Genomic DNA, 65,166 nt, shown 5'->3' with positions numbered 1-65,166 from the left:
ACATTATTACATTTGTATATTTTTGTATGTCTTTATAAATCTTTTAAGTACTTCATATGCAAATAAAAAACAAAATAGTCTTATGATAATAATTTAGAAATTATTTCATAGTCATCTTATTCAACATCTATTTTCAACATTATTACAAAAAAAATTTTTTGATGTTTCACATCTGCCAGGCGTCCCGCGACGGCTCACTTTTATTTATATGGGTATAGTCACAGCTCGCTACACATAGTAGGTAAGTTATAAGGCTTACCTCCAAACTTTACTTTGCAGACTTGAACAAATTTATTTTAAATGTATCTTATTAAAAAGCCATATAAATAAATATATTTTTAAAATGTATATTTGTCAAGAAAACTTACCCTGCTGGGCCTACTGGCTAAAACGTTTTCGCAATACTTTATCTCAACAAGTTGTAATATAGTATTAGAGTTAATTCTCGTATTAGAGAATATAGTATTACAGAATTAAACAGACTAATTAATCCTAAAGTGTTAACTTTTGCTAATAAAAAAATTGAAATAATATCTCCTTGTTATTATAATTTAGATGAAAATTTAAAGAAAATATTGGACACATGATTGGAAAATACCCAATAATGTCTGACTTTGATGACATCATTTTAAACGGAAAAAAACATATATTAACTCCAGGTATGTGGAGATTGTTAACTCATTCAGATGTTACAAAACCAGAATTTTATACAAATGAAGATTACCAAAATTATGCAAAAATATTAATTGAAACAGATGCAATCATAGGCGTGCGCAGACCTGAAATTCGGGGGGTGCCTACAATTTTTTTCGGGCCCTTTTCTTAATTCGGGCCCTCTCTTAACAAGATATGTACATATTTTAATAAATTATAATGCACAAATAAACATTACTTACAGTTTTTTATTTAATATTCTAATATAAAAATGATAAATTTATAATAACATGCGTCTATTACTTAAATTACTAAACTCATTTATAACCAAATCTACTTCAACATTAGAGGCCATTTCTTGTTCTGTAAAAAGTAAAATTAATGATTCCAGACGGTCTTGGGCCATGGTATTTCTTAATTTACTTTTCACAATATTTAATTTTGAAAATACCCGTTCACATGAACAACTAGTTACGGGTATAATGCTAAACATTTGTAGTATTTTAAAAAAACAATTAAAAATATTATATCTACTGGAATCTTTTAACCAATCCAGCCACAAAAACACAGATTCATTAGTAGTTCCTTTAGGAATATTCTTGTCTGTCGAGTTCTTGAGAAGTTTGATTTCAGCAATTAAAGTGTCTGATGAAATTTTCGCAAACTTTTCCAAAATGGTAGCTATTTCAGTAGTTATATTTAAATTTATAATATTTGCAATAGCATTTATAAGGCAAATTGTATCTTGTTTAAATCTTGAATTTATTCCAGAAATAAGATCATCTAGTAATGGATAATATACAGAAACTTTTAATTCTTCATATTTAGTCTTAAAAAATACTTGATTTGAAGGAGACGGATCAATTTTAGTTGTAACTTTTCTTTTTTTTACTTCTGGAATATTGATTTTATGCATTGTACACATTTTTTCAGTGTTGGAAAATATAATTTTGTATTCTTCTTCATTATTTCTCATGTTTAATAAGGTATTCTTTAAAGTATTTACACTTTCTGCTGCAATCAAAAGGTCAATTTTTGGAGACTGCAGCATAGAACTTACTTTTAATATTATATTTAAAACAGGACTCATTAATTCCATGCCAAAAATAAATTCAAATGTTTGGAGTTGTTGTAAAATACCAATTCCTTTTGCTCTCATCTCAGGTACTGAAGTGTTTTCACATATTTCATCAATTGCAGTTAATAAAACATTATAATTATTTTTAATAGCTTTTACAGCTTCCGCACGACATGCCCATCGTGTAATTGAACAGGACTTTAATGTTAGAAGAGTAATTCCTGTTTCTTTAGCAACTTTTTCTAGTGTTGAGTGTCTCATTGGACTGCTTTCTATATAGTTGTGTACATATTGTATAGTTCCAAGGAAATTAAAAATCAATCGATTCTTAACTACTTTTTTAGAATTTTTTTCACATACAGCATCAATTAGTGTAAGATTTAGGCAATGCGCATAGCAATGCACATACATAATTTCATTATTTTGTTCTTTACATCTCATTTGTACACCATTTATACTACCTGCCATAGTTGACGCTCCGTCAAAGCATACAGCAACCACTGATTTCCAGTTTTTTTTAATTAAAATTAGAAATTCACATAATGTATTGAAAATTGATTCAGCAGTTACTGATGTCATGCGTTTTAACGAAACAAATGTTTCTATAGGTCTATTAACATTATCATCAAAATATCTTACAACAATAGACATTTGTTCGTGATGCCCGACATCACTTGTCTCATCAGCCATGATTGAAATAAATGAACTATTAATGTTTGAAATAATTTTTTGTAGAACAACTGTATGTATTGATATAATAATATCATTTTGGATTCTATTACTTCTATAAAGTGCATTTTTTGGACCTTCCTGAAAGTGAATTTTAAGTAAATCATCATACTTTGATAACAAATTTAATATTTCTTTAAAGAGTCCTTGGTTATTGCTTGTTGAACTTTCATTATGACCACGGAACGGCCTTCCTCCTTTACATAAACAAATCACTATATCAATCAACCTATTCATTATCTGTCTATTTTTAATACGTTCTTCTGCTTTTTTACTCAATGATACTTCTTTAGCATTGTCTAATACACAGTCAATTGATTTTTCATTTAAAAAATTATGTAAGGAAGTTGAACTATTAACATGACATTTTGACAATTTATGTTTTTTAAAAGCTTCATTGGCCTTGTTCCATCCTTTAAATCCAACTTTTGAAAATGTTATTGTTGTTTGACTATTATTACTTTCATTACCTCTAAAACATCTGCACGGGAAACAAAATACAGCATCCAATTTGGTACTATATTCTATCCAGTTATACAAAGTATACCAATTTTTTTGAAAAGATCTACGTTTGTTCCCTTGAATAGTTGATGGATAAATGTCTAAGATTGGCTGATAAGGTCCTTTTAATACTTGATCTTTGAAACAAAAACGGTCTATTGGCAATGTATGCACAGGATCTAAAAGACTAATCGTATTTACTGAAACAAAAATTGTCAATTTTATTGATAAAAATGTAAACATTTAGTTATTGATATTATAATATTTACAGTTTTCTGAAGAATCAGATGAAAGCAAAATATTTTCATTTTTAGTAGAAAATGGTAAGTCTGTATCATTCATAGCAATATCAGAACATTCTTTTTGAGGCGAATTTAATGTCATTAATTCAGTAATTGTTGAATCATTATTCTGTTGAAAATTTCCATCCATACAAACTGCAAAATATAATTCATATAGAAAAACTATTTACCAGACAATATTTACCATATATATTCAATTACCATCATTAACATTTTTTAATTCATCGATATTTCTAGTATATGATAAATTAGAATTAGTGATATTATCTTCTTCAGCAGGCAACTTTACAAATGGTATAGAAGAAGAACTAGTAGATGTAATTAATACTAAATTATCATTTTTCTTTTCGTCACCAACTATAGCTAGAATATAATATTTATAATCATTAATATTTAATAACAATAATAATAATAATACAAATATTAATTTGATATTATGAATTATGTTGCAACTGCAAGTTGCACTTATTTTGTGTAATAAAAAATATTAATAAATTATTAAAATATAATAAAATATAAACTTAGTAATTAATAGTTTTAAAAATATATTCAATATTGTAACTATTAGTTTCTACTTGACCATTTATTGTTTAAATAATTATAATTTATATTTTTTACTTTACCTAATATTATCATTATATTCAGGCAGGGCCGAATTTAGGGTTGTAGGGGCACCAGGGCCCACATAAGATTGAAATATAAGAATTTTTAGTTGATATACATACTTTAAAACTTAAACTTTAAAATTAATAATTTAAATTTAAACAATTAATAAGTAAATACAAGTAACCTTTATAGTCATCTCTTTTCATTTTTTACTTTAGTACATCAAAACCATTGAATTTAAATAAATTATTATTCTAGAAAAAAATGTATTATTGCACTAAAGATAAACTTGATGAAAGTAACACTATCTAGTTGACTAGTTTATATTAATTATTGATATGGCAAAAAAAAACAGATAGTATCAAACAAAACATTATTTTTAGACACTGAGTAATATTTTTGAAGGGAAATAAAAACCATATTTTGAACGTAGTGTATATAAATGTAAAATAATTTATACAACACCAACGAAATAATACTACAATAGTATTTTGATATTCAAATAACTATAATGATTTACGACGCATCATTCAACACTGTAGTTGAGTAATTTTATTTATAATTAAGTAGTAATGGTATAATATTACCAATCCCAATCTGGTGATTCGTTTAATCACACACTAATAGCACCACTTGTCAAACTTTTAAAAAAAAATTATAATATTTTTTTGCAAATTACTAGAAATATTAAAAAAAAAAAAGGTTTTGGTAATTTTTAATTTTTTTGGTAATTATTTTTGTCCCTCTTATTAATTGAATCTTGTGGGGGCCCCGGGACCTGGGCCCCGAGCCCCCCTCTAAATCCAGCCCTGTATTCAGATTTTTTTATGTTTTAATTACATTTTATATTTAGTTGATTATTAAAATTATTTCGATAATTTATTCATTTATTTTATTAAGTAAGTAGGTAACTCACTTTTCAATTCAATAATAATAATTAATAAATAATTTATAACAATTAATGGCAAAAAGAAATAACAATAAACATATTTTAGTTTTTTTTTATATCTAGGATTTAAATTTAATAGTATCTATAGGACTTAAACATTACTATTTTACATTTTTACTATAATACTATTACTATAAAATTGATATACTTACGATTTGTTTTGAGCAGAATAAATTTGTCTAAAGAACCTCGAATTTTCTTCAGTTCCAAATCGTTTTTAATTTTTTCTTTACGTTTTTGGCAACCGCTTTTAGGTGGCATGATTTTAATTTAAAAAAATAAAATAATATTACAAGTTACAACGTTGGTTCAGTAATCAGTGAAGAGTGAACACTGGACAGTGATCGCTGTAGAATAACTCGTAAATAATATTTATTTTAGTTAACAGTCAAATCATAATATTTCAATGTTATAATTATTATAACAAATAGTAGATATCAGTTGTTGTGTTTATTTTCGATTTTACAAAATGTAAAAATAACTCCATAACCCGTATAATGGTCTCTAATGGTATCACGGAATTAAATCACAAATTATTCAGTGGTATTACTAGTTCCAACTGTTCCAAGTTATATATAATATTTCATTAAATAGTTGGATCTAAAATCTATTTTTAGATAATTGCATTATTTATTTATTATTTTTACTTTTGTAGTCGATAACATCTAGCAGCTAGCTGTTGTAATCGTAACAAGTTTTACCATGCAAAATTTAAAATATTTTACGTTGTATTATTTTTTTATCCCCAAACGGCCCAAACATATATTTTTTTTTATCACATATTTTAGAAAAAATAACATTTTTATTCTAGTAAAATTAGTTAAAATACGGACCTATATATATACTATAGGTCTTAAATTTTAGGGCCCCAATTACATTGTCGGGGGGTGCCCAGGCACACCCGGAACCCCCCGTGCGCACGCCTATGGATGCAATATACCAAAATAATGACAAACCGATAGGAAAACCGAAATCAAGTAAATGTGACAAATATATTAAAATGATTAGTCCTATTTGGAAAAAAAGGAATTCAAATAAAACACCAACAATACCAAAAGAAAATTTAAATCCTACAATACCATAAATACCAAAAGAAAATTTAAATCCTACAATACCAACAACAGAAATTTTAAACCCTACAAAAGCAACAGAAAATAAAGGAGCAGGTTTAATGAATTATACAAATAACGAAATTGAATTTCATTGGATAGATAATATGAAACAATGAAATGAAAGATGTCATTTAATGGCAGCTGAAGAAAAAGCAGGAAATTATGGTTTTCATAATGAAAAACTTGGTATTCTTAAATTATTTAAAATAAAAATGGAACATTTAATTGATGATCGTGAAGGTATTGAATATTTACTACAGTATGTTAATAATTTACCAAATTACATAGAATAAAATATAAAGCAATTAAGAGAAAAAATATATTATATATCTAGTGAAGAAAGAGCGGGGAATAATTATTACCATGATGACAAACTTTAAATTCTTAATTTTTGTATTAAAAAAATGGAAAAAGTAATTTACATTCCTAATAAAGGTCCAATATATTTATGGTCATTTATTTCAAGTTTACCAAAGAAAATTATAAAAGGTGCAGGTTTTTTTGAATTGTAAATTTTTACCTCTGATGCATTATCCTAAATATAAATATTTAGGACCATTTACAAATTTAGAAGAACAAAATATACAACCAATCAATAAATTAGATGAAGCTGCAAGAATTTTTACAAAAATTATTAAGACATTAAATCAAGACATATTGCTGATAAAATTTTAGAACAAAAAGCCATGGAAAGATGTAAAGATTCTGATTGTTCTATGTCTGAAAAAAATCCGGCTATTTTAACTGCATATGCAATGAAAGGAAAAATACGTTTAGGAATGAATTTAATATGTGAATAAATTTTATAATATTTTATATTATAAAATGTACTATTTCAAATTAAATAATTACCAAATTAAAAAATTACAAGAAGCTCATAAAAATAATACTAATGCAACATTTGAAATTACTAGTAACAAAATATTTAAAGGAGAAAATATTTATTGTTTGGATAAAATTCAATTAAAAAATTAAAAAAGGCTAAGGAAAAAAAATCTGGAACACGGTTAGAGATTCGAAATTCACAAATTAAAGATAAAAAAGGTGGATTTTTACCATTAATTTTTGCACCAAGCAGCTAGTGCGTTAGTTGGAGGTGTAACTTCAATTGTAAACAGTGTTAATGATTACAAACATAAAAAAGCAGTTGAAAAAGAAATAATTCTACATAATAAAGCAATGGAAAATAAAGGTTCTGGATTGAAAAAAAAAAACAAATCGAAAAAATGAACAATTTCATTAAATCATCATTTATGAAAAATTAAAAAAAAAAATCTAAAAATCGAACCACTGAGTAATTTTGACATAATACAATTTGGATATAATATAAAAATATTCAGAGGTTGTTTCATGAGATGAATTACCTCATAAACCGTGGTTAAATTAATGTGGAATATTAAATTTAAATAATTCTACTCAAGAAGGATTACATTGGGTTGCATGGAGAAAAATAAAAATTAAAAATTTTATTTCGATTCATTTGGAATGTCTCCTCCACCAGAACTTATAAAATGTTTACGTGGAGATAATCTTAAGTGGACCGATGACAAAATCCAAGATTATGACGATCCACTTATATGTGGACATTTATGTTTAGAATTTATAAAAAACTATAAAAAATTTATTTAAAATTTAATAATATATAAATGAACGGTGATGATCTAATACATTGTCTTAAACGTAAAATTCAAACAAAAAATATTGATGCAACTAAAATGTTTGAAAATAACAACACGATTAGACCTGTTTTAAAAACTGAAGAAACAGCATTTCAAAGTAGATTAATAACTTATATTATTAAAAACAACATGGGTATTAAAGATGTACAAGTGTTTTTAAATCGTTTAAATAATCCAGTAATAGGACAACTTAAACAAGCATTAAAAAAGGAAAATTTAAAAGTTAATATTATGTTTCTTGCTATATATAAGAGAGGTACTAATGAAGAAAATATGGAATATAAAGAATAAAATTTTAAAACAACAAATTCTGACTTAGATGTTCATTATACAAATGAAAAAAATAAAATTGTAAATGAAATTGAAGATTTTGTAATGAAGAATTGTCAATGGAGACTTTATCAAATTTTAAGTTTGGGAATAAATATAAATAAATATGTTCCTTTTAAAGGTTCTTCGTGTATTGAATTACCTGAAGACATTCAAAATAAACATTCTGTTATAAATGTTAAAAATGAAGATAATAAATGTTTTCTTTGGTCAATACTCTCTGCTTTACATCCTGTTGAAAAAGATGGACAAAGAGTAACTAAATATAAAAAATGGGAAAATGAATATAATGATGTATTTAAAAAATTGAAAATACAATTTTCAGTAAGTACCAAAGATGTTTCAAAATTTGTTAAATTAATTAATAATTTTTCTATTAATATTTACTGTCTAGAACAAAAAAGAAAAAATAAGCATATAATTGTACCATTAGAAATAACTACAAATGGACAAACAAACATATAGATTTGTTGTATTTAAGAGAGGATAATGAGAATAAAGGTCATTATTGTTGGATTAAGGATTTATGGAAACTTTGTGGAAGTCAAATGACAAAAGATGGTCATAAAAGATTTTTATGTAAAATGTGTTTAAATAGTTTTAATACAGAAAATACGTTAAATGACCAAAAACACTATTGTTCTAATAATAAAGCTGCTAAAATAGTTCTACCAGAACCTTATAATAAAACTTTAGAATTTAAAAATTATAATAATTCGTTAAGAGTCCCTTTTATAATTCTCGCTGACTTTGAAACTACACAACAACCAATCTACACATGTGAACCAAGTGATGGAGAGTCTTTTACTAATTGTTACCAGAAACATATAGGTACCTAATAATTTTTGTTATTGTATTAAATATAGTAATGGTTATTATAAACCACCTATAGAATATTCTGGTCCAAACGTAGCTCAAAAATGTTTTGAATGTATGAAAAATGAAGAAATACTTATTTCTGAAATATATGACAAAATAGTTCCTATGAAAACATTGAATGCAGAACAATTAAATAATTATAACAAATCTGACAAATGTCATATAATATGTGAAAGATTTTTATCTGAATTATCTCCAATGTTAGAGAAAAAAATTAAAATAATTAATGACACTATTAAATATTATAAACAATTTAAAATTAAACCACAGAATGGTGTTGAAGATGTTAAAAAATTAAAATGTTATGAGATAAGCTTGAAAAAGAATTAGAAAATAAAAATACAAATATGAGAAAAGTTCGGGATCATGACCATTTAACTGGAGAATATAGAGGAGCAGCACATTCTATATGTAATCTTAATTATAAAAATCCACGTTTTATACCAATTGCTTTTCACAATATTTCAGGTTATGATGCCCATATATTTATAAAAGAATTTGGAAACGATGATGAACAAATAAAATTAATCCCAAATAATGAAGAAAAATATATTTCTTTTTCAAAAATGATGCCACGTGTAGTAACTAGGAATGGTGAAGAAAAAGTATTATTTACAGAATTAAGATTTATAGATTCATTAAAATGTTTACCTAGTTCTTTAGAGAAGTTAACAAATAATTTGAGAAATGATTCAAAATTAAATTTAAGAAATAATTTTAAAGAACTTAGTAAATATTTTCCTGAAGAACATTTAGATTTAGTTACTAGAAAGTTAGCTTATTCCTATGAGTACATGGATTGTGAAGAAAAATTTAATGAAACATGTTTACCTCCTATAGAAAAATGTTATAGTTCTCTCACTGATAAAAATATAACGATGGACAAATATAAAAACTCACAAGAAATTTGGAAAGTGTTTAATATAAAAAAATCTTCGTGAATTCACTAGTTTATATAATAAGATTGATGTATTATTGTTAACAGATGTAGTAAAAAATTTTAGAGACATTTCTTTAAAAAACTATAAATTAGATCCTATGTGCTATTACACAACACCAGGATTTTCATGGGATTGCATGTTAAGAATGACAAAAGTAAAATTAGATTTATTAACAGATGTCGATCAAATGTTGATGTTTGAAAATGGAATCAGAGGTGGTTTATCTCAACGCAGTCAAAGATATTCAAAAGCAAATAATAAATATATAAGGAATACATTTAAAGAAAAGGATGAATCAATATTTTTACAATACTTGGATGCAAATAATCTTTGTGGTTGGGTAATGAGTAAATATTTACCTACTGGAGATTTCAAATGGGTTGATAATCTGAAGGATTTTGATGTAATGAATATCACGTAAAGGTTATATTTTAGAAGTCGATTTATCTTACCCTAAAGAACTTCATGATCTACATTCAGATTTCCCTTTAGCACCAGAAAGGTATTTTGATGACAAACAACTTCCAAAATTATTAACAACTTTGTATGACAAGAAAAAATGTATAATACATTATGAAACACTAAAATTATATATTAATTTAGGTTTAAAAATAGAGAAAATTCATAGTGTTAGAATTTAGTCAATCTCCTTGGTTAAAAGTGTATATTAATTTTAATACTAATCTCAGATCAGAAGCTAAGAATGAGTTTGAAAAAGAATATTTCAAATTAATGAATAATAGTGTTTGTGGACGTACCATGATGAATGTAAGAAATCATGTTGATTTAAGATTATGTAATAATGCATTACAACTAGAACATTTAATTGCAAAACTATTTGTTCTGTACCAAATTTTGACAAATAACAATTTTTACAGAGAATTTAGCTGCAGTCCATATGAAAAGATGTCAAATAACTTTCGAACAACCAATATATATAGGAATGGTGTTTTAGATTTATCTAAATTGTTAATGTATGATTTTCATTATAATATAATAAAGAAAAAATATGGAAATAGAGTTAGATTGTTGTATACAGATACAGACTCACTAATATTAGAAATAAAAACTGATTATTTCTACCAGGATATGAAAATTATGTTAGATCATTTTGACATTTCAGATTATTCAAAAGAGAATATTTATGGTTTACCTTTAGTTAACAAAAAAGTCTTAGGTAAATTTAAAGATTAGTTTAATGGAAAAATTATGACTGAATTTATAGTTTTAAGATCCAAATTATATTCCCATAGAATCTTAAATAGTGAAAAAGAAATTAAAAAAGCTAAAGGTGTTAAAAAAAATGTTGTGGAAAATAAAATATGTTTTAATGATTTTGAAAATTGTTTACTAACAAAAGAACCAAAATATGTTAAACAAATTTTATTTAGAACTAAGAAACATGATGTTTTTACTGTAAAACAAAACAAAAAAGCTTTAAGTGTTTATGATGATAAAAGATTTATTTTAGAAAATGGTATTGAAACATTAGCTTGGGGACATTATAAAACAAATATAGACAGAAATGATTTTGTAAGCCATCTCAATACTCTAATTAGAAATCAAAATCAAAAAGATTAGAAAAATATTTTGTGGGGTTTTTGCATTTGGATTTTACACTATGTTACTATGAGGGGGACTTATAAAGAATTAAAATTAAAAATGTGTTTGTATGATTGAAATACTGTTTTTTTCGTTTGAACCAGGGGGGGGGCGTTTTGCCCCCTCTGTTAGCATGTACATTTCGACTTTAAGGAAATGTACTAGTAATGTGTCTTTATAACATAAGTATTTTGAAAAATATTTTAATTATTTTTGCATTTAGATTTTGTTAAAAAATATTTTAAGAAATATTGCATTTAGATTTTGTGAAAAATATTTTAATTGTTATTGCAATTGGATTTTAAAATTATTGCAATTAGATTTTAAAATTATTAATGACATACGTTTTTTGAAAAAATATTTTGGGGAATATTGCATTTAGATTTTGTGATCTTTTTACACATTGTTTTTTTTGTGATCTTTTATTGGTATATAAGGTGCTGCGCCAGGATTGGTATATATATATACTACTCACAATTTATAAACTATAGTATCTATACAATTATTTATTTTTTATTTATTTATTTTTTTTTTATTATTATGGTTAAGGCTTTGACTACTAGGTCATTAGCTTGTGGTACTGTAGATTAGCTTACACGTGTGTGTTTGTTTTGGCATAATTTTTAATTTGGGCACTCGTAGGTATCTGCCATGCCCTGGTGGAGGATGGCGGCACTTGTTCTCCGAACACCGTGACTTGCCCGAAGAAAAATGCCGCCCGCGACCGAGGTATCGAACTCGGGTTGCCTTAGTCCGCTCGGCCACTCCGTCCCCCTTTTTATTAATTTTGTTACATGTAAAATTAAAGAAGTATCGAGTGCTTCAACGTCACAATGTAATAATGATAATACAATTACTTATTCAGATTGTTTACTTGAAGCGAATAGTGCAACTACGACCGATTATGTTTCAGAATGTTCAGATGAAGACATTTTTACTGATGATATGGATAATTTACCTCATATTAAATTGGCACAGTTGGCAACATAACTTTACACAAACTGCGACTTTTGCTTTACTGAAAATTATAAATTCTTGTTACAATCACACAATACCAACAAAAGGTCGGACATTGCTAAAAACTAATATTTCAAATTTAACTGCCATTTCATTAAAAAATATTTCACCTGGTAAATATTTTCATTTCGGTATTTTGGACGGGATTAAAAATCATTACGTTGATAACAATCAAAGTGAGTTAAAATTAGTTGTAGGTATAGACGGATTACCTTTAACCAAGAGCTCTAAAAGTACATTTTGGCCGATTTTATGTTATGTTGGACCACACCATAATGCTGTATTTCCCATTTGGGTTTATTGGTGAAATGACGAGCCAAGTGATATTAATGATTTTTGTGATGAAATATAGAATTAATAAATAGGTACGAGAATTGAATTTTAAACCCAATCGGGAGTATTAATTTAAAAAAAGTTACTCTAGATGTATTCTGCCGTGTTCTGTCAAATCGTTTATTTTGAAAACAAAGGGGCACAGTGGATTTTTTCACGTCCCCGATGTTTTACTGAAGGTGAATTTTTAAATATACGTGGGTGTTTTCTAAAAATTAATTGCCTTAATAGAACACACAATAGTTTTGTACTTTTGTGATTAAAGAACAAAAAGAATATGACATGAGTCCTATTTGATTATTCTCACTAATATTCCCGGCATAAATATTATAAACGAATTTTCACTTGGTGTGTTTAGATGTAGTTAAAAAAATGATTAATTTATGGCTTAAAGGACCATTGAATAATAGGTTAAATAGCGCCAAAAGTAAAATGCTCAGTAATTATTTACTGTCACTTAAAGGTTGTGTAACTAACGACTTTCAACGAAAACCACGAGTTATTGATCAAGTTTTTAGCTGGGAGGCTACAGAGTTCCGAACATTTATGCTTTAATTGTGTCCCGTAATGCTAAAAATATAACGAAAAATGTTATTTACATTTTTTGTGTTTAAACACAAGCATGTCCATTCTTCTTAGACCTTACTGCAAATCACGTCTTTCAGATTTCAGTAAACAGTTATTGCATTTTTTCGTTAAGGATTTTGCGACAATTTATGGAAACGAATGGATCTCTCATAAAGTCCACGCATTACAACAAATCAGTGATGACTACATTAATCAGTCCTCTAGATAATTGTAGCACATTCCGTTTTGAAAACCATATGAAAGTCCTCAAAAAATATGTAAGAAAAAGCCACCAACCGTTACAACAATCAGTAAAACGGTAAAATGAATCTACAACTTATAGATTGAAATCTGACATAAATAAAAATAGTCATACCAATGGACCATTAGTTAACAAATTCATCCCAATCTCAGGTATTCAATATAAAACAATGATTTTTAATAACTTAAATTAAAATAAATTATGAAAGTGATTCATTTGTACAAACAATTTATGGTAATATTGTTAAAATAATAAATATATGTAAAATTAAGAACGAAAAATTCATCTTGGGGAATAGTTTTCTGAGTAGTTTAATGTTAATGTTTTAATTTACCTAGTACCTACCTATGTATTTCAACTGTATATATACATGAATAATGTATTTTGATTTTTATAATATAGGTTTATGTATTTATTATTAATAATAATTATTATATTATACTAACCTTACTATGAACCTTATGTATTTTGTATTTTGTATTGTACATTTTTAATTAATTTAAATAGTTATTTATATATCGTATGTGTATGGAATTTCTATATAAATATTAACATAAAATGAATGATTGAATCAACTTACCTTTTCAGATATCGCCATTATATTATAATTATACTCGATCAACGATATAATAAAGATACATTTAGATTTAAGTAACAATAACATAAACGTATCTATTATAAACTGTAAGTAGTAATTTACTATAATCTTTCGGAAAAAATAAATTATAAAACATAGGTGGTTTTCAATAAACAATCGTAAACAAAATCCAAATATACAACACCATTGAAATCACGAAAGCGTCGGGTCGTCGAGAGTCTATACCGAAACTCAATATAGCTGCAGTCCTCTATATAAAATAGGCTTTAATCAAAGTATGCTTAAAATCAAACAAATTATTACAGTTGTTTTATTAGTATTAATTTTTCTTATCGTGTCCGGGCTATGATGCTTTGTTTATTATACTCCTTTTTTACCCCATTGATTGGCTACTTGTATAGCCACGTCAGTTGCTTCCGCCAGATCTTCAGGTGTGCATGACACCGAGTTCAGTCTATTATATATTATGTTCTGACATAACAGTATTTTCAAACATTAAAATATGTTTCGTAAATGTTTGGGTTTTAATAATATTTTTTAACTATTAACTAATATAATATAATAGATATAATTATAATATAATATAATATAATATAATAGATACTTGGAGCTTAATATTTATGAAATACTTATAAACCGATATTTTATTAATATTAATATACTAACTGAATTTTAATATACACATTTTAACTATACAATAATCTTCAATAAATATTGTACAATAAATGTTAATGTTTCAATCATAAATTAAGATTAATTTAATATTAAAATATGCATATGATTTATGTATACCTAGATAAAATATTATAATGTTCCAAGTTAAATTTTAAACGTTTACTTTTTTATATTAATAGTTTAATTCAAAACCAATATTTAAAAAAGTTTAAACACTAATAATAGTTATGTGGGTAAGTAGGTAGTTGAAATAATGCTTCAATTTTTAACTTCAGTATCTTTTCTGGTGGAAAAGTGAATACAAAGAGTACATTGGAAAGAGCAAAATTTAAAATTTTAAGTATAGTTTACAAAAGAGTCTAAAATAACAAAAAAACAGGAATTTTTATACAAAATTGGTTTTTGGCAAAATCAATTTTCATTTTTGGTGTAACTCTTAAACAAATTACCGTTGAAACATGAACTCTTTTTATGCTGTTTATAGGCATAAGAAAATGTCGAGGTGTATTAGTTTTTTTTTAATTTTTGTTCAATTATCATAAAATATTTTAAGTTCGGAACAGATAAAATTGTGTCAATAAAATTTTATTCGTTGGGTTAAATTTAAAACAAGATCCTATTATACTGTTACAATGGAAGTTAAAAAATATTTAAAATACATATTCACAATTTTGTTTAAGAAATATTTAAAGTTCAAATTTGGAAAAATACGTAAAAATCACGAATATGTGAAAATTATTTTGAGTTAGAAATTTATAAAAATCATTATTTATAAATCTAAGAATTGAATATTTAAAACCAAAGCAAGTTTTTTTTATAGGTTAATGTCAATAACATTTTATTCATTGGGTCAAAAAGCTTGACAATTTAATACAAGGTTTCTGATAATATATTGTTACAACAGTAGTTGAAAAATATATAAAATACACAACCACGTTTTTATCAAATTGAAAATTTACAAATTATTTAACAGTTAAAAATTTATAAAATGTTCAATTTGTATAGTTAAGGATTAAAAATGTAAAACAAGGTTCCACGTAAGTAGTTAATACTGTAGCCAAAACATCAAAAAAAATTTATAAACACAGTTTTTTTTATTTAGTCAACTATTGACTAAATTACGTTATAAATAACCAAGGTAACAATTTTAGTTATTTTGTTCTAATTTAAAAATTTTGAAATATGATAATATGCAAAGACTATTAAGTTAACTTACGGGCTACCGTATTAATAATAACAATATATAAATATAATACAAAATAATATCCTACGCTGACAAACTGTCTCCGCTCAGAATAATTTTTCGTATACAATGATACCACATCATTCAATTCAAATTTAACACCATCCATTACAGTGACCCATTTTAACCGTACAGCAGAGCGACACCCACTTACACAGCGACTTACCAGCTTTTTTTTTTGTCTTGAAGAATTTTTTAAATAATATTTTATATATAGATATAGGCATATGAATACACCCAGAGGTATTATTTAGAAAAAGTTAGGTTGAATCTACAAACTGTTCGTTAATATACGGTCAATCAACTATATATTAATATTACAAGGCAATTTAGGTCATATTAACCAACCTCATGGTTAATTTTAATATAGGTAAAATTAATAAAATAATTGTTAATACTGCCAACCATGGTCATCACAAACCAACACACTGATATATTTATATTCATAAACCTTTTGTTATTTTTACTAGTGACAAAAATTTGTATTTTACAAATTAATATGTACAATTAATGAAATGATTGTTGATTTTACTCACTATCATTATTTCTGTCTAACAAAATGAAAGGTAGAAACAATGATTTACTCATTGATATTACAAACCAAGTTTATTATAACTTAAAACTTGGCTAGGTCTTCAAGCAAGCAATGATCAATGGGTTCAAATTTAAATATCAATATTATGTAAGTTCCTTCCTAATTAGTTATTATTATTATGCTTGTATGGAGTGAGGATTTTTTTTTACATTTGACTAAATTATTGCCAGTAAATATTATAAAAACATAGAATAAAATATGATTTACCTGTTTATTAAAATCATCAATGTATTAATTTAACTCTCTTAAATTATATAAACTAAAATAAAATAATAATTATAGAAAATCAATACAAAAATTATAAATTATGTGATATAGGTAATAGGTATACAGTAAATAAAAAAATACAGTTTATATATTTAAGTGGGTATTATATACATAACTATACCTATTAAAATATAAAAACTAAATATTTTAATTATAAGATGTAAAATAAAATGAACATATTTTAATTTTTAATAGAAACTCAATACAAAAAGAATAATATAATAATAATAATGCTCTCCGGTGCATATAATTATAAAATAAAATAAAAACAAAATACTTATTAATTAACTCTTTTAAATTATTTAAAGTAAAATAAAATAAAAATTCTTTACATCATTATATTATACTAGGTATTATTAATAATAAAAACCAATAAAAAAAATAATATACTATAGGTATAATATCACAAATATAAGATATACCTACCTATTAAAGTACAAAAACTTAGTATTTATAATTTAACTTTGTAAACAATAATTGTTTACATTATTTTAATATGACATCAATATAAGAAATAGACATATTTTTTTTTTTTTTAAATAAAAATGTAATACAAAAAGAATACCTATATAATATATTGTTATTACTACAGCATAAATGTAAATGAAGGAACATATTGAAGTATAAAAAGCATATATGTACATTGTATAATCACAAATGTTACTATCTAAGCGCTAGAATCTAAATCAGTTAAATTTGAATCCATTTCTGAACAAATTTGTTTTATCAAACTACTACTCCTATCATATTTTGTCAAAATTTCATAATAATAAATTTGTAAAAACAACCATACATTATTGCACTGTAGTGGATATTCTAAATTGAATACATGAAAATTTTTTAAACATATATCTACAGCTTTAAAAGCAGAAAATACTTTGTATTTTATATCATCAAAGTATACAAGTATTTGGACAGGGTTTAATAATGACCCAACAATCAAAATACAAGGTTGTATATTATTTTTTTGCTTTTTTAGTTTTTCTAAAATTAATTCTACTTCTACTGCAGTATGTGCTATGATAATGAATGAGTTTTGGGAATCTTTTATAGAATATTTTATGCTTGATTTTTTGCCTTGTTCATTCAAAGTCACTTTTCTAGAAGTAGGCAAAAATATTGAATGTAACAAATATAATAAAGTCAAGGTTTCACCATCTGAAAATAAATAAAAAAATAAAATAGTTATGAAAACTGCTGTCCAAAAATGTAAACATAAAATCTTACTTTTACATAAATTGGTAGATTCTTTTAACTGACGTAATAGAGTTACACTTCCACTATCTTTGACACGATCATTCAATATACTTAATAAAGTTGGTAATCTTTTTTCAAATTTAACATTCAAGTTTTTAAAATTTGGGTACATTCGACAAAAATCAATCTCTATCTATAATTATTGATTCAATAAAATATATAATTTAATAAAAGCATACCTATTTTAATCAAAATTTAGAATATTTTTGATTATTTACTAATTTATAGCCCATTGGCTTTGTATAATGTAACCATTTATTAAAAACGGACGCTGTATCATTTGTTCTTAAGTATTGAAGTCTGAAGTTAATTGTATTTTTCCATATTGTTTCAACTTCAGGCCAAGACAAATCATCATTGTTTAATAAAGAAAGTGCCATATCTTCTGAATCAGGTTCAATTACTACGTAAACCATATAACAAACAATATATTGAATAATAATAAATAATTATTTTTTTTTGCACATTATAAATACCTAGTGAAGAATTAAGTAGATCTTCGGATCTATAAACAATCTTCTTAATTTCAGATGTATTATTGTTTCCTACTTTTAAGCCTCCATTTTTTAATTTCTTCATAGTGTTGAAGTATTTCACATACACCTTTCCTTTAGGAGCTTTACAAGTACTATCTTTTAAAAAATAAACATCCTGCAAATAACAAAAATAAAAATGGTGAAAAACAGTTAAATTATTACATGAGTAATGTTTCAATCAATTTGTTCAAAACAATAATTTTTACCGTTTAATAATAAAATAATGTTAATATTAAATTTAACAGTTAAAAAAGTGCTTACCTTTATTTCTGTTGGAAATGCCATAATAATGGCATTTGATATAGTACTAGCTAAATCTATCGTCATAGTACGATTTTTTTTTATTAAATCATTAATGATCAATTCAACTAATAGTGTACGACACGATTCATTCAATTTTTTATTTTTAAAATAAAATTCAACAACCATAGAGCCTTGTGTACTTTTTGTGAGGATATGATTCAAATCAAATATATTGTTTTCATTTGTTGGAACAATATTTTGTGTTACTGGAATCAATTCTGGTTCTTCAAATGGAATATGATTCTGTCCAACTGGTACCTCGCTTTGAAAATTACGAACATATTTTTCAAACTTGATTTGAATACCAAGAGGAAAATTTGCCAGTAATAATCTCACATGTTCACTATTCATATAACTCAAAACTTCCGTATCAATACATTGATCTAAAACAACAAAAATACAATGTGTACATTTTATAGTCATAATTATATTAAAATATTATAAACTAATAAAAAGCAAGTAAGTGGGTAACGCTCTGCTGTACATTAGGTGTCTAGAGAGACATTGTAATAGATTTTGTGTTAAATTTGAATTCAATGACATAAAATCATTGTATAGGTACAAAAAAAGATTCTGAGCGAATACCTGTAATATTACTAAGTAGGTAATATATTTTCATAACCTACTTATTATCTTGTACACAGAAACAAAAAAAAAAAATTAAAAAAAAAAAAATCATTATAAAATTAATACATTCATTGCTCCACTCAGGATCCAAAAATTAACTGAATAATGCTTACCTATACATGTTTTATATACATATTCTAAATTCCATGAATGTAGAATGTTCCAAACTTTTACACATTCATCATTTGGCATGTTAGGTATTGAATGTATTGATGACGAAATCTGATTTGATATAGATCTTTGTTTATCCATATCCAGTATATTATTATGTCCTGCTTCATTGCAGTCCATACCTTGGATTGAACCTTGTTGGAGTTCAGTGCAATTTAAAAGTTCTTCATCACTAACCCAGACATCCATTTGTAATAATCTTTATAATACTAATTGGCAACAAAGAACAAATAACAATTTATTTATGTATTTAATGTATTTTGTAATAAATTAACTGGGGTTGAAGTTAGAAAATATAAAAAAAACAATAGTCAGAAAATTAAGGTTAATCAAACTAAATACCACATTAATGACAAATTACAATATAAATAAAGATATTAAATTATTTAACCAACTCCCTACTGAAATTAAGCAAATATATAACATAAATAAATTTAAATTAGCAATTAAAAATATGTACATGTGTTAGTTTGACTAGTGTCTCATTATCATTATCATTGTAAATTTATTTTGATTTATAAATACTAAAATACTAAATACTAAAAATTTAACAAAATATAATTAATGTTATTTTTTTCAGAAAAAAAAAATTTTCTTTAACCCTTGAGTTATCGCTTATAATATAATTATACATTTTAAATATACTAATATAGTTAATACTAACAGTTTACACTTTGTTAATTAAAAACAAATTATAGTAAAGACTTATATTTTACATTCATTACAAAACAGATATTTAATAATATTCTTTTAATCAAATAACCAAATCTCCATTAACAAGAGTATTAATATTAATTGGTGGTCCACTACAATTTTCAGGATTTAATATAGTTTTTAAAATTATATTTTTATCATTATTTACTTTATATGATTTTAAATGGGGACAATAGCATTCAATTTCTATTTGATTAACTACAAATGTGACAGTTATATTACTTTTGTTAATGATTATTTCTAAAATTTCATAAAGACAAACTTCATCTACAAAATTTGTTAAAAAGTACCCAATTTTATATATTGTGCCTTTATATTCAATCTGAGAATAACTTAAAAAACATTCAGAAGGAAGACCAAAAATTCTTTGTAAAAATACTGTGTTATTACTTATTATTTTATATTTTTCTTTAAGTTCAATATTTTTGTTATTTTTAGTGTTCATTATGTTAAATGCATACTTATATTGATATTTTTTAGCTAACGACATTGTAATGTTTTTTCTAGAACTTATATTTCGAGCATATGTTTTTAGGTTTTTGTGTTTAGCTTCATATCTGAAACACCAAAAATGTTTTGGCGGTCCAGATTGACGAATGACTAATGGATAATGTAATAGTATATGATGTTTTGGTTTTAACGTATCTTGAAAAAGTAAAACGTAATCTAAATGATGATTTTTAATAAGTTGTTCTAACCGAATTATTGAATTATTTTTTATTTGGTTTGAAAGTAAAATATCTACGATTTCCAAAAAATGTAAAAAAAATGACCATACTGGATCATCATTAGGGATTAAATCACCAATCATTAGGGGAAAAAAATGTAAAAAAGTCATCATTTCTCTGGCAGTCATTTTTAAGTGGAAATTGTGTATATTGTGTGATTGAATATCAGGTGAGACATTACCAATTTCAATACAACCATAATTAAAATTTTTCTTTCTTAGATTTAAAGTTTGTAAAGAGAATATTTTTACATCATCTGTGTAATATTTGATGATGTGACACATGTTATAATGACAGATTCCTTCATAAATATCATGCATTAGATCAATACTGTAATTTTTAGTGGCATGGAAAGAAGTTAATTGGTGTAAAATTGGTTCTTTATTAATCCCAGTTTGTTTGAAATCATTTGTATTTATGTCTTCATTATAATTTTGATAGTTACGCAGTAATAACACATTCTCTGTACATGATTTTTGGGTAATACATTTTTTTTCTTTGCAAAATCTGCAAAAATAGTTGGCAGAGAAAGATTTACTAAACTCTAGTATACAGTTTAATCCTAAATTATCTCCTACAACTAAACCTAAGACAAAGTAGACTTTTTTTATTCCTTCTGATGTTTTAATTAGTAATCCATCAACTTCCAGTTTATTTAATTTATTAATCAACTGCTTTAAACATAGATCATTGCCAAAATTTTTTACATCAACAGATTTTAGTAAAGCTGCGATAAATATATTTGTTAACTTAGATTGGTCGCTTAACGGGAAACTATAATAAATTGCACAAATGCAATGACAAGAGGAATGAGAACTTAAAGGGTTGTAAACCTCAAAATCATCAATGTATAAAAAATATGGTATTACAATTTTATTGTTATAAGGAATAATTTTTTCTTTCCATAAACTTCCCTGAATAAAATGTGCCAAATCTGTGCCATCAGAATTATTTTTTAAATAATTGTAATGTGTTAAAGTTTTTAATAAGTTATCATTATGTTTAAAAAATGATTTAAATTGAAAATCTATTGGCATTAAAATACCTTTTGTAGCCTGTTCACTATAGTAAGTTTCACCTAAAGTAGAAACTAAATTAATTTCATTGTTAATAGTGAATTGATGAATATTAGAATATAGATTATTATTTGTTAACCATTTATTTAACATATATTCAGAACTGCACAATTTAAAAGGGGTCGAAAAAGCAGAAATAAGAGTATGAAATGATGATAGTAATAATGGATCATTGATTTTATAATTTACAAAATTTGTTAATAGTTCAGCTATAGGATTAATCAGACTTTGTGAAACTTCCTTTTGTATATTTACTACATCTTTTCTAGTAAAATTATTATTATTATGTAGTGCCATTGTAAAATTAATTGCTGATTGATATACTAAATGAATAGCATTATCGATACTAAAATGTTCATTATCAAGCTCAGTTCCACGCTCAGTAGCTGGTAATACATTTTTAAACTCCAATACATCATCTGATTCAATTGAAGCAGGGTTGTTAACTTTTAAAATGTTTTCGGGTATTACTGTATTATTGATAAGGTTTTTTACATTAGGTGTTAATTTTGTTGAATTATCTTTCAAGTGTTTTCGTATAACATGTTTTTTTAAACTATCTAAGTTAGGAAATGCTTGGGTACAGTTATCTTCAATACATTCATATGTACTAGAAGGTTTTAACATATGAATCACTTTGTAATGAACCACCAATGTTGATAATAATGAAAAATTAGTTTTACATATAAAACAAATCATATTTAAATATTACTTATGCTGACTTATTATTTAATAATTATAACAAACTATTAATAAGGTATAGGAAGTAGATATACCAGTAGGTTAGGTATATTATTGTCTTAAATGGAAATTCTCAATAGAGAAACCTATAGAAAAAACGATTAAAATATTTAGATAATATGTAGATAGGTAGATATAATAATAAAAATTAGTGAGTACGTACCTTTTGAAGATGTTCTGCCGTTCTGGTTCTTCTAATATAATATATAAGTATGTATAGGTACTTAAATTCATATATTATATAACTCGAGTCACAAAATCATAAAAATCAAAATAAAATACACGACACTCGATTTATAGACTTAAATTAAAAAACCGTTAACGAAGACTGTCTGAAAATTATAATTACGATTAAGTAATAAACAGTAGACCCCTGGGTCCAGTAATAAAAATAAAATATCTATGATCCATCAATACAATAACAAATATTTAAATATCTAATAATAGTGCATATTATGTTGTATCGATAAAATATTGACTAAAATAAGCGACCAGTTTGTACATTTTAACTGTCGATTTATATAGAAAGTACGTTCAATAAAAAATATAGCATTATTTAATATTTTAATACGCATATGGGTAATATTGACAAACTCCGTGTATAAAATAACTGGGAGGTTTATTAAATTAATTACGATCGTTCATTACAATTATAAAATGGTTATTACTTTTGTAAGAGAAAGATGAAATAAATGTTTATATAGATTAACAAACAAGTTTGTAGAAATAGTTAAGGATATAATAAAATTCACAAAAAGTTTGCAAAAACAATAATATGTTTTTTATTTCAACAAAAGTAGGTTTATTAATGATCAACAAATGTAGTTTGTTAAAACTACTCAAGATATTTCTCTGGGTGTACCTATATAGATAGTAGATTGTAGATATGTACTTAATATAACCTCTATACAGATTATTAAGCTTTATAATTTTCTATTGAGCATCAGATCTGTCAGCGAATTGAGAGTCGACACATTGGGAATTGGGTATCAACGACGTAGCAAGGCACGAAAAAAAGTGCGGTGGTAGTCGTAAAATCCGCGAATGATAAGACCATTTGGCCTAGCTGCTAGAATACCGCTGTACGTTGAAGCCTTAAATCTATTTAGTTGAATGTATTGACTATACTACTATAGTGACAATATACAGTTATTACAGGTGCTGTAAAATATGTATAATTAATATGATTATATAGCTAAAGTCCAACTAGGTAGCCGAACGATCACGAATATACTAATATTATTAGGCTGGCCTTATTGGCATATCGCACGCTGTCAACAGAATACCTATCAAAATTATGCCAGAAGAAATAATTGATGAGTTAAATATATAAATAGAAAGTTGGATTTTGTGTAATAACTTATAGATGTCTATGGGCAATGAGTAATTACTATGATGTGTTTAATTTAATCTTATATAATAATATTTAAATTCCATAATTATTTATTTATAAGCAGGTAGGTACTATAATATTTTGTTACAGAAAAAAATTATTATCTCCTCAGGTATTGGGTTACAGCTATATAATTTTTGAAACGTATCTATTTTGTGTTTGCAATGCTATAGTTATTAAGTTATCACAATTGTAAGGTTACTTGGTAGTGAGGGGGCAAAGCCCCTCTCGAGCATCACGAGATCAGTGAGCTCTGGATAAATTAATAGGTACCCCCCTCCCTCTTTAGGACAAAATACTAAATACGACACTGTGTTGGACAGATATAACTGAAGAAATCGATTACGGCGGTGAAGTGAAAGTTTAGTGGAATGAAAACCAGTGTGCGCGTATGTGTGTGAGAGAGAGAGAGCCTCTTTACGATCACAATCCGCGGCCCGCAGTCTTATCGTCCGCACGATGGCTCGCGTACCACCACTGTCATGTCTCATCGTACTGCCACTGATCACGCTTTACGCGACATATCGTAAGTACTTGTACATATTTTGTCAAAACTCATAAAAATAATGTATAAATAAATGCTGTATGTATGATCTGTCAAGGATTTTTATTTTATTTTATATAAATCAAAAACTTATTGTATGCATATTGCCTATAAATCGTTTCGTATTCGTCCGGGTAGAAACCACGGGTAGAAAACCCACCGATTGGTTGTGTGACCATCATCTTTGAATAAAAAAAAACGTCATACAAATAATAATATTATATTTGTTCCTTATCCCGAGTTTGTGGGTCAGACAACGAAAACCGGGTACGATGCGTCCCTTTTTCAATCCATTTTCGTATATTGCTATAACCCAATGCTGCATAATATTTATATAAAACGTTTGAGTGAATGTTTTTACGATAATGAGGTGGCGTAGGTATTTCGTATATATAATAATAATAATAAATGGGTGCTTGCAAAGTAATCAAATTAAAAAAATCGTCAAAGAATATTTTTGATGATTACTTTCGATTAACTATGTATTTTGTATTTAAGTATTTTCGACGTCTTCCACCACTCTTCGAAATAAATCGGTCAATTTTACTTACGGTGTTGGGTGACACAGTCCGAACGCAACGTATCGAACATAATTTATTTTGGATTGAGGTCACCGCGGTGAACCCGCCACGTTATATTATATGTTAATAATAATATATTATATACAATATATACTTACAACTTATAACATTATATGATTATTGATTTAACATTGACTTAAATTTAATAGTGACTTCTATGTAGGACATAAAATCTAATTGTATTACAACTAACAGCATATTACTCGAATGCTATATTGTATATTATACTTTGTGATGTAGTTACATATGTATCAAATAGTTTTTGCCAACATTATAAAATTAAAATACTATACGAGTCGTCGAGTTACAAACGTTAGTATGTCTAAACAAAAATAAATAGTTTTCCAACGACACCTCATTTTTACTTTAAATGCATTAACACTTTCAACTCTTACAGTAAAGGTTTGACCAATTCATAACTATTGGTAAAATATTAGATTTGTAATTTTTTTGAAAATATTACCCGTGAACGGTGAACTACATATGCATATCTTGAATCTTATATATAATTGTTCAATCAAATAATAGTTTTATCGAATAACATTACTATGATACTTATATTATATTATTATACTATATTAGTATTATATTTCTATACATCTGTACCTTTCAGCCCCTACTCTAAACGCGATAAAATTATTAATAATAATTTAGTTAAGATTTGAAGCCTAAATATATTCATACAGTCATCACTCATCGGTAATTGGAATGTTACGAAACCTATAATACTGCGATTTAGCAAGTTAGCTAGTACCTATAAAACAATTTAAACAAAACGAGTGTATTTTATTGATTATTACTTTTATTATAATTACCACTCAAAAGACGAATAAAAACTGTAACATACCGTAAAAAGAGACAAACAGTTAATATTATAACGGAACTATATAAAATAATTAATATTTAAGATCGGAATTAGCCTCTATAGGATAAAAAAAATATATAGAAATAGGCAATAGCTATAAAACAAAATCAAAAATTTGAGTTGCACGATTACTGACAATAATTCTTTATGTAGGTATAAAGTCCAATAATTAGATAGTGTTTATACCTATATAGTTTTTTTCTGACCTTAAAATGTACCTATAATATTGGACATAAATGTATATACAGTATATTGATCGGGACTTCCTAATGTTGCGGAGGTACCTACATTTGATTTTTATTTGTACGTCAAAGGGTCAAACGCCAGTACATGTTTTTTATTAAAACTAAAATATATTTCTAATTTAGAATGGTCGGATAATACACAAAAAAGTGTATTTTCTACGATTTATTATATATATATTTTTTTTTTTATTAGAGTTAAGGCTTCAATTACTAGGTTATTAGCCTGAGGTACTGTAGGGGAGGGTACTGTAGATTTGTTTACACGTGTGTGTTTGTTTTGGCAGAATTTTTAATTTTGGCACCCGTAGGTATCAATGTATTAAACAAGATAGCGTAGCAATAAAAAATGTTACGTAGGTAAATAACTGTGTATAAAAGGCAATGAATAAATGAATAAATAAATCACGGCCATTGATTTACAATGTATATTTAAATTGTTTTCTGGTAAGTAACACTGCAAGTGTATGTGAATTATGCATATAGCATATTGTTTGATTGCTTATAATTATACTGATTATGTATGTACTTAAACAAACTAATTATCTCCGCAAGATTATATAATATTATGTAGAAAATATAATATATCTAGGAGAGCTACTTACATTGTATATTTGTAGCTACAGTAGACGTCTCTTATACAACTCAAATTTGGACCAGCACAAAATGAGTCTTATAACCGATTGAATCTTATAGCAGTGGAACAAAAATAAACGTACATTTTAAATGGCTATATTATATTGTGCACCGTGTCGTCGATATTTATAAATTATAATGCATAATATACGTTTTCCATGTATACGAGGTAGGTATGTTTATACTACCTATGTTTTACTCAAATTAAATTTTAATTACAAACACCTAAAAGTACCGGATTTTATAAACGAAAAGAAAGTAATAGAAAAATGCATTTCTGCGTAGATGGTATGTCGAGTGTTTGGTCGTAAAACTCTCATCAGTATCGTTACGGATAGCATGTTTGGCTCGTTGCTACCTAATATTATTCAAATGCGTAGGAGTAGTAACATAATGTGTAATTCATAATATTAAATAGCACTATAGCAGCGTCGTCGGGCGACATGGGCCATACAACTTTTTTTTTTTTAATAAAGAAAGTTAAATGATTCATGCGTTGACTAATATAAATAATAATAGGTACTATATGTATATGTTTACATAATATAACCTGCATTTATAGTCAATGTACCTATGGATTATGCATATTTAGTGTTTGAAGTATGAAATATTTCACGACAACGTGAAACATTGAAATTTTTCTTAACACAAATAAAAACACAATTTATTTTTTTTTTTAACACAATGTTTAGTGTTCTAAATTCTAATGTAATAATTCATTAGGTATACAAGATACATTTATAATATTGTATACCTACTTGTATCATTTAAACATTAAAATATTTAAAAATTTTGAATACCATTTTAAATGTATAATACCAAAGGCTAATACATATAGGTACCATACAATTATGAAGTTAATTTATGACAACTATATTTAATTATAAAACTTATTTAAAAATAAAACAAAATTTGTTAAAATACGGAAATATTTCACACATTTGAAATATTTCATTTTTTTTAAATTTCATGAAATTTTTAAACACCATGTATATTACATTATTACACCATATATTATAAGTTATTATAAGACGTAGATATTAATTTGATTTCAAAATCAATAAAAATACCTTTAATCATGTCTTTATATAAAACGAAAATACTTAGGTAGGTACGTCGTATTATACAAGGCAGAATTTCAAGTATCTACATAAAATAAATAATTATTATAATATATATATTTCGACATTTCATTACTACTAGGTTTTCGTTAATTTTCCTGTAAAACTATTTACCAATCACAATAATCTTTATTTTAGAATATTTATCTAGCACGGTATTTTCTTCTTTGAAATTGTTTGTAATTTTATAAGCATATTATAATTTAATAAATAAGTATAATTATTATACCCGGTATTTTTCTGAAAAATAATGTATCACAGCAGTACAATATTAATGTGGTTGTGTGAAAAAGGAATATTTATTTTTCTAACAAAATTTAAATTGGTTTTCTGCACACTGTGCTCTTGATGATTTACCTAATAATACTATTATACAGGGTGATTCATGAAGCGTAAAACACTCATTATCTCAAAACGTATTAATGTTTTTGAAAATATTTTATTACATAGTTTCAAGTTGTTAAAAAATAACGTTTTTATTAAAAAATTATAATATTTTTATCCTTTTATTTTTTTAAGTTTTTTACTTTTTTGAAAGACAACATTGTTTTAATTTTAATTTTCAAAGCAGAATATTTTTCTAAGTTTTTTGATACATAAAAATCGAATTTAGGACGAGTAGTTTATGAGTTATAAGTATTTAAAGTTTTGATTGGCAGAGTAGTGGACAAACATTTTGCGGGGTAACCCCGTACCACTCCACTCCGCCCATCGAAACTTTAAATACTTATAACTCATTAACTACTCGCCCTAAATTCGGGTTTTATGTAACTTAAGAAAATAAAAGGATAAAAATATTATAATTTTTTAATAAAAACGTTATTTTTTAACAACTTGAAACTATATAATAAAATATTTTCAAAAACATTAATACGTTTTGAGATAATGAGTGTTTCGTGCTTAATGAATCACCCTGTATATTATTTATATATTACTATATTATGTACGATGTAGGTGCCTACCTATTATATAATTACATTATATTATATGCTTTATATATAAGAAGAAAAAATGTTTTGTACAATGTTATTGAGTAAAAGTCGAAAATGTGTACTTATAGTACCAATTCCCTATAGGGACATTTTAAAAACCGAAAAAAAGAAAAATTATGAATAGTGAAAATTATTATTTATTTCATATTGCCTTGATAAATAAGATGAAATAAATTCATTTTTTATACCTAATTTTCGTTGTATTATCTTGATTACCTATGTGACAAGGATAATTATCAAGTTAACACCTTGCGTATTTCTGTAACCTAATGATGTTGATGTTTTTATTGTGTTACAGACGTAAACGCAACTATTTTTGTGCCTGAAGAAATCCCATCGTTGTTGTCTGTAGTGTACAGTAACATGCCACCGATCAAGAAAGGTAAAGATCGATAAAACAATAAATATAGTATATTATATAAAATAGGTATAATATTGATTGAGTACCAATGTAATATTTATAAAAAATGATTGATTTCTTTATGAATAGATATAATAATAATATCAATATATGATAGGTAGGTATATAACATTATATTTCAAGACTAATGCGTATATTTTGTATTTTAGATTCTGAGCGAAGCGATGAATGTATTGATTTTACAATGATGTGTGTTTTTTTTTTTATTTTTTTTTTTATTTTTTTTTATTTTTGTGTCTGTCATCACCTTTTAGGACAGTAAAAGTGCTTGGATAATTCTTCAATAGTAACTTTTCTGATAGGAAAGTGAATCTAGTTGGTACTTTGGGGGGTCAAAAGTAAAAATTTCTCAGTAGTTTTCACAAGCGACGTGAAAAACAAAAGAAAAATTAAGGAAAAACGGGAATTTTTACGCAAAATCTGTTTTCGAGAAAATCTATTTTGGTTTTTGGTGTAACTCTAAAACAAATGACCGTAGGGACATGAAATTTTGACTGAATGTTTATATTAGCATTTTCTATACACCATAAAATTTACAAAATATTTTGACTCTTTTTGAGCTGTTTACGGCCATTGTCCGTTTTCAATTTTTTTAGTTTTTTTTTCTATAAATATCAATAAAATTTTATCTGTTGAGTAAAAAAGCTTGAAAATTTAATAGAAGGCTCCTAGGTTATTGTTTCAAAGGCAGATGAAAAAAATTAAAAATCCTTAGTCACAGTTTTTAATTATAAGCATTTAAAGTTCAAATTTTGACAAAATACGGAAAAATCACGAAAAATAGCAAAATATTTTGATGAGAATTCATAAAAATTTTCCCTTTTAAATCTAAGATTTGAAAATGTAATATAAGATTACTGATAAGTTTGTCTACCTTTATCAAAAAAAAAAAATGTCTAGAAGAAACTTAAATTAAATTTTTATGAGCGTCAGAAATTTATATTTTTACAACATTTGATATTTACTTGATTTCTCATGTAACAATTTTCTTATTTTATTGTAATTAAAAAACGAATTTTTAACTTTTATGGCTAAGGATTGACAATTTAAAACAAGGCTCCACGTAAATAGGTTATAATATATAAATTACTTTATTCACAATAATATCATCAAATATACTTGGTAAAATCATAGACTGACTGACCGTTTTCGCTCAGAATCGTTTTTTTTATACAATGATATTATATCATTGAATTCAAATTTAACACCATCCATTACAGTGACCCACTTGTAACCTACTTTACAGCAGAGCGACATCCACTTATCCACCTTTTTTGTAATGTAAATTTATAATTTAAAATTAATGTTGATTTGATTATTTAATGGATGGCCAAAATATATCTCCCATGTATGCTTTTTCTTATTCGGCCCCGCATATAACAGTCCCAAGTAATTTGTTGTATACCTAGTAAATAATTTTGAATTATAAATTTTTAATAATTGTTATTTAATTTGTTTTACGACTTTTGTAATTCATTTATCACTATATTAAATTGGTTTATCAAAAGTAAAAATAATTAAATAAACTCGCTATTATGGGCTATTATAGGCCATAAATATAAAGTTTGAAGTTTTACTTAAAAGTAGAAAAAATAATATTTCTCAACTTTTAAATTGTGAGCGGATCGAATGTATGTATTATATTTACAATAATATATTATTTTTTTTTTATTTTTTTCTCTCTGTCACTAAAATTTGGGGTACCCAATAAAAATGCTCAGATTCTTGAGATCAGCAGTTTTTCTGATAGAAAAGTGAATATAGTTGGTACTTTTGAGAGATAAAAATCGAAAATTCCAACTAGTTTTAGAAAGCATCATGAATAACAAAAAAAAAGTGAAAATAAAGTAACATTTAGAGAAATTTTTCGAATTTTGAAGTTTTTTAAAATTATTCTAAAAAAGCTTGAAAATTGAATGCAATGTTCCTTATACGTGTCATTAATGGAAGTTCAAAAAAATATTTAAGATATTACACGATTATTTTTTATATATGCATTTTAAGTTCATATTTTGACAAAATTCATCAAAATTTCTAATTTTTTTCAGTTAGAAATTCATGAAAGTTTTTCTTTTCATAGCTTGCATTCGAAATTTTAATAGAAAATTCTCCACATATTTTTCTATCTTAAACAAAAAAAAAGTTTACCACAATGTAACATTAACTTTTTATGAGCGTTTGATTTTAAAATTTTTACAGGTAAATTAACGAACTTTCATGTATCGATTTTTGATATTTTGTTGCAATTCAAAAGTAAATAACCAAAGTGATAGAAACTCAACATTTTCACCAACTATTAAAATGACTATTTTTATGTTTATCATAAAATGTTCAAACTATTTTGACTCTTTCTGAGCTATTTATAGTCAGTGGCGTCATTTCAGTTTTTATTAGACTAGGGCAACTTTTTACGGCTTTTCCGACGAAACATTTTTTTCACTCAGATTCTCATAGCATAGTGCCATAGTGGTTAAGGGTTGGGGAGGTGTAGTAGATGTGCTGACTTAAGGTTGATGTAAACAGTAGACGCTATTTATAACCATGAAATATTTTAGATTTTTTTTTAACTATTACATTTTATCATTTATACAAGTATGATATACTGACACAGCGTCTCCGTTCATAGATCAGATTTATCATTATATTCAAATATAACACATCCATTACAACGACGTACTCGACGACTACAGTACAGCTGAGCGGTACCCCCTAATTGCCCACCTTTTTAAATTGATGTTTATTTAATTATTTTAGAACATTTTAGATGGCAACAAACTTTTAAAAAAAGAAACTCTTTTCTATTAATTCATATTTAAATAATTAGCACTTTACTTTAATATAAGCTAAAATTTATAAATATTATGATGGTTATTTTGTTTTATTGTTATTCTTATAAAACATTATAAATTAATTAGAAATGCATTTATTTTTAGAATTGACATGCTTATATTTTTAAGTTATTAGTTTGTGGTCTTTAATTACAGAATTACGACTAGCAAACACAATCATATAAATGCATAGGGACTATGTTTAAGGTTTTTTAGTCTTTTTTTCCGAAATCACACGTTTTTCTAACGATTGATCGGACGTCTTCATCGGATTATAAATAATTCTGTTTTCGTTTTCAGGTACCGACTCGAAACTGGGCGTGGGTTTTCGGTTGGGTCCGAACGCAGACGTGCAGTTCCAGCTGGAACTTGGGCCGCAGACCAACACGTTACCCATCGGTGGCAGTGCAGGGGCGAACACTGCCTCCGCACCCGCAGTGGCGAATAAGAGGCACGCGACCGTCGGACAGGGCAGTGGCGGCAAGCCAAAGGACTGGCTGAACGCGTGGCGGTTGCAGATGAGTCCTGGGTACGTGGTGGACGATGAAAGCCATAATGTTGTCTCCGGTGAAGTGATGGGCAGCAGTGGTGGCGGGTCCTTGGACGCGGTGGCGCACTTAAGACAGCTATACAAACCACAACCGATTACCGCATAGCCGGAAACACTGCAATGTAGACACTAGTTGTAGTAGTGTATAGTACACTAGGCTATTAATTATTATGCATTTAATTTACACCAAACGATATTTATTTTTTCCATTCCCCCGTTGTTTTGTAAACGCAGTACAGGTTGATATTTAGGTATTTATTAGTATTGTTAGGTATTGATAATTTATATATTATGTACATATTAAGTAGTTATAATATCATTGTAATTGTAATCGGAAGACCTCTTGAAATAAATAATAAATAAAAATTTTACATGGCGTGATTATAAAAAAACTTAGATTTCTAATGAATGTCCGCTAACTAGCATAGGTAATCAATCCGGCCTTTTCATCCCTTGGCCAAATTTAAATTATTTAAACCTTATATTAGGAAATTTGTAATTGGCTTGATATTTGTATTTACCTATCATATATTCTTACCCAAAGGCAAAATGTCAAAACTTGATATTACTCGTAAAAGAATAACATAATATGCCTACAATCTATATGCTCACATTATAAGTTATAGCAATTATTTTAATAACATTTGTAACAATTGTAAATGCATATTAATTTTAATTAATAATTTAATCACTGTTTGCATAGCTCTGTGTTTTTAGTTGTTACCTAGTAGTACATACCGTAAATATTTTTGAAACATTCAATGTAATATATCTTAAGAACATTGGAGTTATATATAACTTCAAAATATATAACTCAAGATAATTTTAAAATATTTTCTTGTATATTTAGACAATATTTGAAAAGATAATAATTACATTGAAGCATAAATACAAATTATTGCTGATATCAATTTTATAAGAATGTAATAGTAATTAAGATAGTTTATATGAAATACTTGATATATATTATATTATAATCTCAATTAAAATTATTTATAATTATATGTAGTATGGGTAAATTTTGTATTCATAAAAAACAAATTGAAAGTTATACAAGCTATTTTATTATCCGTGGGAAAGTTCCGTTATATAATATTGTAACCATAGGCGCAACTAGACCTGCAATTTAAGGGGTGCTAAAATTTAGTATACCTTGGTAACCCGTGGGGGGCTTCCCCCACCAACACACAACTTCAAAGCTATTAACAACATGCTTTTATAACTCAACTTCATATTTATATTAATTTATATGATAACACATTTGATATTTTGATAATGATTAATATTAAGGAACAATCACTAAAAACATTATAATTAATAATTAATTACAATAACTAATAACAACTATTTAGATAACATATTATAATCTATTATTTTAAAACAATTTTCCTGGTTTTTGTGTTATATCTATCTAACACTGTTTCCGTTTGTATTTTATTTGATAAATCCCTCTCAATATTTAAAATTGACAAGTCACTAAAGCGCTGCTGCAACATACTTGTTCTTAGCCAATTTTTGATACGTCTCATACTAGAAAAACTACGTTCACAAGTTGCAGAACTTATTGGGATTGTAATTGCAATTTGAAGTAGCTTATACAAGTTAGGAAAAGCTTCTTTATTTATTTTTCCTTTAATGTCATCAAAATTGAAATCTGGTGGCAAACAGTTTTTGAAAACCATCATTTCAGCTTTTAATAAATCGATTGAAACTTTTGTCACATTCTGAAATTGAATAGTAAAAATAATAAAAATATTAAAGTTATAGTAACTTAAGAGGACGCCACACGGGCAAAAATACCGTACAAAAACATGCCAATTTTGTTCCAATAATACGGCTTACTGAATGGTTTTAGAGCAAAATACCTTTATTAAAAGTTGTAGAGGAGAGTTATATCGGGTGACGTATAAGACTCGATTTTTGATATTTTAATTTTTTATACCAATTATTCGCAAGTAAAAAAGTGAAAAAAAGTCAAAACGCAAAACAATTTTATCGATTTTGAGAAGGAAATATCGAAAATCGAGTCTTATACGTCACCCGATATAACTCTTCTCTACAACTTTTAATTAAGGTATTTTGCTCTAAAACCATTCTGTAAGCCGTATTATTGGAACAAAATTGGCATGTTTTACAGTAAAAAAAATTTAATTACGGCCGTCATGTGCTGCTTTTGTTTCTAGCGGCAGCGTTTGTCCCCTCCTAGCTCCGACATCCAGACTCGCCGGCCGCCGGCAGGTCAAAACCGGTCTGTTATCGGCGGTCCGCGCTTCGCACGTCGTTGCATTATTTTTATATATACCTATTACGTTCATATTATTATTTACGTGAAATAAAACATAGTATAATAATTATGCTCGATTTATTACGATGCCCGCGACCGTCCTTGCATTACCGTATTGCCGTGACATCCGCGGCTGTGAGTAAAACTTATTTTTTAGTTCCAAAAACACGGCTGACTGACTGGGTTTAGATCAAAAAACCTCTTATAAAAGTTTAAGAGGAGAGTTGAATCTGTTAACGTATAGCACTAGATTTTTGATATTTTAGCTTATTATACCAATTATTCACAAATCAAAAAAGTGAAAACAAAAAACAAAAAATGCAAAACGATTTTATATATTTTGAAAATGAAATATCGAAAATCGAGTCCTCTAATTGTATATAAAATATTCATAACAAACTCTTCAAAAACATTTAAAACTAATTTCTATATAACATATAATATTTATTGTGTTAAAAATATAAGAATTTATAAAAACTAAAACTCATTATTTTATTATTATTTATTTATTACGGGCAGTGAGCCCAATATAATGTACAAAAATATATAAATTCAACCTAAGTGGGTGTTTCAGTTACCCAACTTTACAAGTAGCAATTTTATAGAGATAATAGTAATAATAAAAAACACACGATATAGTATATAATGAGACATATATATTACAATTTTTAGGTACATAATAGTAATAATACAATTTTTTTTTTAATATCTAATAAACAAGTGAGGGTGCTCATTGCCAAGGCAAATCATAAAATAATTAGTGTATTAGATATCTTTACAACACAACTATACAAATTAGTAATTACTTTAAAAGTAACAAATAAAATTGAATTTATAAAGGTGATGCATTTCAATCCGATTATACATTCGATTATTTGAACAATTTCATTAAAGTATGTTATAAAATAAAATATATTTATACAAGAACATTTATACAATATATAAGTGTAGAAAAAAGTAAGATAAACATATACCTACATACTAATTATTAACTTCCGAAAAAATAATATAAATGTTGTGAATGGTATTTGACAATTATATAATAATATATAATATCAGGTATACGTACTAAGAACCTTTACTAAATTAATTTTTAGAACTTGGAGGATTGTAACTTAAATTAATGTTTTCTATAGCTAATTTTTTTGCTTTCCTATTTAAATAAAATGTTGCTATAAAATATATTAAAAAAACTATTATTATGACAACTAAATATTTGTTTGTGTATATAAATTCATACGTTTTATCTACAATAAGCGAATTTATTAACATATCTTGTTGGTCTAATTGTTTATTTATTGTATTGAACGCATCTTTATTAAATTTAATATTTTTTATTTCATCGAAGTGGATAGGTTTGGGATAGGCCTGATTAGAAAAATTGAATACATTACAGCATGAATCATTTGTAAGAGATAAGTCTACTGGAATTGAGAAATATGTTTGATTTAATACTTGTTCAGTTTTTAGTACACCTTTCGAGGTGTAAGCAATACACCCAGACTTCAAGTATAACTTTCCAGAACTTTTAACTTTAATTTTTTGAGTGAAAGACTGTTTATTACAAATTATAGTAATTGTAGTGAGTTTTTCACATACGAAAAACCAATGATTTTTGAAAAATGAGGGATACCACATTTCTGTTTTGAATTCAGAGATATAAGTATCACATTGAGGTGGTTTAGTTAAAGAATTTTTTAGTAATTCTGTTACACATGTGGGGTCCGTGTCACAATTATGTATAATTTCATTAAATCCACAAACAAATATTTTATCCACTACTTTACAGTTATTTAAATCTGGCCATATAAAATATTTGGTCATTATTTTGTCCATTAACAAATACATAGAATTTTTAGTCATATGCAGAAATTGACCATGTTCATTAATTGGAATGTAAATAGGTAATATGTAATAAACGTTGAAATTTCCTATAAGGCACAGAGGAAATTTTAAAGAAAAAATAAATCTGTCATTTATTGTGTGCATTTCAATACTTAATATTTTGAATATTTCTTGAATATTATCCTCATCAAATTTAACAGGGATTTTCAAATCATCCGGGAGTATACTCTGAATATTTTTTATTTCCGAAAGCAATTGGTCAGGTGTTATTATAAACGCATCTACTACATTATTCTGTACGTTAGAAATTACTTTTTGCAACCTACTAATAAACATGTCCAATTCAAATATAGTGTTTTCTAAAAGAGTTATCGAACTCAAAATAATGATTTTTCTGTCTTCCTTAGCTATTTCAATAATCAATTCGTTCACTTTTTTCTCGCCTTCTTTCATATTTGCATCAAATATTTTCTTATTTTCATTAAATGATGTAACGGAATCATTCAAATTAATTATTGTGCTTTTTAGTATAGATATCTGATCATGAACAATACGCATAACATCTTTCTCATTGTTTTCTAATTTATCGATCGTACTATCATATCTTCGTACATCGTCAGCATCGGCTACTCCAAACATCCATTTTAATGCCGTACCCCCAAACTCAATAGATCGCTTAACTTTTTTGTTATGTCTACCCATTTGTACAATTAAACCTATCTCGTTTTCCAATCTGTTCGCGTGTTTTTTTAACTGATACAAAGTTATAGAAATGTCTTTGAACGCAATTAGTTCAATTGAGTTTAACATTTGTCTAATATTTCTAAGACTGTTATTTAAAAATTTTAAATCCATATATGTGTTTACTGTCCAACTACTTCCGCAAGCTCTACCATTACCTATGAGTTCGTACTGCAAACCCGGGCTATCGCTGGTTGATGTTAATTCGAACAAGTCTTCTTCATGGTTACCAAACGTCGTAGAAATTTCTATGGTAAATAACAACAGCAGTATTTGATAAACGACCTTCTGAAAGTCCATTTTTTTTTTTACTTTTTTTCTTCTGTGTCCAATAATTATATTTGACGTACTATGATCGTATATCTACAACAATAAGATAAAGTAAATTTAGATCATGTGTAATAAGTATGAACAAATAATGATAATACAATAATATCAATAACACTAAGGTCATGATTACATTTTTTTAAACATAAAATTTAATTTAATAATATGAAAATTTGTTGCATTTTTCTTTTTATATTTTTCAGTATATTTGGCTTTGTTTGTTTTACTTGTAAAAAATTAAATTTATTTATGAAAAACACCTCTAAAGAAAAACCTAGGAAATCTAGGTATAAGTACATAAAGAGTCACCAATTTCTATAAATCAGGCCCCAATTGTGGGATCGACATGTATAACAATTAATATTGAAATCAGAGTTTGGCATCATCGTTCGAATACAATTTTATTTAGATGATTATTTTGATAATATTTTATTCGAATAAAAAATTATTTTGATAATTATAATTTTACAATTATTCGAATAATTTGAAAACAATATTATTCGAATAACAAATGATTCGACTAATTTTTCATTCGAATAATTATCTAGATAATATTTTGCTCAACTCTGATTGAAGTACCAAAATTAATTAAGAATTGAATTTTAAAAAAAAATTGGTAAATAAAATCAATTTTCTTACCTGTTTCAATGTTTGAATTTTGCTTGACGAATGCTGTCGAATACCAAAGTCCGTTGATCTTTTAACTTAAAGTAGTAGAATGGCGTTATATGTTTATAAGAAACTATTCAAATAAACACGGAAAATAAAGGATTGTCGAAACACTGTGTATTATAACGTACAAAAAAATTGTTTATTCTATCTTGAAGGCTTGCATTCGATGGTGTACTATGAAGTACTGATCAGTAAAATGTATTCGATAACGCGCGGGATATTGAATATTGTTTGTTACAATGATATTATTATTATATTATAATTGATATTATATAGACTAATATTGTATTGTATTATAATTAGTATATTATTAATATAATTTAAACTAGTTAAATGTTTTTTTTATTTTTTAATTTCTTAGATTGCAACTCAGTAAGTTGTAAATCCAATTCAAGTAGTTTATTTATGGCTGATTAAAATGTAAGAAGAGTTATACCGAGTGACGTATAAGACTTGATTTTCGATATTTCATTCTCAAAATCGATAAAATCGTTTTGCGTTTTCAGTTTTTTACTTGCGAATAATTGGTATAAAAAATTAAAATATCAAAAATCGAGTTTATACGTCATCCTATATAACTCTCTTCTACAACTTTTAATTAAGGTATTTTGCTCTAAAACCATTCAGTTGGCCGTATTATTGGAACAAAATTGGCATGTTTTTGTACGGTATTTTCGCTGGTTTAGCGTCCTCAGTGTAATATAGAATAATATAAATAATAATATGTATTATAATCAATGGTTTTATGGTAATACATTCGAAAATATGGGTAAGTATAAAAATTAAATACATAATAGTTATGTCTATATTGATATTTTTACAAACAAAATGTAAATCGTAAGTTATTGTACGTGTAAAATATTGTCAACTCGAATGCCTAAAATGTTAGTACTAATAGTACTACAATTAAAGGTACGGTAGAAACTAGATTTTCTTGGCAACATAATATTGTTATATACAAATAGGTATACAATTGGGCAGACAGTGGCTTTAATTAAAAGATGGTTAGTGCATAAGAGCGAATATTTAAAATATTATGGTGGCAATGAATTTAGGTGTATGCATTTTATTTCGATTCGACACATCACGGACGAACGTTCATAAGATAATAAACAACGCTCCCGAACGAGCAATTCGTCGGTCGTTACACGGCTGTGTGTAGTGGGCGCGGCTTAAACGTCGCGTGCTTGCGGATCACGAAAACACCTAACAGCGCATTCTCTTGGTCATTGCATGGTTTCGTTTGCCCGTGTGGCGTCCTCTTAAACTACACTACTGAAAAAAAAATTGAATTCAATATTGAAATTGTATTTAATATTATATCAATTTTACTTTATAGTTATTTATGAACTCTAAGCTTCCTTCATAGTTCATATTCATAAAATTATCAACGGAGCAAGCCATAGATAAACTGTCTTCAGAGAACCTATATTTTAAATTAACGATTATAGAATCAATTATTGGATAGTATAAATTTTGTCTCCAATAGTCTTCAACAGATTGTGTAATATTTGGTTCATTTTCTTCTCCAGTTGTTAATTGTAAGTAAAAATTGTTCAAAGATTTCGGTTGAGTTCTTATCCGTTTCCTTCCTAATCATTAAATACATTTTTTATTAGTAACTTAAAATTAAATTACTGTTATATGTATTTAAATTTTGATTTTTGTGAACATGAATTTTGTTTTGATGGTATTGTTAATTAATAATTATTACATATGAATGTCTAAGAAATGTATTTCACACATAAAGTTAAAACTTATTTAAGAAAAACCTTTAGATTTTACAAAGGTTTACAGTTAATCTAATATTTACCTTTGTGTGGTACTTCAAGGGTTATATCATTCTCTTCAGCTAAAGATGTAATTTTTTGCCAAAATGTAGAAAATTCAATGTCAGAACGTAATTTTTCAATACTTTGTATACTTCCATTGATAATGCTTTTTGCTTTTCCTAAAGTGGCATTTTTAGATTGTAATGTGACACTTATTATATTAATGATACCAAGAATGTCTTTCAATAGAGTAACTCCAATAAAAAAAGCACAGTTTTGTATTTGACCGAGAATACCTAAAATTATAATTAAGAAAAAAATTCAACAATTAAAAATAATGTATCAAATTATAATTACATTACATAATTTTTTTTCAATTACCGATAGCTTCAATAGCATCTTTGTCCACTTGTGCTTCAACTTCATTCTTTAAAAATTCTAATATTGATGAGTAATTTTTTATCATCGACTCGCAATTTTTATAGCGACATACCCATCTTGTATCGCATATCCTGAGAAAATTTCCTTTTTTTAAACCTAGTTTAGATTGAACTTCAATGAGTTTAGCATTGTTGGATGGTCAAGAGAAATGAACATAAACCATTTCTAAAGTATTAAAAATACTTCGAGCTCTCTATAAATGTTAATACAGATTATATAATTATATGATAAAAATTTTATTATTTTATAGCCGTATAGGCATTCTGTTAAAAATACTTCAATGAATTATTGTTTGATTATTATTTTATTATTATTATTATTATTTTTATTATCTTAAACTAATTAATACCTTTATTCCTTTACACATATCCACAACAATCAAATTTAATCTGTGTGCCATACAGTGTGTGTATATGGCACATGGAAATTGTTGTTTAATTTTTGCCTGGACACCTCCAAGGTGTCCAGCCATTACGCTGGCACCATCATAAGACTGAGCAACAATATTTAATGTATTGATATTAATACTTAAATTTTGAAAACAATTAAAAACAGCAGAAATAATATGGTTGGCAGTTTGTCCATTAGAAACATCTATGAATTGCAAAAATCTTTCACGTGCCTCAAGACCAACAGCATACCGCACACATACAGATAACTGTTCTTCTTTATGGGACCTGTGGACAAATATATATTTACATTTAAAAAATATTAATTTGATCAAAATATAGGTATATATGACTATTATAAATATTACAATGGTGAAATATATTGTACCTGGCTTCATCAACCATAAGTGCAAAATTCCCAGAAACAACAATTTCCTCAACAATAATTTCTTTAATTAGGTCAGCACTTATTTTAATAATTTCGTCCTGCACTTTCCAACTGGTATGGTTAATTTTATTCTCATATACATTTTTCAAATCTGGCATGAACTTTGAAAATACCATATGGCACATTTCCTTATAATTACCTAAAATTGTATTTATATTATTACAAGAAAATATTAATTTTATTAATAAATAATAACATTATAAATGTACCTTGATTTAAAGAATCTAAATTTTCATTATGTCCTCTAAATGCTATGCCTTGCTTAGCAAGGTATAACACAACATCTATTAAACTAGACATGTATTTGCGATTAATTTCAACTTGTTTTTTATGAGCGCTAGATAGTTGTGTCACAACAGATCCTGTCTTTAAACTACTTTTATATGCACACATTTTTGATAAATTAGTCAAATGAGTACTGGTAGAAGAATGTTTTTTTGATTTTACAAGAAACTGAAAAAAATGTGGTCGATTATATTAATCATGATACAAATTTAGTATTCAATACTAACGTCTAACACACTAAGTTATTCTAGCGAAGTTTAAGTTTTTGAATAATTTTTATTTTTTAATTATTTTATTTGTAAAAATACATATACTATTACACTTCAAAATAAACTACTTACCTTTTGCCAATTATTGAACCCAGATTTAATCCATATATTTTCACCTGAATTTTCTGAACCGAAAGTTCGGCAAACAAAGCAGAATGCAGCGTTACGCTGAACACTGTATTCTAGCCAATCACATTCATTGTACCATTGGCTTCGAAACGATCTTTGTTGTGTTCCAAATTTAATTTTTTTATATTCCTAATTAATAAATAATAATAAAATTAATCAGAAAAATATTAAACACCTTATTATAGTTTTATTATTATTATTTTATTTTATTTATTTAAAAAAACTCATAAAACGAATTATTAAGTTTTTATATGTAAACAGAATAAATCTTACTGTAAGTATAGGACGACATGGGCCGGAATCTTTATTTCCCAAATCAAGAGTTGTATCACTTGTATGAGTAGTACTATTAGTAGAAATGTCAACCATGCCAGGATCGTCAATATCAGCTTCAATTTCGTTTTCCTCATTATTATCTTTAGGTTTCCGTTTCCGTTTTTTAAAAATACTAAACATTTTAAATACCTATCAATTCAGATTTACGGAGACGGAATACTGTTACCTGTTGGCAGTTCAAGTTTTGGGTACTGTATGTCTGTATAACGTGTGTCGTCGTCTCGTCGACTGTTGTGTAATGTTATAAGTTATATTTATAATTTATAACGATAACGCATATAATGGAAAACATACGGGTAGCGGATTACGTAGATATAACAGTTTAAAAATAACTATTAACACAACCAAATTCCCAATGCAATATACCTTACCTATCGGCTATCATGATATTATATTGTAGACCTCATGACAAACTATGTTGTCATCTAATATAACTATCTTCGAAACATTAAATATAAATAAATTATTCTAAAATAAAAATTTGAACAGAATAGGTAGGTACAATAATGAAATACCTACAGCTTACAAATCAAGGATTTGACTTTGAATTTTTGGGGGTGCTAATTTTTAGTCTGGGGGTGCTAAAGTCCCCCTAGCACCCCCCTAGTTGCGCCTATGATTGTAACGTGATCATAAAGTAAATGAATAAAGAAATGTATAATGATGAAAAAAAAATTTAAGTTATTAATAATTACATTTTATCTTTGGGCCGTACCCACTTAAATAAAAAAAAACAATACATAAATATTATAGTTACAAACTATATAATACATATCTTGTATTCAAAAGTAAAATAATAATAATAATGTCTTATTTAAAATTAAATTTTGTATTCATAAGAAATAAGTTAAAAGCTATAGGTATAAGCTATTTTATTATACGTGGAAAAGTTCATAATATAATATTGTAACGTATGATTGTAACGTGATCATAAAATACATGAATAAAGAAATGTATAATGATGAAAAAAAACTAAAAATATTATCAATATAAATATTTAAAAACAATACATCTATATCTATACTTCTATTAGTATATTATAAAGACGAATGATTTGATTGTTTGTATTGAATAGGCTCCGAAACTACAGAACCGATTTAAATGAAATTTGGTACATAGATAGTTTAGACACTGAGAAAAAACATAGGCTACTTTTTATTACTAAAAAAGGTCTGTAAGGGGCTGAAACGGGCTTAAAGGGGCTGTAAGGGGCTATACTGGTTCGAATTGAAAAATAATTTTTTTGTTGGATAGTCCATTCATTGAGGATGGTCATAGGCTATATAACATCACGCTACATTCAATTAATAGAAGTGCTCAAACAGAGATTTTGAGATTTATGATGGAAATATTTGCTTATAAATGATTGCTATTGGTTATAGGAGAAATAATTAATAGAATTAGTATTTATTTATTATTGGTTGCTATTGGTTAATCGGGCAGATCAGGTACAGGCATGAATCAAATCGAATTTTCACACATTGCCTACCAGGGTGGCTGAGTTGCACTTACTGCAGTGAGTTACACCAAAAAGGAGTTGAACAATCACAATTTGTTTAAGAGTTGTCATTTTTTACGGGCCACAAAGTGTGCAGGATCAGCTATAGCCTATATTAAAATATATACGTTTGTGTGCAGATCTCTGTGAAGAAGATAGGCTAATTTAAAAAGAGTTAAATTTGGTTTTTATTCGTCGGAATTTAGTACGTTTAGGTTAGGTTAGGACTATGTATTAATTGATTACATTAATCCGCCGTATTATATCAAAATAAACTTGGTATAACTTTGATACTTTAGAGTTAAATCATACACTTACGTACAAACCGCACCGGGTCCGCGATCTACCGCGGGTAGATTGCCTACCTGATAATATACTGCTGCGAATCAGAATTTTTATTCCAGGCATCAGAAAAGTTAAGATAAATTTTGAACACCGTACACCGAATATTAAATAACGAATTGAACAAAGTTTGAGTCATATAGAGTTGGTACATTTAACGGGCAACGAAGTGCACAGGATCAGCTAGTAAATAATATAGTTACAATCTATATAATACATTATACATCTTGTATTCAAAAGTAAACTAATACAAATAATGTCTTATTATTTCAATATTAAATTTTATATTCATTTTAAGTTATAGATCTTTTTCGGCATCTGAATTTTGAGAGTGGGTAGTTGGAATATCTTTTATAGTATTATAATAAGTAGTCAAGAGGCGGGCGGTAGCTCACCAGGTAGGTCATTCAAAAAAAAAATTGCCTGAAAAAATATTTCACTTTGCCACGCCACTGTTTAGTACTACATAATATACAAAAAAAAATTATACAACAATTTATAAATCAAAGAAATGAAATAATAAAATTTTTAACTCAATTTTTAACTTGTTTTTACTAATTTTAACACATTTACTTCTTTGATCAAATGGTTTTTGTAGGAAATCCAAAAATTAAGACTAAAAAAAAAACATGGCATTATATAACTGGTGGGTTGTACACAAATATTATACTATTTGAATCTAATTTAAGTATATAATTGTTAACTTATTTCTCCAGATAAATCCTCTTAATATTATTAATTTAAATTATGTTGATAGGTGACATCATATAAATGAAGGGTGGAAATGCAAAAGGTAGTATTGCCAAAAACCAAAATCAAGGAAATTTGTAACACATTTTCTGACGACTATAAACACTTAGAATAAGTTTATTAATATGTAAAAAATAAAAATAAATCTACCTAAATTGTAAACATTGTTTTTAATGCTTTGAACATTTCGTGTCAGACCAAAACGTGGTATTACCGGCAATACCACGTTTTGAAAAAGTAATGGCAATAGCACGTTTTAAAGTTGTTCATATTTCTGTTGATGCAAAACGCATTATTGCCGGCAATACCACGTTTTGAAGTAACATATTTGGCAATACAACGTTTTGAAATTAATCCTTTTTTTTTATTATTAAAACGAAGTATTATCATTAAAAATATATTTTTATAGCATCTGTTATATTTTGTAACTTTATTAATATCGTTGTACCACTAATAAAAATCACATTTTTTCTCTGTATAAAGGTTTGAATAAAACTAAATTAATTAAAATATTGAAAATTCTTTAATCTTGTAGACATACCTATAACAAAATTATAGGAAATACATGTTTAACCCTTTTTTTTATACATCTTGTATTAGTTGGAAATAAAAATGTAAAAAGTTTAAAACACAACACATTGTTTATAATATAAGATTACATAAAACATAATAATAAATTTATCATATTTAACATAACAAATTTATAATTTAATAAATTCCTTTTATAAAACCAGACTTGTAATCAGTTATCACATATTACACATTAATACAATATTATATTGAATTGTTTTCTAATAATATACAATTTGTATACTATCATAATATGATGAAATTACTTATTACAATTCCTTTAAATAATTATAAAACCTCAAATTGCTGTAGGTGATTGTTAAATTGTATTTAACATAATGTAAATGGTAATATCACGTTTTGCACTGATAAGAAGTTAGTTCCTATACATATAGCATACGCAATAACACGTTTTGGCATAAACTTGGCAATACCACATTTTGATAAGGCTCAAAATGTGGCAATAACACATTATGCACTGAACAGCTGTTTTTAAATCGATTTTGTTCATAGAAATAATCGATATTGTTTAATTTTGACCGCAAATTCGATATTACCGCATTTTTTCCATTCAGAATCGATGTCTAACTCGATTTTCGAATTTTTGGCAATACCACCTTTTGCATTTCCATCCTTCAAATATATAACTATAATAAGTCTATATATAATATCATCAAATTATACAAATTAAGTATAGCTTATACTTAATAAGATCATAGCTCCTTAAATTAGAAAATGTTTTTTTCCCTTTAAAACCAATGAAAGAGTAGCCAACTAAAAATGTATCAGAAAACAATCTTTGCATTAACTTTCTTACTGTTTCTGAAATACTATGGCTACCCATAAGTGAAAGTTGTTGAGCCTGAAAAAACAAAAAGATCAATTTTATAATATTATATTATATACTAAATAAATATTTAAACCATATAAATACATTAATTTACACAATGTTTCAACTAATTTTATTTCTTGCAGCTTTTGACAAATATGATGAGTCTTCTATAGTATCTTCCCATTCATTTAAATCATTCTCATTTGTTATATTATGTGGTATATCATAATGATTTAAGGAATGACTGTCACTATTTGAATTTGTTTGATTATTTAATTGATTAAATATTTTGTCGAGCATCATTTTTAGATAGTCTTGCCCATCATGAAGACGTTTAATGTCATATTTCAGGTTTGTACAAATCCTTAGCGATTGTTTAGCATAAATGCATAATCTTAAATCAAATTTAAATAATTAAACATAGCCATTTTTTATAATTTGAAATACTCACTGTAGTTGTTAGAGTCATCACGTATAATCTTATTGACGTTTGATATTGATGGAATATCTACAGAGTCATCATCACTATTTATATAAGTTATATATTGAAATAAAAAACATAATGTACTATATCAATTTTATTTTAATATAAAATATAAACATTACAATATAATTAGGTATATCGTATATGTATAATTTAATATATAATATGCGTGCTTATATTATAATACAATAACCACAGAATCATAATAGATAATATATTTAATTTTTGAGATTTTCAAGAATTGTCCAACTGTTGTACAAATTACATTCTGTATAGTATTTTGTTTGGTCAAATAATAGTGTATCTAAATATATATAAATATAGATATAATTGAAGATCAATATTGCAGTAAACACATTATTTATACTTTCCATCAAAAAAACATATATTACAACTAAAACATATTAAAATAAAATACAGATCTGGACCTTGGGTCAAGAAGGGCCTACCTCATTTTTTGGTGAAATAAAAGGGCCTAATATAAACATATTCAATTTATGTACATTTTCTTGTGCTAGAGGTGCGTATCTTAATCACTAAATGTCCAATGGGGCCAATGTTGAGATACGTTCTTTTAGCACAGTAAAATATACATCAATTGTATATGTTTAGCCTTCTATCTAATTTTCAAAAAGTGATATTGGCCCTTCTTGATGTATTATTATACTTGATACATTTATATCAATAATCATTACAGTATTTATATTAAAAATAAAAATCACCTACATTTTGTTCAATATATTATATATATACTTATGTTTCTTAAGGTTACTAAATAGGTATTGACACATTATTATTATTATATATGCGTCTATATTTATTTGACTTTTAAAAAGTAATACAACGCAAGATTACATAAAAAAAAAAATTTAAAACTACACAATGATATTGAAAATGTATTTAGTTGCAATTTAAGAAAATACTTATAAAATTAATATTATATAAAAGGTAAATATATTTACTTAGTGCAATCTTTTTTTTTGTATTGGATTCAGAGAAGCAATCAAACAAATTTCGATTTAGCATTGGTTTTTTTGTTATTGGTGTAGTAATATTTTTATTTATTTTTTATTTTTACAAGAAATATACAATCTATACAATTAAGCACAATAAGTATATGTGAGATTAGGGTAACAAACATTATAGTGTTACGTGAATAAGAAGCCACCCATCAGTAGCACTTAGCTTGTTTATTATGTGATTTTAACTAATTAGGATTAAGTTAGATGATCCCTACACCTTTTTCTTTTCAGCCTGCGACGGGGATTTCCAGGAGGTGACGGGATATGTAAGCCTTTTATCAGGGGATTTTCATGGTTTTCTAATTTATTATAAAATCGTTTATAAAAAATAGCAGCTTCTTCTTCTACTGCTTTTATACCTAGGTCTTTGTGGAGGGTCAAGTTAGAGACGAAGGGTGGGGCATTTGTGATTTTACGAAGGGTGATATTTTGGAAGGTTTGAATTTAATTTTTTGCCAATCCCCATAGTTAAATTCCATACGTCCATATGGGTTTCAGAAGAGATTTGTATATTAGAAGTTTTGTTTTTAAAGATGAGAATTTATTTTATGAAAGTAATACTTTTAGAGAGCGGGAGCGGGAGCGGGTAGTTCAACTCGTTCAAAAACAGAGGCGGACACATTGAGTATAACAGATGAATGATCAGAGTTTAGATATAATATGTTATTAGTGAGGCAGTGTAAATTACTAGGAATTTTGGTGAAAAATATATCTAATATATCAGGTTTTTTTTGTGGGGAAGAAGGCCAATAGGTAGGGCCTGGTGGTGAAGTACATTGAAGTTATTTGTGTTGACAAAATTATACAACACAATTCCGCGAGGGTTATTTGTGCGATAACCCCAAGCATTGTGTTTAGCATTAAAGTCGCCCCACCTATGATAAGATTATTTTTGATTGTATTGAAATAATCTGCGAACGTAGCATTCGATATATTGTGGCGCGGAGGAGAATAAAAAGCACCTACAGTAATGGGTATGTTATTCAGCTTAACTATTATTGTACACGATTTAATATAATCGAAACAGTAATTGGTAATAGGTTGGAAGTGGATTGAATTTTTAATAAATATTGCAACACCACCATGTGCCGTATTATCAAGGTGATTGGCTTTAATTAGCTGGTATCCAGGTATGAAGATATGTGTATATTTAGTAAAGTGTGTTTCTGTGATAAGGGCAATGTCTATACTTTTAACATATAGTACATTTTGTAATATATTTACATGATTTTTAAGGCCATTAGCATTAAATTGTAAAACAATGAGGGACTTATTTGTAGCAGAATTATTCATTTTTTTTTAGTCAATAAACTTGAAATTACTTGAGTAAGTAATATGATTAATGGATTGATAAGAGACTTAAGCTCGCTTACAAAGCTTGACATTAGCGAATTAATATCAGGAGTTGTAGGAGAAGTATCAGATTGTATATGTTGACCTTGAGTTGCCTGAGCATACGTTTGAGATTGGCCAGAAGGAGGATTGTAGGAAGTGGTATTACGTGGGTGGCTATTTTGTACATTGTTAGACTTATAACTAGAGTTTACATGTAATTTTTGATTATTTAGGTTGGTTTTCTTACGTTGCTGGAGGTTTTATAAAATGTGCATCCCCTGTAGTTGGCTGGGTGGTTACCTGTGCAGAGGGCGCATCGCATTGTGTCTTGACGTGAGTTTGGACAGGCAGATGAGGAGTGGTCATCACCGCATAGGCGAAGTTCTAGTTCGCTTTCGATCATTCCCTTGATGGGTGCAAGTTATGAATAACTATACGCATTGGTTTATCTTCTTTTAGCTGGTATGTACGGAATTCAGCTTGTTCATTCCTTAAGTAGTGAACTAATGTTCTATATGTTCCGGGATTGGAGGTTTGGATTTTTAAATGATCAACCGTTGACTTGCAAATAAAGTTATCGACACCGATTAATTCGATTAATTCTGTACAAACAGCAGGGAAGTCTACTACGCCTTGTATGAAGATTGGAGTGGGTGGTTTAGAGTTAGTGAGAACTGGATCAACAATTGACTGTTTTTCTTTTACAATATTTTCAATATTTTCAATAGTTTCTTCTGCTGGTTCAGTTGGTCTTAATAATTCAAACCGATTTCTAGTCGCGAATAATTTTTTGCTTACATGTTGAAGTAATTTTGGTGACGATGGTTCTGAATTGCACGAGCTTGAGTGATTACGTTTATTATCATTATTAGAGGGTTTCTGCTGTGACTTGGATTTAATTGCATTTGCATTTTTTGTTTTGTTTGTATTATTTATATTATTTTGATTCCGGTTATCCATATTTAAATGTTTAACTGTGTTGATTAATAAGTTTTTGCGAACTACAAAAGCCGGGTAACGTAGATTATAATATTAATAATTTAATAATTATAATATTATCGTAATTTATCGTAATCGCGTGTCCAAAGGCGATGCCTTGTAGTGAAATTGGTATATTATTAACCATGCACTACGATAAGTATACTTTGTAAACTAAAATCTATTTCCACAAATTAGGTTGATTTTTGCAGCTGGTAGACACTGGGGTCAGCAGTTGCTCTAAAAAACTGCGTCGATTGATAAGTACGAAAAATTCCGTCAAGTTTAAACGACACTAATTTAAATATAACATGGAGGCATAAAAACGTGTGCATTCAGATTGACTGTCCGCGCGTGACTGTAGTAATATTAAAGTTACTTTGTGTTTGACCTTTATTTTCATTTATAAGCTGACTATTTACTATTTCACCATTAGAATCTAAAAATTAAGAATAATAGTCATACTTAGTCATAATTATCACACTGTATAATAATATATACCTATATATAAATATAAAATAATACAGTAGAAATTATTTATAATTATCTTTAAAGGATAATAACTGATCGGACGCATGTAAAATCACGGAAAATAATTGAACGGACCGTAGAATTACAGAATATAAATGTACGGAACGTAACACCATGGACCGTCACATTACGGAAAGTGACAAACCGTATTTTACGGACCGTCAAATTAGGAAAGTCTAAATGCATGGACCATCATATCACGGACCGTCAAAATACGGAAAATAAATCTAAAGCCCCGGACCGTAGAAGTACGGAAAGTAGAACCGTATGTGCCGGACCGTCAAATTACGGAATATAGAATATTGATACTTATGCTCTCAAGCGATGAAAATAATAACTAGATGATTTATTTATTTTCCAATTCAACAGTGGCGCCAAAGTTTAAAATTCAAAATTAATTTATGTTATGCCAAAATATATTATTAATAATAATAAATTAAGTCGTAGTTCCTCCTCTACGAATTACGATTGTAGATAATCTTCTACAACCCGTAATTTCTGTCGTTTTTACTGTAATAATATATGTTACTTATTGTAGTGGCATAGCCAGGGGAGGGGCTGAGGGGGCTGCAGCCCCCCCCACCCCCCCGAAATGTTAAGAAAATTTAAAGATTATTTTAATGATCTATGATAGTCGCTCAAAAAGTCGCTTTTCAGTGCTAGTACGTATTTAATGTATAAAAGTGTAAAAATTGATTAGCCCCCCCCCCTCGAAAAAAAATCCTGGCTATGCCACTGACTTAATGTTCCGATGCGTAACAGGTTGTATGAATAAAAATTAAAAAAACAAAAAATAATAAATTATTTTGACATGATGAATATTATAAGAGTTATTGAAAATATTTGTTGTTGTTATAATAATATATCATGCCAATTAAATAAATTGTATGGATAAACACCCGGCTTCTGAAATGAACGAGGTCATTAGTAAAGCGTACTTACTGGGGTGACCGAATGACGAATTTGTTGAAATTATATTCTATTTTCAAAATTTGGATTTTATTACATTTTTTTTAGAATATTGTGTTCAATCTTTCAATTCTCAAAGTAAATACTTAAATTATATTTCTTGCTATATTCTCATACAAATCGAGGTGTGACAACAGTTTTTACGGTCTTTACTTGTTTAAAGTTATTCCTTGTCATTTAACATACTTATACATAATTTATTAAATAATTCAGTTTTTACATTTTAAAATAATCACAATCTACAAATATTGTTCAAAGTGACTTCAATGTACTTTCCCATACAACGATGTTATATTAATTCAAAGTTCTTTTCAACAAAGTATTTGGTATTTGATGAATGATGTCATCAGGCGTCAGCTATATAATATATTATATCAAATTGTCATCTTTATTATTTATGCTTCGTTGGTATAAATAATGTATTCTTTCAAAATACCCCACAAGAAAAAGTCACGTGGGTTAAAATCAGGACTGTGGAAAGGCCATATCATTGATTATAAATATTTACTAGTAGGTAGGTACGGACCATATAATCTTATTTCCAGGTGACATTGAGCATTGTTTCTAGCGTTATTCATAATTCAACCGCGAGATTTCTATTTGGTATTTTCACCAGCTGATAATATTTAATCAACTTAGTCACTTAGTCAATATTTCGTTTCTTATTACTTATTGTACATTGTACGTATGCCATTTAAGAAACTTAATTGTTATGTATGTTTCATAATAAAACAGTACCTATAGTTTTTATAATGCAAACAATTGGCGACATTAGTTAAATAAATTAATCAAACTCATAAGTACTAACCCACAATGAAAACCACATCTGAAAATTCAACGTTAGTGTAATAAATTCATTAATAACTAACCTTTATAACTTAAAAAGAAATTGAAAATGTTGATCAGTGCCAATAGTAATGGACTGAGTTATAATCAAAATACTTAATGTTTTTTAATGTATCAAGTAGGTCACTTCATTATATGTAAGACATAGAAATTTGAAACTTCTACCAGTTGTTTAAAGTGACATTTTCTTTACATGATTTTTTTTTCAAAATATTTCGTTAATTTTTCTGCTATTTATAGGCATTTGAAATATTCGATTTTTTTTGTTTTTTTTTTTATAGATGTCGATTTAAATTTTTTGGCTGAGTCAAAATACTTGAAAATTTAATAGAAAATAAAATTAAATAAAAACTACAATATTACCTATTGCCTAATTTTTTATTTAAATAAAAAAATCAAATTTAGGTATAATTAATTAAAATTATATTAATAATATAATATATATAAATATATTATAATCAGATAATTTATATATAATTGTTTTTTTATATAGTTCTATATTTTAATTACATTTTTTTTTTTTGCTCAGCATTAACTTGTATTATTCTGTGTGGTTCTCTGATATCTGACTTTAACATCCTTTTTGGATAAAGTGGATCCACAATTTCGGGCAGCATACATTCCATATAAAACCTAAAATAAAAAAAAAAATGACATCTATTAAAATTGATTTATGAATTAAATATGTTAGACAGTTAATGAAGTATAAGAAAATAAATTATATTTTAAACTTATCAGCCATATTATTGATAAAAATTATATTTTTTTTAATTACAATTTCAATTGTTCTTCCATTTTAGTTTTCCAAAATGACAAATCAAATTTAATTTTTAAAATTTGAGTCCAAGAATTAGTATGAATAACGAAATAACAGAGATCCCTCTTTGTAATTTTAAGATGACCTTGAACTTGATAGAAGTATAAACTTTGAACTTTTAATTTTATTTCATCATTTTCCAAGTACAAAAATAGTATCTAGAATCATATATAGGAATATTTAATTTTTAAAATAATTTTTTATATAAATTTATTTTATAACCTTCTTATCTGATATCGCGTCTCGTATATTAGAATAATCTTTTACAGAGTATGGGCATTTAATTTCTATAATTGCTGAATCACCTATTAAACCATCTGAAAAATAAACAAATATAATATATTACCTAAGTAATACCTACTATATGCAAAACTATTTATGTATAAGTCACTGCATAGTAATTATATTATAATTTCATATTTACCTGGTGTAGCTACAAGATAAGGAATATCTTCATCTACAAATAAACCACAGTTTTGTACTTTGTGGTTGGTTAAGTTTTCAAAACTAATTTTGGCTAACGGTTCCATTAGTTTGCCATGTTTCATAGCCTTACACGTAGTATTTTGATATAGAATGTCATAGACAGTAGCCTTGCATGATGTATTTTTCCTCATTCTACATATTCTACCGAAATTTGACGCTGTCAATCGATTTCGACGTTCAACATGCCATAAAGTTGAATTAGACTGATCTTGGGTATTAAATTTTAATTTTTTCCGAGCTTCAACCGACATTAATAATGAACTTATAAAATCAGATTTTTTTTTTTCTAGTTCTTCATTAATCATGACATTTTCCAAGGGCTCTGCTAAACCATAGTTTTCGTCAGGACCTGTAGATATTTTTGCTCGTATTTTTGTTTTGTTTACCTTACTGGTGGAAAATTGTAATTTTCTTTTACGGTTGTTAAGTAACCTTCTCTGTTGAAAACCTAAATATTTTTTACCTACACATCCTAAACAGACCAAAACTATATTTAATTTTGTATAAAATACAAATTAAACTATATTATTATTTTTTATGTACCTGGACTTTTATTTGTAATTTTTTTATGAACATTTCTTATATACTTCCCAGAAGTATTAAAAGATACAACGGCAGCATCAACGCGATTGTTATATGAATTTTTCTGGGAAAAATTGATTCGCTTTCCAGCTAAATGTTTATTTATTACGCTGTTGAATTGCTCGCAGGTATTGTTATCAACATCTAACAATAAACTTGGTGCATTATCAATGATTCTAGAATATATTTGATTAATTTCGCAAAGCAACCCACACTCTTCAGCTTCTGGTACAAGGTTAGTTTGTCCTATTTTTGAACCCTCGCAAAAATAACTAGCACATTTTGTATGTTGACCAAGTATGTGATAAGGCCCATTTGAAAAATCTTCACGTAAGCCTAAATTAGATTAATTATAAGTATAACATCCGAAATAATTACTAAATTAAAATATAATAAAGAAATATTAATCGATTAACCTTTAACTTGTTCGTTATTGGAATCACTTAAAGATTTTCTATATTTTACTGCCATAGTTATAGCTGATCTAAATTTGTTTAATTTTACTTGATTATTCAAAAATGTTCTGATATGGATTGGGTACTTTCTATTTTTTACTAGACCAGATAATTTCTGTCCTAAATTTCTCAAAAGATGGTTTCTACATTCTATTTTTTCTACCAAAAATTTAGGACCGTAAGGCATTATTTGTTTCAATCGAGTAGAAACTGAACTGTCACCATCACCTATAATATTATGTTTAAAAAAGCGGGTAAGTGGGTATCGTTTTGCTGTACATTAGGGGGTAGGGTAGACCTCGGACTATGGTAGGTTAAATTTGAATGCAATGATAGGTATCGTTGTATACGAAAAACGATTCTGAACGGAGATGATTTAGGATATATTATATTTAAATATTGTCATATATTCTATTTTGAAATAAATAGTATAGTTACCATATGTTACTATAGTTACTTTATAGTATCTGTTTATATAATAAAAATGTATTTGGCCAACATACGCAATATGAGCGTATGAAATTTAATTTAAATATTTTAAAAAATATTTTGAAACTTTAACCGTAAATAGATAATCATAATATAAACATTTGGTGAAAATTTTAAGTATTTACAATGATTCGTTTTTGAGTTACAGCAAAATCAAAAAATCGATTTTGTCGAAAAGTGGTTTTTCGTAAAATTGCCGTTTTTCTGTCACTTTTTTTTTGTTTTTCAATTCTCGATTTTTTTGAAAACTGTAGGAAAATGTTTACTTTTGACCCCCCCCCCCCACCAAAAGTACCAACTAGATGAATTTTCTTATTTAAAGAGGGACTGAAGTCAAAAATCGGAACATTATTACTACTCCAAAACGTGATGACAGACACCAAAAAAAAAAATATAATATTATTCATAATGAATTTAAAAACATTTTTTTTTCTTAACTAAATATAAATAATATAATATAAATTAAATAATAAATACCAATAAGTTTGTTAAATTTAATCCCATGCAATTCAATACTTTTTGAAAAGCCATCAGCAATAGCATCTGCCTCCATCCCAGTTGCTGAACCTTTCCAGTTCAAAAAACATCTGTGTTCGGATGCTATTGTGTTTTTATTTTTGGCACGCTCACACACGACACAGTATCTATTTCTGATTCCAATAAACAGAATTTTCTTGGTATTATAACCTATTATTGTTGCCTAGTTTGAAATTATAAGTAAAAATATTATTAAGTTACAGATAATACCTAATCTTAAAATGTAAGATATATTATTAATTTCTTACAACACCAGAAAGAGCATCATACTTCGTTTTATAGCTTCTTTTACACCAAGCTCCATCAGCTACAACTGTCACCATTGGAATACCATCACTATCAATATTACCTTCTTTTATTGCTATTTTCTTTTCCTCCTCTCCTTAATTAATATATTGTAAAGTTTTATAAGACAATTTTAATTTAATGAAAATTAATTTTGTACTACAAACAAACCAGCTAAACGTATTTCATCCCATGATGTTTCTTGTATGTATTCAGTTAAATTAGCTTCAGTTTTTATAAATGTAGAATTGGTCATACAAAGGACGTCAACAGATGCCGCAAACTCTGCCAGTTGTGAATAACCAGTACCAACTGCAATAGACCCACTTACGGCTGCTTTATTAATGGCAATGTACTCTGACTGTGATTGAAGCTCAGAACATAAATTAAATTTTGTAGAACACATTTTGCACTCAAAATTCCATTCAGAATAAAAGCCAAGATTTCGTTCAGAAATGCATTGCATATCCATAAACGTACAATCAAATCCACCTTTATGCCTACACTGAAAAATCTGACGAAATATAAAATTGATGTCAACAATTCTTCTACCAACGAATTTTGAAATACTGAAAAAATATTTTAACAACACGTGTTTTATATACAGCTTCGGAGAGTATTTGGAATCTTTGTTTTTTATTAATTAAATATTTTAATCGTACTATAAAACTTACTCATAACTAGTAGAAACAAAAATATCAGATTCCTCATTTTGAACAGTAGTACTACATGATACGTTCAATATTTTTTCATTAAAACTATTAAACAATATGATATTCAATTCCTATACTATGTAATGAAACGCAATTGGTTGGTAATAAATTGTTTTTATTTATTGGAATATCATGTTTTGAACCAATGTGCTCATCATCTTAGTTTTATATAATTCAAATGTTTTGTATAACAATATTTTATGAATTATTTTAATTATACTCATCAGAGTGTACAATAAAAATATTTAATGGGGTTACATAAAGGGGTGGGAATGTGAACATAGAACTCACAGTTTTGTTCGGTAGCTGGTGAAGTATGCTCTGCTCTCGATGGCGGCGTACTTTCAATAACAACGGCTCGTACAGTGGCACTGTAGCACTTTATAGTGACTTACCGGCGTGGACGGAGAATGGGGTGTAGATGAGGACGGCGGCGGCGATGGCTCGGCGTTCTCGACTCGACTGACGGATTGACTACTGCGGTGCCTGGTATTGGTCGTCTCACAGAGTGTACACGTACAACAACAGCAACACACTTTTCCACAGCGCACGGTCGTTTGGGGAGGAAAGGGAATGCCGGGACAGACTATTGAGCATCCGTGTATAATAGGGTGTTCCTTAGCTATAGATGATGAAAAAAAAATTGCAAAATTGTTTTGGGCTCACCCCTTAAAAACGTGTGTATGCATATAAAAATGAATTACAAAAAATATTGAGGCAATCAAACTAGGTTAACCCGTGCCGAATTGAACCTAAAGTTTGAATTAATTCAAGTTTTGAATATTTATGAGAATTCTTTATACTTTTTTAAATATTTCGCAAACCGTTGAGTAAATCGAAATTATTTATATAACATGTTTTAAATAAAACAAAATTGTCTATAAATTATTTCTTAACAAGTTTTTAATAGCTTCTACTGTTCTTGAGATATATTGACTTAAATAGATAGAAATACCGTATTCTGAAAATTTCTATTGTTAAAACTATATAAACATATTATTAATTATTATTAATGGTAAATACTAAATAGTCATCAGAGTTAATGTATTATGAAATATTTTTATTTATTAAAGTATATAATTAATGATTTAAATTAATATAATATTTTTAATGTTTCCTTTTTACAATTTGGAAACATTTGTCTGTGTTCTTGAACACATTGTAGTACATATTGCTTTTGCTCTTCGTTGACTGTTAACGCTTCATTAAAGTCCACCATTAATTTCACGCCCCTCTCAGCTGTATCATTGACCATTTTTAGAGATTTTATTAATTCTTTACCATTAACAAAACTGATATTGTTATCCCACGATTTTGGATCGTATTGTAAAAAACTTGTATCGATACCAAATCTGGTGAATAGTTTTAGGCTATTTTCTGAAATAAATTTATCAATATTCATTTCTGTAAAATGTAAAAATAAATTGTATTATTATTTAATTTATATTATTATTATTTTAAATAATATACTCACCATTAAATTTTTCATCAATCTGATATGGTTGAAGTGTAAGCCGTTTAGTCGAGTTAATGGATGATTTTTTCTTAAGAGCTTTTACCATTAATTTTTTTGTTTCAAAAGGTATCGATTCGTCGAAAAACGATAGAGCAGCAGCTTCTTCAGTTAAATACCACAAGTGATTACATAATTTTTTGATAGCGGCTGTGGAGATTTGACTATCAACTATTTCGTAGGATTTTAAAGATTTAATAAATTGTAAATCTAGGTTTGGAGCTTTTATTGGCAATGTACAAGTAAACCACGCTTTGACATAAAATTTAACGATGAAAATACAAACTTCCCCAATCGCTTTTTTCTCAGTGGCAGAAATATGATACTGATGCCTAAATATAAATATTTTCAAACAATAGATTGCTCGAGCCATCCATCGAGCTTGATGCATTGCACCCGGTGGATGAATTTTAATTTTTTTTTCAAAATTTCCACCAATAAATATTAGTACCAATTCTAAAAACTCATTGTAATCATCGCGTGAATTTTTAATTTCTAATTGACTTCGTACAAAATTAAGAATATCTTCTCTGATATTTTCTATGGCACTACTACAATATTGATCTTCTAATCCGCTTATAAAATTACTAGAATCAATATCAATCCATTTTTTTTGGAAATTTTTGAATAATGGAATAGATGGGCTTGTAGTTACTTGTGGTATTTTAGTTTCAAAAACACTTCTTAACACCAACTCGTATATGTGGTGTCTGCAAGGGAGGTAGAGTAAATCTTTGTCTAATTTTTGTTCAATAAGAATACATGCTCCATTCAAACGGCCTGTATTGGATGAAGTAGTATCACAACATAAACCTTGCACAACATCCAATAAACCCCAATCATTTAACGCATTGTATACAGCGGTGGCTTGTTCTTCACCGGTTGACCCCTGAAGTATTGGAACTCCGATGATTTGTTCAATATTTTTACTAGTTACAACAATTGGAAGTCGTTCAACTGTCGTATTTTTGACGTGAATATTAGGTAATAATTTTCCATCCCAGTGAACTATAACATAACTTGGGCGAGATTCTTGAAACCGTGATTTTATCATTTTAGCACGTTCACAACGGTACAATTCTCGTGCTCTATGAATAGAAGTTGAATTAATTATATAATCATCGTTGTTGAATCATAATGCCTCTAATGTTGCTTGTAAAACGTATACTGAGTCACGAACACTTAATTTGCACCTATCCAAAGCTCCAGCTAATTTTTGTGAAATAAAATTTATTTTTCCTCGCCTTTTTTTTTTCAATGGTGACAATTGAGTTTCTCCCTGTGCAACACTTGTTTCCGTGTCAGATATTTCATAATTGTCTGAACTATCGGTCTCATTCTCCACATCTTCATTCAACTGCATAGAATTAAATACCGAAGTAGATGCAATTTGCATTTGCTCACAACAACGAGTTTGTTTGTTTAATTCCATAGATTTTCGGATTTCTCTACGATTTTCTTTAATTGTTTCTTTTTTATCAACACCACTCAGACATCCAGGTCGCCCGGGAAGACGTTGGTTTATTAAAAATTGTTTATCCTCATTAATTTTTATTATATTTAATGCATCCGAATGCGCAATATCAAAAAGACTATCCAAAATCGAAATAAACTCATTTTCTTTTTTTCGATAAATTTCGCCAGTTATTTTAGCATTTTTTTGTAAGTTTCGCCAGTTGTCGTACATTTTTATTAACTTACTAACACAATGTTGTACAGCCCTTGTCGGAATTCTAGCTTTTTCCCAGAATATAATACATTCTCGAATAACTAAATTTGCACTTTCGCGAATATTTAATTTTACGGTCCTTAAGTTAAAAAAAAATACCTGGAAAACTTGTTTTAATGATGGCAATTTTGAACCTAGAATTTGAGTTTCTTTAGATCCAATTAAAAATATATGTTCGTCTTTTCGAAGTTTTAAAGACATGTTTGAAAATTAAATCGAATTAAATAATAAAAATTATTATTATTTTAAAGATACTTAAATAAACAATTTGTCATGAACACAAAACTAAACACACGATACGCATAACACGACTATTCGATTCGTACTAAATAAGTGACTAGACTTTTGTTGGAGATTAAGATAAGCTCTATCTATTAAACGATAAACATACGATACGATAAAGTTATTTATAAAATTGTCAGCCACAATAATATCTAATGAAAATTTTCATTATTTACAATATTTTTAGATTTAACAGTAAACATTTTCAGAATACGGTATTTCTATATATTTAAGTCAATATATCTCAAGAACAGTAGAAGCTATTAAAAACTTGTTAAGAGATAATTTATAGACAATTTTGTTTTATTTAAAACATGTTATATAAATAATTTCGATTTACTCAATGGTTTGCGAAATATTTAAAAAAATATAAGGAATTCTCATAAATATTTAAAACTTGAATTAATTCAAACTTCAGGTTCAATTCGGCACGGGTTAACCTAGTTTGATTGCCTCAATATTTTTCGTAATTCATTTTTATATGCATACACACGTTTTTAGGGGGTGAGCCAAAAAAGTTATTAAATTTGAAAATTAAGGAACACCCTAGTGTATAACGATGTTTTTAATATCGTCCGGCTTACTCAGTCTGGGGGCAATGCTGTTATATGTTTGGTAATTGGCGTCCGTGTATAACGATGTTTTACTATCGTCCGGCTCACCAATGTACCGCACTCAGCGGGGAAACTGTTGTCTTTGCCGTGTTTCTGGCTGGTACTTATCATAGTCATGACTTTTACGGGATGCATAGAACATGTAATCGGTTTTTGAAGATTGTCATGTTTTCTTTTTAACTTAAAACCCATTGAAATTTATTACCGATAGTTCGGAGCATACTGATTTCAATGATGTCCTCAGAAGGGTTTTAAGTTGATGGGTTCGGTACGAACATGCATTTATTAACTCGGGCGGCGCGCCGTCGCAAAGCAAGTTTGCTTCTTCACGCGCTCTAGGTTACGTCGTGAAATAACGAGAGTGCGCCACGTGAGCGGGGCGTCCGGTTTTGTCTCGTTACATAGTCCCCTTTTTTATTTGATTTTTCTTTCCAATATATATACAAGATGTGGATATATATAAGAAAAAGAAAATGAAAACAAGAATATGAGGTAGATGATGATTGTCGCTGTATTGGGAATATGGTAGTCACTGTATCGGTAATATTGTGTTTCACAGATTTATTGTTGGTGTTGCCTCTTTAAATTTTTTATTTGTTGCATCTTTTCTTTGTATATTTGTTTTTTCAGCTGTGTGTTAGATATATTGTCCAATCCTTTGGTAAATTTTTTTATCGTTAGCACACTTCTTTTTAAGTCACTGTAAGATCCTTGTTTTTTCTCTAATAATTTTTCTACAGTTCCTTTTACTGGATCATATTCAGGACTGCTTTCTTCAAGATTATGGAGTTCAGATTCCCGATCACGGAACGGTGATCCTCCGATTTCGAGTACGTCAGTTTCGATGGGTTCGATGTCATCGCTATCGGTAACGATCGTGTCAGGTGATGAGGAGACGTCTGGTTCCTCATGCTTTTCTGTAGGTACATGGTTGTCTTGGGGAATGGATATTTCTTCGGGCATAACTTCTAGCACTTCCTCTGGTTCTGCAGTGGTCGGTTCTACGAATGGTTCTGGTTGACGAGCTTTGACCAATTGGACCGATTCAGGGATGTTCCATACAGGTTCTAGTACGTAGCGAGTTGTTTTCGCAGCTTCTTCTCGGTAGAACCAAGCAACACGTTTTTTCTGATCACTAGTGAGAAATTGATCTATGTGGGTCAGATCGATTTTGTTGATGGATTGCTTGATGCGGTCTAACGGGATTCTGACATGGATAGGCATGATGATTTCGTTTCTGTTTTGCCTACGGGGAAAATGTGTTAGTTGGATTTACAATATGTATTGGTTAGTTACATTTCTTTTATACACTTTTTTTTTTTTTTTTTTTTTTTTTTATTTTATTTACATAGGTGTTGGCATCATACAGTGTTATTGTTGTTCGTCAGTGGCACTGACCAGAGACGGAGGGTTTACTTCATGGTATCGTTTTATATTTTGATAGTTGTATGTTCGTTGTCTTCCAGCAGTGTCCTCTATAGTGACTGTATTATTGTTGTGTATCTCACATATCTGATATGGTCCATGATACAAGAGAAATAGTTTGTGAGTTTCTCGGTCTTCCGCGGAGGATAGCCGATGTTCTTTTACTAAAATTTTCATCCCGATAGTGTATTCTGGGAATATTTTTCCACGGCCTTTGTATTCATTTCGTGTTTGTGATTTTTTTTTAGTCCTCTTGATGACAAGTTGTATGGCATTGAGTACAGGACCAGCTATTGTGTATTTTGGAAATTGGACTAGTTCAGTTATGGATAAGGGTGTATTCTTGCCATACATAATAAACTGAGGGGTGAATCCAGTCGTGGTGTGTGTGGTATTGTTGATCCAAAATTCCACATTGCTCAGCCATCGGAGCTAATTAGTATGCTGCTTGTGGCAATATGTTCGTAGTAACCTTCCGATTTCTCTGTTGGCTCGTTCGACAGGATTACTTTCTGGGTGGTATATGGTAGTGTGAATGCTTTTTATCTGCAATCCCTCCATGATTTTGATCCATTTCTGACTCGTGAATTGAGTTCCGTTGTCGGTAAGGATTTTTTGGAATAATCCCATGGTAGGTATGTATTCTCCAATGATCCTTTTAATTATGGTGTCTTTGGTAGCTCGTTTTAGAGGATACAACTTGATATACTTGGAGAATAAATCAAGGATGGCCAGGATGTACGTACATCCACCCTGTCCCCTGGGCAGTGGCCCCATGAGGTCGGCTGATACCATCTCCAGTGGTTTCTCCGGGAGTAGGCTGAGTGTTGGTCCCCTGGCCGTGATATTGCTTATCTTGGTCCTTTGACACAGATCGCATGTTTTTAATATTCGTTTGACGGTGCGATACATGTTCTGAAACTGGTGGTTTTGCTGCAGTAATTTGTACGTTTTATATGTTCCGCAGTGTCCGTAAATTTCGTGGGTTTCTACTACCAATTGTTGTACTAGTGATTTGGGTACGAGTATCTGGTATTCGCCATTTTTCTTTTCGATACATACTATGGGTGATGACCATGGTGATGTGGATTTTTCAATTATACCTAACGCTAATATGCGTTGTATTTCTGCATCGATCCGGGGAATGCGAGCTACTGGTATGGGGTATTGACGTTGGTGAATTGGGTCCCCTGGCTTGATTCGTATTTGGCATTGGAACTCTTGCATTTTCCCTGGTTGATACACTATAGACTATAGAGACTAGAAACTCGAAAATGTGTCTTAAATTAGAAATATCAAATAGTTATAACAATACAGGTCGACAGCTGATAACATGATAACGATTGACGATCGACCTTATACGGTATACCGAACAAAATATAGAAAATGTGATTAGTACTTTATTCATTATTGTATTGTTATCATTTGATAAAAAATATATCTCTTTACAATTCAGACTAGGCGTTTTCGATTTCATTTGATTAGAGAGGTCACACAACATTTTTTTTTGGTAAAAAATAATTTACCGGTAAAAAAAAATTGGTAAAATTTACGGTAAATTTTTTTACCGGTAAAAATTTACCTGGTAAATTTACTCCACTCACATCTCTAGTTACAATACACAGTTCTCCCCGCTGAGAGAAGGCAAGTGAGCCGGACGATATTACTATCGCCGAGAACGGACACTAATTCCTGATCTAAAAACAGCACTTGCCCCCAGACTGAATGAGCCGGACGGTTTCCGAACCGCCGAGAACGGACATTCTACAGTCTGCCCCGGTAATTCCTTCCACGCCACCACCGCTGCAGTGAGTCCGAGTTGGAACCTGTTGACACGCATCCGTAGTCGCTGAGCGCCGCCGTCCGAGCCGAGTAGCCAGTGTCGCCGACCAACGTGCA

At 27.7% G+C, this 65,166-nt stretch overlaps 7 protein-coding genes across 8 annotated transcripts; 1 reads left to right on the top strand and 6 right to left on the bottom strand.

Moving 5' to 3' along the window:
* Positions 1-934: 934 nt before the first annotated feature.
* On the bottom strand, positions 935-5,080 carry LOC132943175 (zinc finger MYM-type protein 1-like). Its single transcript, XM_061012036.1, has 6 exons — positions 4,972-5,080; positions 3,476-3,627; positions 3,232-3,373; positions 1,555-3,162; positions 1,203-1,437; positions 935-1,139 (listed from the first exon to the last, which is right to left on the bottom strand). The coding sequence occupies exons 1-6, from the start codon at positions 5,078-5,080 to the stop codon at positions 935-937; spliced, it is 2,451 nt and encodes an 816-aa protein (XP_060868019.1).
* Positions 5,081-17,901: 12,821 nt separating this feature from the next.
* On the bottom strand, positions 17,902-19,969 carry LOC132943166 (uncharacterized; the record flags this gene model as incomplete). The annotated part of the gene is made up of 6 exons (XM_061012023.1): positions 19,756-19,969; positions 18,974-19,398; positions 18,653-18,827; positions 18,395-18,579; positions 18,147-18,309; positions 17,902-18,077 (listed from the first exon to the last, which is right to left on the bottom strand). Coding segments are annotated over exons 1-6 (1,302 nt in total), but the record flags the coding sequence as incomplete, so codon positions are not given.
* A 4,872-nt stretch (positions 19,970-24,841) lies between these two features.
* LOC132934920 (uncharacterized) lies at positions 24,842-33,616 on the top strand. The gene is made up of 3 exons (XM_061001340.1): positions 24,842-24,991; positions 29,745-29,828; positions 32,996-33,616. The coding sequence occupies exons 1-3, from the start codon at positions 24,925-24,927 to the stop codon at positions 33,349-33,351; spliced, it is 507 nt and encodes a 168-aa protein (XP_060857323.1). The 5' UTR covers positions 24,842-24,924; the 3' UTR covers positions 33,352-33,616.
* Positions 33,617-35,310: 1,694 nt separating this feature from the next.
* LOC132934918 (uncharacterized) lies at positions 35,311-39,665 on the bottom strand. The gene is made up of 2 exons (XM_061001338.1): positions 39,082-39,665; positions 35,311-38,478 (listed from the first exon to the last, which is right to left on the bottom strand). The coding sequence occupies exon 2, from the start codon at positions 38,413-38,415 to the stop codon at positions 36,616-36,618; it is 1,800 nt and encodes a 599-aa protein (XP_060857321.1). The 5' UTR covers positions 38,416-38,478; positions 39,082-39,665; the 3' UTR covers positions 35,311-36,615.
* A 721-nt stretch (positions 39,666-40,386) lies between these two features.
* On the bottom strand, positions 40,387-44,055 carry LOC132934919 (zinc finger MYM-type protein 1-like). 2 transcript variants are annotated; one of them, XR_009663107.1, is made up of 7 exons: positions 43,121-44,055; positions 42,791-42,976; positions 42,374-42,617; positions 42,105-42,303; positions 41,677-42,004; positions 40,928-41,520; positions 40,387-40,706 (listed from the first exon to the last, which is right to left on the bottom strand). XR_009663107.1 is itself a non-coding variant. In XM_061001339.1 (6 exons), exons 1-6 carry the CDS (start codon positions 43,301-43,303, stop codon positions 41,467-41,469), a joined length of 1,194 nt encoding a protein of 397 aa, XP_060857322.1. In that variant the 5' UTR covers positions 43,304-44,055; the 3' UTR covers positions 40,387-41,466. The 2 variants fall into 2 exon arrangements, 1 of the variants encoding a protein (XP_060857322.1); XM_061001339.1 differs by having other exon boundaries at positions 40,387-41,520.
* A 2,961-nt stretch (positions 44,056-47,016) lies between these two features.
* LOC132943161 (uncharacterized) lies at positions 47,017-48,685 on the bottom strand. Its single transcript, XM_061012010.1, has 4 exons — positions 48,627-48,685; positions 47,623-47,709; positions 47,317-47,569; positions 47,017-47,205 (listed from the first exon to the last, which is right to left on the bottom strand). Exons 1-4 carry the CDS (start codon positions 48,683-48,685, stop codon positions 47,017-47,019), a joined length of 588 nt encoding a protein of 195 aa, XP_060867993.1.
* Positions 48,686-58,797: 10,112 nt separating this feature from the next.
* Positions 58,798-59,266, bottom strand: LOC132934921 (uncharacterized). Its single transcript, XM_061001341.1, has 2 exons — positions 59,179-59,266; positions 58,798-59,108 (listed from the first exon to the last, which is right to left on the bottom strand). Exons 1-2 carry the CDS (start codon positions 59,264-59,266, stop codon positions 58,798-58,800), a joined length of 399 nt encoding a protein of 132 aa, XP_060857324.1.
* Positions 59,267-65,166: the final 5,900 nt, after the last annotated feature.

This window comes from Metopolophium dirhodum, chromosome 1, assembly GCF_019925205.1.
Source record: "Metopolophium dirhodum isolate CAU chromosome 1, ASM1992520v1, whole genome shotgun sequence".
Classification (NCBI taxonomy): domain Eukaryota; kingdom Metazoa; phylum Arthropoda; class Insecta; order Hemiptera; family Aphididae; genus Metopolophium; species Metopolophium dirhodum.
Note: the sequence above shows the minus strand (reverse complement) of the source record. Positions and strands in the feature narration are given on the sequence as shown.

Bases quoted from the DNA above. Each gene is read 5' to 3' on its own strand.
- LOC132943175 (XM_061012036.1), bottom strand. From the start codon at position 5,080: ATGCCACCTAAAAGCGGTTGCCAAAAACGTAAAGAAAAAATTAAAAAC. The intron at 3,628-4,971 runs GTAAGTATATCA...ATTATATTCTAG, and splicing joins TATTCTGCTCAAAACAAATC to CTATAGTTGGTGACGAAAAG. The intron at 3,374-3,475 runs GTTAATGATGGT...AATTTTCAACAG, and splicing joins ATATCGATGAATTAAAAAAT to AATAATGATTCAACAATTAC.
- LOC132934920 (XM_061001340.1), top strand. From the start codon at position 24,925: ATGGCTCGCGTACCACCACTGTCATGTCTCATCGTACTGCCACTGATC. The intron at 24,992-29,744 runs GTAAGTACTTGT...ATTGTGTTACAG, and splicing joins CACGCTTTACGCGACATATC to ACGTAAACGCAACTATTTTT. The intron at 29,829-32,995 runs GTAAAGATCGAT...TTTCGTTTTCAG, and splicing joins CATGCCACCGATCAAGAAAG to GTACCGACTCGAAACTGGGC.
- LOC132934918 (XM_061001338.1), bottom strand. From the start codon at position 38,415: ATGGACTTTCAGAAGGTCGTTTATCAAATACTGCTGTTGTTATTTACC.
- LOC132934919 (XM_061001339.1), bottom strand. From the start codon at position 43,303: ATGTTTAGTATTTTTAAAAAACGGAAACGGAAACCTAAAGATAATAAT. The intron at 42,618-42,790 runs GTAAGTAGTTTA...CATTTTTTTCAG, and splicing joins GGTTCAATAATTGGCAAAAG to TTTCTTGTAAAATCAAAAAA. The intron at 41,521-41,676 runs GTATTAATTAGT...TAACATTTATAG, and splicing joins ATATGTGTAAAGGAATAAAG to AGAGCTCGAAGTATTTTTAA.
- LOC132943161 (XM_061012010.1), bottom strand. From the start codon at position 48,685: ATGCTAAATCGAAATTTGTTTGATTGCTTCTCTGAATCCAATACAAAA. The intron at 47,710-48,626 runs ACTAAGTAAATA...ATATATAACTTA, and splicing joins AATACAAAAAAAAAGATTGC to TATAAATAGTGATGATGACT. The intron at 47,206-47,316 runs GCAAGAAATAAA...TTGTTTTTTCAG, and splicing joins CATCATATTTGTCAAAAGCT to GCTCAACAACTTTCACTTAT.
- LOC132934921 (XM_061001341.1), bottom strand. From the start codon at position 59,266: ATGGTAAAAGCTCTTAAGAAAAAATCATCCATTAACTCGACTAAACGG. The intron at 59,109-59,178 runs GTGAGTATATTA...TACATTTTACAG, and splicing joins GATTGATGAAAAATTTAATG to AAATGAATATTGATAAATTT.